This window comes from Triticum aestivum, chromosome 7B, assembly GCF_018294505.1.
Source record: "Triticum aestivum cultivar Chinese Spring chromosome 7B, IWGSC CS RefSeq v2.1, whole genome shotgun sequence".
NCBI lineage: Eukaryota > Viridiplantae > Streptophyta > Magnoliopsida > Poales > Poaceae > Triticum > Triticum aestivum.
This window is the reverse complement of record NC_057813.1, coordinates 660076330-660147123: the sequence shown is the minus strand read 5'-3', so window position 1 is coordinate 660147123 and position 70794 is coordinate 660076330. Positions and strand designations below refer to the sequence as shown.

The window sequence follows — 70794 nt, the reverse complement described above, 5'->3', positions numbered from 1 at the left end:
CCACATCAAGAGCAATTTGGCCGAGTGACTCAGCCTTCTTTCCAGGAATGACTCCATGGAAACTCATGTTGCTGGTACTGAGTCTGGACATCGGAATGCCCATCCCTTTCAACGTCTCTGCATATAGTATATTCAGGCCACTGCCACCATCCATCAAAACTTTAGTCAGTCGAGTGCCTTCGACGACTGGGTCGACCACCAAAGCTTGCCTCCCAGGGGTGGCTATGTGTGTCGGATGATCGGACTGGTCGAATGTGATGGCAGTCTGAGACCATTTCAGATAACTGGGTGTCGCCGGAGCAACCATATTCACTTCTCGGTTGATAACTTTCAATCGACTTTTGCTTTCAACATCAGCAAAAATCATCAGGGTGGAATTGACCTGGGGATATCCATCATCACTATCTTCTTTGTCCTCAACTTTGTCCGACTCCTTTTCCTTATCTTTGGGTTGTTTCCCCTGGAATTGCTGGATCAAGAGCCGACACTGTCGAGTGGTATGTTTCGGGTAAATGAGTTTACCCTCCTCATCTTTCTTCGTGTGGATGTGGCACGACAAATCCATCACGTCATTCCCTTCCTTGTCCTTCACCTTCTTAGGGTTCCAAGACCCTTTGGGCTTCCCTTTAAACTTTCCTTGAGTCACGGCCAAGGCTTCTCCAGGAGCAGCTGGCTCGGCTTTCCGCTTCTGCTTCCGACTGGAGTTCCCTCCTCCGGTTTCGTGGGCGACTGACTTGTGCTTGCCACTCCGGAGCCGATCCTCTTCTTCACCATTGGCATACTTGGTGGCAATCTCCATCATTCGACTCAGAGACATGTCTCCGGTTCGACCGAATTTTAGGTTTAGCTCTCTGTACTTAACGCCTTCCTTGAAGGCACAGACTGCCTGGTGATCAGATACATTCTCTACCGTGTGATGCAACGTGATCCATCTCTGGATGTAATCCCTCAAAGTTTCATTCGACTTCTGCACACAAGATTGCAGCTCTGTCAACCCTGTTGGTCACTTGCAAGTTCCTTCAAATGTTCTGACAAACACTCGAGCAAGATCTTCCCAAGTGTAAATGCCGCTGGGTGCTAAGTGATTCAACCATGCTCTGGCCGAGCCCTCCAACATAAGAGGCAGGTGTTTCATGGCCACTTCATCGTTGCCGCCGCCAATCTGAACAGCCACTCGGTAGTCTTCAAGCCAAGTATCAAGCTTGGACTCACCAGTGAACTTACTGACTCCAGTCGCTAACCTGAAGTTGGGAGGAATCACCGCGGCCCTGATGGCTCTGCTGAAACACTCTGGTCCTGAGACGTGTACTCTGCTGCTGGTGGGTACATCTCTATCAAGACCTTCTCGGTGAGCTCTGTTCTTGTCGATCAAACCTTGAACTATAATGGATCTCGCATCAAAGCCTGGTTCCCTGGGGTCGACTGGAATCCTTCGCCCAACACTGTGATGGTGTTTGTCATCCTGCTGTCGAGGCGGGTACGATCCACTCCTTGGGGGAGGGATGGGCACTCGACGTCGATCATCACGATCGAGTCGGTGATCATACTGCTCACGGTTCTTGTACTGATCACGCCGGTCTCCACGTCCCTCACGCCTCGGGGGCGATCTTGGGCTATGGGCCGACTGGACTGTATTTGCAGCGACGGGTGTGCTGTGAATCCTATTCCGCGACTGCGATACAGCTGAATTTTGATCCCCTGCCGCCCGGAGTAATGCTCTGATCTGTAACAAGCCTCTGCCAGCCTCTGACTGGGAAGGCTGAATCGACTCTGCTATACGGGCTGCAGCTGCTAAATTCTGAATCCGAGTTCGATATATCTGAGTCGGTGGTGGAAAGAGTTGATGTCGACTGGATTCTGGAACCCATTGCCGCGCACGCTCATCGAGTGCTCGCTGGAGGTTCTCCAGTCGAGTGCGCTCAGCCAAGTTGGCCAAGCGCGCGTCCTCTAAGGCATGAGCCTCGGGGGTTTCTCCAACGATAGGAGTGTGCAGCACATCCATGTTCCGGCGGCGAAGTTCTTCCCTCTGCAGCGAAGTGAGGGGCTCGGGAAGATACTCTTCGTGGGCATGCTATGGATCGCCTCCGCCGTCGCCTCCGTCGGTGCGGGGAAAGCCGGGAGGACTGCGTGGTCCATCGACCATCAGAACCTCCGCCGCTGGATCACTACTGTCGCACTCGGATGCAGTCTCTGTCGAGCCAGTCGACAGGTCGAACAAGCCGTAGAGAGATTCGTCGGGCTCGATCGCCGTGACTTGGGGGGTGGCTGACTGGCGAGACACCGCGTGCCTCACCCACCGCTGAAGCCTCGACCGACCGGAGCACTTGCGCCGGTGGGAAACAGGGAGGGAGGACGACACAGGATCCGACCGATACTGGGTCGACGGTTGCCGCAGGAGGACGCCGCGGACGCACGCGCGAAAGTGCGTCGCTTCGTGGACAGGGAGCGCGTCGACGTCGAGCGGAGCCTCCTGAAGCCAAGCGGAGTCGTCGGCGATGAACGTGAGCGCGCCGAGACGGATCTCGCGGCCCTCAACCAAAACTCCGCCTGAAACCATGATGAAGGAGATCGGAAAAATCGTAACTTCTCCAATAAGTCGCTAATACACCTGCCCCACGGTGGGCGCCAACTGTCGTGGTTCTAAGTCTGACAGTAGTGTAGGGGGGTAGGTATGGAGAGGCAAGATCCTAGCTATGGAGTAGTTGTATACGCAAGAGGTTTACGAGTTCAGGCCCTTCTCGGAGGAAGTAACAGCCCTACGTCTCGGAGCCCGGAGGCGGTCGACTGGATTATGTGTATATGAGTTACAGGGGTGCGAACCCTTTACACTGAGGAGGGGGTGGCTTATATAGAGTTCGCCAGACCCCTCCGGCCCTCAGTTATGTAGGGTTTAAGGTACATTAAAATCGAGCGTTACTGGTAACGCCACAAATAAAGTGCTATGATGACCACAAAAGCTACTCAATGACCGACCGTTTGCGTACAGAGTGACTTTAGATCTCCTGGCTGTCGAGTGGTTGGCTTCATGGTCGAGTGTCTTCGAGTCCGTCGAGTGGAACACTTCTGAGTCGATTGACAGGTGGTTTCTTCTAGAGATGTCCTTGGGGAGGGTAGTTTGGACAGGTCCATGACCCTACCCTAGGTACATAGCTTCATCAGCGGGCGCACCCGGGCCGCCTCATATCCGCCCCATACTTGGGCTGGATATGAGGGGTGCCGGTCTGCCTAGGTGTTTGATTCCCGTTTGAGACGTCTGACTGGGTCATATTTTTCGTGTCGGGTCAGTGATCGGGCAGGCCGCCCGGGCGTTTGAGGCCGATTTGGAGAGCCCAGCTGTAGATGCTCTTAGGGTTGCTATCTGCGACTCGCCGACAGTAGTCTGACAAGTAGAAATGCGTATGGTATGTAATATGTTGGCTCGGTTTTTCAACAGAGAACATTGTATTTACAATGGTAACCCAAACAGTCTTGTTGGAGAAGCTCAACAACAAACGTGCTTACGTAAGTGTAGCCAATTTCCGGCGCAAGAAAATACGTGCTGGTGGAGTGGATATTTTTCTCCTAGTGGAATTGTAGAAGTGATGCTGGTATTGATGAGTCCGGGCTCATGGCGAGTGGTTCGCACGCACGAAACCGGAATAACGGGTGACGAGGACTCGGTTCACCCACTCTCCAGGTGTGTTACATTCTTTGCCCGAGCCCGTGCACGCTCACACTCCTCCTCACGTTATCGACGAGTAGATAAAGCAATTGTTCATCAGGCCGTGCCAAATAAAATACGGACGCCCCATACGTAATCTATAGTAGAGGCATCTGCATATGTACATCGACCTTGGACGTGGTAGGTAGGTTCCAAAGGGTGTGTCATGGTCTCATGAAGGGAGGTATCATGGCTGGTTCACGCATTGTTCTTCGCAGGAGCAGCCTCAACCACTCCATGTAAAGGCATCTCCAACACGGGCCCGTTAAAGCGCTCTAAAATGTTTAGACCGTACCCTCCCAGTACTTTTAACCATCCAACGCGAACCACTAAATTGAGTCGGATTGGTCTTAACATCCGGAAGCACAGCCCGGATCCAGATTAGGAAAGCTTTGTGGTAGTCCACACATCCGTCACGTCGGACTCTCATACCCCACAATCTCTATGAAAACACTCTGCCGGCTTTAGAACCCGCCGCATGCCCACATTCACATGGCCTGACCGACTGTCCACGTACTTGCATTCACGCCGACGAGTCGCTTGAGAGACCTATTTTGGTTGCCCGTGCTTTTCTGCCTACTGATGAGGCTATGTACCTAGGGTAGGGTCAAGGACATGTCCAAGATACCCTTCCTAAGGACATCTTTAGAAGAAATCACCTTTCAATCGACAATCAGAAATGTTCCACTCGACGGACTCGAAGACACTCGACCATGAAGCCAACCACTTGACAGCCAGGAGATCTAAAGTCACTCTGCACGCAAACGGTCGGTCATTAAGTAGTTTTTATGGTCATCATATCATTTTATGTGGGGCGTTACCAGTAATTCCCGATCTTAATGTACTTTAAACCCTACATAACTAAGGGCCGGAGGGGTCTGGAGGACTCTATATAAGCCACCCGCCTCCTCGGTGTAAAGGGTTCGCACCCCTGTAATTCATACGCACATAATCTAGTCGGCCGCCTCCGGGCTCCGAGACGTAGGGCTGTTACTTCCTCCGAGAAGGGCCTAAACTCGTAAATCCCTTGCGTATACAACTACTCCATAGCTAGGATCTTGCCTCTCCATTCCTACCCCTACACTACTGTCAGACTTAGAACCACGACAGTTGGTGCCCACCGTGGGGCAGGTGTCTTAGCGACTCATTGGAGAAGTTCCGATTTTTTCCGATCTCTTTCATCATGGTTCCAGGCGGAGTTTTGGTTGAGGACCGCGAGATCCGTCTCGGCGCGCTCACGTTCATCGCCGACGACTCCGCTTGGCTTCAGGAGGCTCCGCTCGACATCGACGTGCTTCCTGTCCGCGGGGCGACGCACTTTCGCGCGTGCATCCGCGGCGTCCTCCTACGGCAACCGTCGACCCAGTATCGGTCGGCCCCTGTGTCGTCCTCCCTCCCTGTCTCCCACCGGCACAAGCGCTCCGGTCGGTCGAGGCTTCAGCGGTGGGTGAGGCACGCGGTGGCTCGCCAGTTGGCCACCTCCCAAGTCGCGGTGATCGAGCCCGACGAGTCCCTCTACGGCCTGTCCGACCTGTCGACTGGCTCCGTAGAGACTGCATCCGAATGCGACAACAGTGATCCAACGGCGGAGGTTCTGATGGTCGATGGACCACGCAGTCCTCCCAGCTTTCCCCGCACCGACGGAGGCGACGGCGGAGGCGATTCGGCGCATGCGCACGAAGAGTATCTCCTCGAGCCCCTCACTTCGCTACAGAGGGAAGAACTTCGCCGCCGGAACATGGATGCGCTGCACACTCCTATCGTTGGAGAAACCTCCGAGGCTCATGCCTTAGAGGACGCGCGCTTGGCCAACTTGGCTGAGCGCACTCAACTGGAGAACCTCCAGCGAGCACTCGACGAGCGTGCGCAGCAACGGGTTCCAGAATCCAGTCGACGTCAGCTCTTTCCACCACCGACTCGGGTATATCAAACTCCGATTCATAATTTAGCAGCTGCAGCCCGTATAGCAGAGTCAATTCAGCCTTCCCAGTCAGAGGCTGGCAGAGGCTTGTTACAGATCAGGGCATTACTCCGGGCAGCAGGAGATCAAAACTTAGTTGTATCGCAGTCACGGAATAGGATTCACAGCAGACCCGTCGCTACAAATACAGTCCAGTCAGCCCACAGCCCAAGATCACCCCCGAGGCGTGAGGGACGTGGGGACCGGCGTGATCAGTACAAGAACTGTGAGCAGTATGATCATCGATTCGATCGCGATGATTGACGTCGAGTGCCCACCACTCCCCCGCGGAGTGGATCGTACGTGCCTCGACAGCAGGATGATAGACGCCATCACAGTGTTGGACGAAGGGTCCCAGTCGACCCCAGGGAGCCAGGCTTTGATGCGAGATCCATTATCATTCAAGGTTTGGTCGACATGAACAGAGCTCACCGAGAAGGTCATGACAGAGATGTACCCACCAGCAACAGAGTACACATCTCAGGACCAGAGTGTTTCAGCAGAGCCATCAGGGCCGCGGTGATTCCTCCCAACTTCAGGTTAGCGACTGGAGTCAGTAAGTTCATTGGTGAGCAAGGTAGTCAGAATCCCGACTCGACTGCTAGAATCCTACGACTTCACGACCCTACGGAAGCATGTCGATCCAAATCCCACTATGAATCCGGATCAGGTAGAATCCATGTTGAGTCGCGATCCAAATCATAGAATCCTATACAAAACTATACAATCCCGACTACAATATGGACTATGTTCGATTCTACTAATTTATCTAAGCCATTTGTTTAGTTGTTGCAGAATAGTATGCCATCATCCAAACCAATTTTCATATACCTCATGGGCCTTTATTCCCCTCCCAAGTCCAAGCACTCAGCTGCCGACACCTTTGATCTAGCTCTCAAAAACCCTACATTGAAATTGAGTATCAGGCTTGTCGACAAATGGAATTGGCATGAAAAGGAGGATGCTTAAAGATTGATCGGAGAAGAAGAGAAAGATCCTTCAAGGTTTAGCACTACAAGTCAGATAGACAAGTGATCGACTATTCATGTACTTCAAAAAGAACCCAAGTAAATTTCGTTTATTGAAGGTTTAAATTTTCTATATATTTCCCTCTCATATATGTTCCATACATGCGAGCTAGATGGCAGGTTAGCTATAAAAAGAAGTGGAATACAACTAGCATTGATGTGTACGTTCTTTGCTCCATATTTAGTGTCAAAACTCTATAGAACCCATATAAATTTCTTGTGTGCATACAAAATATCTTATTTGATTAAATCTAGTAGAATCATCGATACCATGACTCGATCTTACGACTCGATTCTGTCTGAGGAAAATCGATCCGACTCCGAATCCCGACTCTGACTACCTTGCTGGTGAGTCCAAGCCTGATACTTGGCTTGAAGACTACCGAGTGGCTGTTCAGATTGGCGGCGGCAATGATGAAGTGGCCATGAAACACCTTCCTCTTATGTTGGAGGGCTCGGCCAGAGCATGGTTGAATCAGTTAGCGCCCAGCAGCATTTACACTTGGGAAGATCTTGCCCGAGTGTTTGTCAGAACGTTTGAAGGAACTTGCAAACGACCAGCAGGGTTGATAGAGCTGCAATCTTGTGTGCAGAAGTCGAATGAAACTTTGAGAGATTACATCCATAGATGGATCACGTTGCATCACATGGTAGAGAATGTATCTGATCACCAAGCAGTCTGTGCCTTCAAGGAAGGCGTTAAATACAGAGAGTTAAACCTGAAATTCGGTCGAACCGGAGACATGTCTCTGAGTCGAATGATGGAGATTGCCACCAAGTATGCAAATGGTGAAGAAGAGGACCGGCTCCGGAGTGGCAAGCATAAGTCAGTCGCCCACGAAAGGAGCAGGGAACTCCAGTCGGAAGCAAAAGCGGAAAGCTGAGCCAGCTGCTCCTGGAGAAGCCTTAGCCGTGACTCAAAGAAAGTTTAAAGGGAAGCCCAAAGGGTCTTGGAACCCTAAGAATGTGAAGGACAAGGAAGGGAATGACGTGATGGATTTGTCGTGCCACATCCACACAAAGAAAGATGAGGAGGGTAAATTTATTTACCCGAAACATACCACTCAACAGTGTCGGCTCTTGATCCAGCAATTCCAGGGAAAACAACCCAAAGATAAGGAAAAGGAGTCAGACAAAGTTGAGGACAAAGAAGATAGTGATGATGGATATCCCCAGGTCAATTCCACCCTGATGATTTTTGCTGATGTTGAAAGCAAAAGTCGATTGAAAGTTATCAACCGAGAAGTGAATATGGTCGCTCCGGCAACACCAAGTTATCTGAAATGGTCTCAGACTGCCATCATATTCGACCAGTCCAATCATCCGACACACATAGCCACCCCTGGGAGGCAAGCTTTGGTGGTCGACCCAGTCGTCGAAGGCACTCGACTGACTAAAGTTTGATGGATGGTGGCGGTGGCCTAAATATACTATATGCAGAGATATTGAAAGGGATGGGCATTCCGATGTCCAGACTCAGTACCAGCAACATGTGTTTCCAATGAGTCATTCCTGGAAAGAAGGCTTAGTCACTCGGCCAAATTGCTCTTGATGTGGTTTTCGGCGATTCCAAGAATTACCGCAAAGAAAAGTTGACGTTTGAAGTTGTGGATTTCCAGAGTGCTTATCACGCTATTTTGGGCAAGCCAGCTTATGCACATTTCATGGATCGACCATGTTATGTGTACCTCAAATTTAAGATGCCTGGTCCCAAAGGTGTGATCACTATCACTGGCAATCGGAAGAAGGCGGAAGAGTGCTTTCAGAAAGGCTCAAAGATCGTCGATGCTCAGATGGCAGTGGTAGAGCTGCGGGAATATCAGAAAACTGCAGACCCGAGTGATTTGTTGCGAGACAAGAAGCCCGCTACAAAATCAGCATTTCAGTCGTCCGGTGAGACAAAACCGATTCACATTCACCCGACCGACCCCAATGCCGTTCCGACCCATATTCTACGACACTCGACTCCAAATAGGAAGAAGCGCTCATCCATTTCCTCCGTGAGAACTGGGACATCTTCGCATGGAAGCCTTCCGACATGCCGGGTGTTCCCAGGGGGCTGGCTGAGCATCGTCTACGAGTCGACTCAAAGGTGAAACCTGTCAAAGAACATCTTCGTCGGTCCGCCGTCCAGAAAAGAAAGGCCATTTGTGAGGAGGTGGCTCGGCTCTTAGCAGCGGAGTTTATCCGAGAGATTTACCACTCCGAGTGGCTCGCCAATGTTGTCATGGTCCCCAAAAAGGACAAGTCACTTCGCATGTGCATCGACTTCAAACATATCAATCGGGCCTGCTCGAAAGATCATTTCCCTCTCCCCCGCATCGACCAAATGGTTGACTCGACTGCGGGATGTGAGCGCTTGTCTTTTTTTAGACGCTTAATCCGGTTACCATCAGATCCATCTGTATGGACCCGATGATATCAAAATAGCTTTCATCACTCCATTCGGGTGCTTCTGTTATGTCACCATGCCATTCGGCCTCAAGAATGCCGGAGCCACGTTCATGAGGATGATTCAGAAGTGTCTGCTCACTCAAATCAGTCGGAATGTGGAAGCATACATGGATGATATTGTGGTAAAGTCACGGAAAGGTTTAGACCTGCTGATTGACCTTGCTGAAACATTTGCCAACCTCAGGAGGTATGATATCAAGCTTAACCCATCAAAGTGCACATTCAGAGTTCCTGGCGTAAAGTTACTCAGTTTTCTCGTTTCCGAACAAGGAATCGACGCCAACCCAGAAAAAGTTGGTACTATACTCCGAATGAAACGTCCTATATGTGTGCACGATGTCCAGAAGCTTACTGGTTGCTTGGCCGCTTTAAGTCGATTCATCTCTCGTCTCGGCGAAAAGGCATTGCCTCTTTACCGACTGATGAAGAAGTCAGACAAGTTCGAGTGGACTCCTGAAGCTGATACAGCGTTTGCATAGCTAAAAGCACTGCTTTCCACCCAGCCGGTGCTTGCTACCCCGATCAGCAAAGAGCCTTTGCTACTTTACATTGCAGCCACGGGACAAGTCGTCAGTACAGTACTTACGGTCGAGCGGGAAGAAGAAGGAAAAGCCTTTAAAGTTCAGCGCCCATTATATTATGTTTCTGAAGTTTTGACCCCATCAAAGCAAAGATACCCTCATTATCAGAAGCTTTTGTATGGGATTTATATGACCACGAAGAAGGTTGCTCATTACTTCTCTGACCATTCCATTACAGTCGTTAGTGACGCCCCATTGTCAGAGATTCTGCACAACAGATATGCAACTGGTCGAGTGGCAAAATGGGCGATTGAACTCCTTCCCCTAGATATCAAGTTTGAGGCAAAGAAAGCCATCAAGTCCCAAGCAATAGCAGATTTCATCACCGAGTGGATTGAACAACAACTGCCGACTCAAGTTCACTCGGAGCACTGGACCATGTTCTTTGATGGTTCTAAGATGCTGAATGGTTCCGGTGCTGGGGTAGTGTTGGTTTCCCCCCGAGGAGATAAGCTCAGATATGTGCTCCAAATTCACTTTGATTCCTCCAATAACGAAGCAGAATATGAAGCACTTTTGTATGGGTTGCGTATGGCTATTTCACTCGGCGTCCGATGCCTCATGGTCTACGGCGACTCAGATTTGGTGGTTAACCAAGTGATGAAGGAGTGGGACGTTAGAAGTCCGGCCATGACTGGTTACTGCAATGCAGTGAGAAAGCTAGAGAAGAAATTCGAGGGGTTAGAGCTTCATCATATACCCCGACTGAAAAATCAAGCGGCTGATGATTTGGCAAAAATAGGTTCCAAGAGAGAAGCCATTCCCAGTAATGTGTTTTTGGAACACATCCACACACCATCAGTTCAAGAGGATCCTTTCACCGAAGAAGCCCCGCAGCCAAAAAGTGTCGCGGATCCGACTAAAGTTGAGGTCCCAGCTGTGGTCGACCTGATCATGGAAGTCTTGGTCATCACGCCCGACTGGACAGTGTCGTACATCACGTATATCCTAAGGAAAGAGGTCCCAGAGAATGAAGAAGAGGCTCGACAGATCATCCATCGATCCAAGACCTTTACTGTGATAAAGGGACAGTTGTACAGAGAAAGCGCGACTGGAGTCGGTCAGAAATGTATAACACCAGAAGAAGGTCGGATAATCCTTGACGATATACACTCGGGGACCTGTGGTCATCATGCGTCCTCTCGGACCATTGTGGCTAAAGCATACCGAGCAGGGTTTTATTGGCCAAGAGCAAATGAAATGGCGAAGGAGATAGTCGACAAGTGTGAAGGATGTCAGTTCTATTCCAATATGTCACACAAACCCGTCTCAGCCTTGAAGACCATGCCACTCGTCTGGCCCTTTGCTGTTTGGGGATTAGATATGGTTGGACCACTGAGAACTGGCAGGAGCGGCTTCACCCATGTACTGGTGGCAGTCGACAAGTTCACTAAGTGGATTGAAGCTAAGCCTATCAAGAGTCTTGATGCCAGCACTGCTATCAGCTTCATCAGGGAGTTGATATTCAGATATGGAGTTCCGCACAGCATCATCACTGATAATGGGTCAAACTTCGATTTCGACGAATTCAGAGCCTTTTTTGCTTCTCAAGGCACGCGAGTCGAGTACGCTTCCGTCGCTCACCCCCAGTCGAATGGACAAGCAGAAAGAGCAAACGGCCTAATTCTCAAAGGATTGAAATCCCGGTTGATGCGTGATCTCAAGCACGCAGCAGGCGCGTGGGTCGACGAACATCCTTCAGTTCTTTGGGGATTGAGGACCACTCCTAATCGGTCGACTAAGCGAACTCCATTCTTTCTGGTCTATGGAGCTGAAGCAGTTCTGCCGAGTGACCTGCTTCACAATGCACCCTGAGTCAAGCTCTACTCTGAAGATGAAGCAGAACAAGCCCGGCAGGACGCAGTCGACCTCTTAGAAGAAGAAAGAGAGATGGCCTTGATCCGCTCGACTATCTATCAGCAAGACTTGTGTCGATTCCATGCCAGAAATGTGAAGAGTTGAGCCTTCCAAGAAGGAGACTTGGTCCTCCGAGTGGATCAACAGAAGCCACACAAACTCGCTCCTACTTGGGAAGGCCCCTTCATCGTCACCAAAGTTCTCCACAATGGAGCGTATCGTCTTTATAACGTCGATTGCCAGTATGATGAGCCACGAGCTTGGAATGCGAAGCTGCTCCGCCCCTTTTACACTTAAATACTCACTCAGATGAGATGTAATAAAAAGTACCTCCGTAGTTTGTTTATTAAGGACAAGAGTGTTATAATTTTTCCAGTGATTGTTGTTGCTTTTGTTTAAATTAGCCGGGTTACCCGCGCATTTGCGCGGCTAGAATAACACCTTAGGATTTGTTTCCTCTGCTAACTATATAGCCTCTCGCTCAACCATTCTTGATTAAATTCTCCTTCAATTGTATGTCATTATAGAAATAAAAATTAAAAATCCCAATGTAACATGCAAGTGCATTAGATTGTTAAATAATTTCCTTGGCATGTGAGGTTGGACGACCGATGCAAAACTATATATGGGCTTTCTCGCCAATCTTGGTGGTTTTTCATCTTTGATCCTGTTTTCCTTGCCACTCAATTTGTATCCTTGCTCAATTTGTTTTTGAGTAATTCCCTACCAAGAATTAAATCAAAACATGAAAGGCATGTATGGAAAATTCTCTTATCGCACACATATCAATCAATGGCCGTATTCTTAGTTTCCTTTCCTAACTACTGCTGCATACCAACATATGAGTTGCCCCCTTGAAAGCTTATATTCATGATGATCATGCACATGTTGTTTTGTATTATCTTGTATTCTAATGTTTTCATTAATTATAGTCATGAAAAGGTAATTATACAACAAATGTGTTTAGATGTATCTTTATATGAAATTGAAAAGGAATCAAAATAGTATTTGCAAACACCATTTTGTTTTTACTTTTGAATCCAAATCTCATACAGAAACTATGCTTAGGTTCTTCATCTGAATTTCATCTATTAAGTTGCTAATGCACAATTTATTATCCTATATAGTTGTATATGCTATGGAGTTTTCTTAACATATTGGCTAATCTACAGTTCTACATTATAGTCAATCATCAGTGCACATATGTCATCCTGTGTTGATGAATTGTAATGACTTATATTCTATGGTGTTAATGTAAAATTTAAAGAATAGATTTATCGCCACAATAATAGTTTCTATTGAGAGCCGTGAAAATTCATATACTGTAGATATATATATTTCAACCTAATGTAGCTTTACTATTAGAACTAACATATATATACACCTAAAAAATCATTTGATGATTAGATTCACATATTTGATTATGGCTTGAGCGTGTATGATGGGTCCTTAATTATGAACATTTCTTTCTTTCTTTAACCTCGAAATGCACCATGCTGGGTGTGTATTTTAATTTTTGTTGTCAATCTGTTTCACTATGTTTTGTGCAGTTCTAGAGTTCTACTATTGTTACAGATTCAGAGATCCATACATTCTAACATGGTGCACCTATCATTTAAATCATCTTATGGGATGACTTCTTACTGGAAAGTAATTACTATGTCTTCGTCCACTTGATCTTCAACATAGTTCATTTGCATGGCCAAATGGGAGGTGACATAATATATTTGAATCTATTTGATGGGTTATTGTGCGCTCAGTTTGAACAACTTTTTTATGGCACTGAACTCTAAACTTTAAGTTGGCGCATGTGATTGATTAGGAAATAATCATAGCCCAACTAATGCAAACTGTGGTGGCATAGAGGATATAGGTCACTATATATTTAAACAGCTTCATGGCCTTCTGACGCTGTCGTTTCTAGCCATATCAGATATCAGACTCGAATATACCTACCCTGGACTTATAAACCCATCACTGCTTGCTAGATCGATATCACTGTATAGACTGTCAAGATCTTGCCGCAGACTCTCTAGATCGATATAGCCATATTGATTCTTGGGTAACCTTGTGTAGAACCTTTATGTGTTCGCTCCAGTCCAGATGGTTGTGGTCCCCTGAGCGTATCTATGGAAGAATAATTTTCTGAAGTATATAAATATGGTTGGCTATAGAGGGGTTGCTGCCATCTCCAGGTCAACTTATGAGCTTTGTGCATGTTTATTTTTTTTTCTCCGGCGAGATTTGTGCATCTCTGGTTGTTGCTACACATCCATGCATGCTTCTTCAGTTGTTTGGAAGCCACGGATAAACCTTTCCTCTCCGTCATGTACAACCTGCAAACGTGATAGCTGAGATTGATGACTGCAGCGGTATTTGCTGCCAAAGTAGAAGAATTTTCATCCATATCATGGTGGAACTTGTCGTAGACCTAATCATACAGACGTAGACTCGAGGAACTTGTTGTACTCGTTAGAAGCCTCCCGTCCTGGTCCCGGAAAAAATGCCTCCTATCGTGCGGAACACTGGCATCTAAAGATCCGCTTCACGGTGATTCTCTGCTTGGCAGTTGCTAGCGTTATTGTCGCCAGTCCACATGGCGTATCTTCTGTGCTTCATTATGAAGCAATTTAATCCAATAAACTCGCTTTGTACTAATTAAGGAAGCTGCACAAAGCTGGCTTGCTTGATGGAATCGATCTTCTAGCCACAGACACGCATACGAAAACAATCGATGGCGAAAGACACATGTGTAGTAGATTGCGGGGATGTAGATGTATTTATACACGACTAAGTGCAAACCAAACAATCGGTGATGTTTCCTACTTCTACACGGAGACGTGCACAATGCGGTGTCTAATCTCTAACATTGCCCCTTTTTCTAAAAGCAATAACATATTGCCTTGAAGTATACGGAACCAATTTGCCATACGTCTCCAATTGCCTGAAGCATGTAAATTGCTGCCAATATGCTAATCAATCTATGCCATTCAAATATCTTAAACTATAGAGTGCTTAATCTCCGCCATTCGTTTTCTATGGTTTTTAATATAATAGATAAATTTCCCAGTCCATCAATCCGTATTGAGTAATAATGAATCTCCCAGTCCCCATAGATTTTCATGCACGGTTTCATTAATGTTACTCCTAGATTTTCTTCTTTTTTGTCATAACTTTTGCTTGTTTAATCTGAACCATTTTCTGCAGCTCAAAATCTTAATAGGCCATGGTGAATCCGTTTATAATATGGAGGTGAATGCAAACTTGTGGTTTAGCACCATTGCTTCATGCATGAATGCGTTTTGCACTTGGAAAATATTGATAGTGATAGGCCATATTGGAGTCCGCTTATAATAATTATTAACATGCATGCAAATCATGTGGTTCTGCAGCTTTCAGGCATGCGTGCATGTCCTAAGAGTGTATGCCTCCTGTATTTTCCCTTTATGTGCTTGGTTTTTACCATAAACTTCCCTGACATTTGTATATCCCTATAAGAACCGGATCGGACACTGATGCCTCATACCTCATGCCTGTCATCTATTGTACGTGACAGTTAAGAAAAACTATTGTACATGACACGTTCATCTGTTTATAGTTGACAATATTTTTACTGTAACGTTGTCATCTTTAAATCTCAGCCGTTAATCTTTTAGATTAATGGTTGAAATAATTTAATCTATGTGGATGAACGTGGTGGCTTATTTGACTTCTATTTTAATTATATAATAGATCCCCCAGTGGGTGGCTTAGCTGCGAATCTGTTTTCGCCTAAGTTTGTAAAAAAAATTCTACCGAGTGACGAGCAAGCCTCTCACTCGGGGGCTTAGACGCGAATCCGTTTCGCCTAAGTATTTGAAAATCCTATCGAGTGACGAGCAAGCCTCTCACTCGGGGCTTAGATGCGAATCCGTTTCGCCTAAGTTTGTAAAAAATCCTACCGAGTGGAGAGTAACCCTTCCACTCGAGGGCTTAGCTGCAGTCTAGTACTCGCCTAAGTATTTAAAAATCCTACTGAGTGGAGAGCAAACCTCCCGCTCGGGGGCTTAGCTGCAGTCCAGTACTCGCCTAAGTATTTAAAAATCCTACCGAGTGGAGAGAAAACCTCCCGCTCAGGGGCTTAGCTATAGTCCAGTACTCGCCTAAGTATTTAAAAATCCTACCGAGTGGAGAGCAAACCTCCCGCTGGGGGGGCTTAGTTGTAGTCCAGTACTCACCTAATTATTTAAAAATCCTACCAAGTGGAGAGCAACCCTCCCACTCGGGAGCTTAGCTGCAGTCCAGTACTCGCCTAAGTATTTAAAAATCCTACCGAGTGGAGAGCAAACCTCCCGCTCGGGGGCTTAGTTGCAGTCCAGTACTCGCCTAAGTATCCGAAAATCCTACCAAGTGGAGAGCAACCCTCCCACTCGGGGGCTTAGCTGCAGTCCAGTACTCACCTAAGTATTTAAAAATCCTACCGAGTGGAGAGCAAACCTCCCGCTCGGGGGCTTAGCTACAGTCCAGTACTCGTCTAAGTATTTAAAAATCCTACAGAGTGGAGAGCTATCCTCCCACTCGGGGGCTTAGCTGCAGTCCAGTACTCGCCTAAGTATTTAAAAATCCTACCGAGTGAAGAGCAAACCTCCCACTCGGGGGCTTAGCTGCAGTACAATACTCACCTAAGTATTTAATCCACTCCGATCCACAAGGACGACGAGGTGCAGGTCGACTGCTACCTTTTCCTTCGGAGCTACGCCACAAATACAATGTGCACTCTGCAAGGACGACGAGGTGCAGGTCGACTGCTACCTTCTCCTTTGGAGCTACGCCACAAATACAATGTGCACTCTGCAAGGACGACGAGGTGCAGGTCGACTGCTACCTTCTCCCCCCGGAGCTACGCCAAAAATACAATATGCGCTCTGCAAGGACGACGAGGTGCAGGTCGACTGCTACCTTCTCCTTCGGAGCTACGCCACAAATACAATGCGCGCTCTGCAAGGATGATGAGGTGCAGGTTGACTGCTACCTTCTTCGCCGAAGCCACGTCACAAATACAACGTGCGCTCCATCCCGATCCACAAGGACGCAGGTCGACTGCAATCTGTGCTCCATCCCTACCTGCAAGAGCGATGAAGTGCAGGTCGACTGGATTTTTCCACCTCAGAGCTGCGTCTCAAGCATTAAAGTATATTCCGAGTGAAGAACAAAGTTCGCTCGAAGGCAAATGCAAGCATATTCACCGATACGCCAAGTTCAGATAACATCCTACGAATTCAGAAGTGCTCAGGCGTCAAGCCTATAAAAGTTTATCGGTTACAAAACCACTCGGCATTCCGAGGCAAATTTAAGGTGAAGCATAGAAGTTTTTCTTACTCCTCGGGTGGAGGACTGGAAGGCGCGACAAACTGGTCCAGGTCGATCCCATCAGCAATCCGAGTGGCAGCAGCAATGAAGGTCTCCATGGAAGATTGGAAGTCGTGCTTCTTGGTATTGGCCACTTTGATGGACGCCAGCTTGTCCTCTCGCGCATCCTTGCAGTGAACACAGACCAGGGACAAAGCAACATCAGCACCGCACCTGGCAGAAGACTTCTTCCATTCTTGCACTCGACCTGGAACCTCATTCAGTCGAGTCATTAGAGACTCGAGGTCGTTTTGAAGCGTCTCTCCCGGCCAGAGTGTCGTGTTGATTTGCGACGCCGCAATCTTCAGTCGAGCAAGGTAGTCAACAACTCCAGCAACACGAGACTCTAGTCGGAGCACGTTCATGGCAGCTTCCTTCACAGGAGAGTTAATGGGGTCCAAGCTTGTCTCCACTCAACTGGTCTCCTCCTCGAAGTTTTGGCAGAATTCTGCAAACACAATTCAAAGATAAACCAGCAATTCTATGATGAGTCGATGATAATAAGCCAGTCGGATAGAAGAGATTACCTTCAAGCATGACGAATAACTTCTTGGCGAGCCCTCCCAGATAAGCCTCCAGATCGTTCTTCTTCCCCACCAGTTCACTAGCCTTGTCATTCAGAGCTATCTTATCATTCTTCAAACGGCTGACCTCCTTGTTGGTCGCGTCAAGAGCAGCTTTTAGATTGGCGTTCTCCTCTTCAAGTTTACCTACTCAAGCCAGTTTTTCTTCCACAAGCTTCGTTTTGTCCAAAGCTGCCTTCTGCGCTTCGGCAAGGTCATGGTCCTTCTTCTTCAGAGCCTCCTTCATTTTATCTGCAAAGTGACAATGAGGTCAGAATGAGGAATGGGCGAAAAGATAAAGACAGTCGTCAAGATTCTCACCGACCATACATTTTGCTTCATCCTTCGCCTTCTTAAAGTTCTCCTGAACAAGCTTCAAGTCAAGGTTGAGCTGGATCTGTTTGTTTTCCAATTCAGTATAGCGAGCCACAAGCTCGCAAGATTTCTACGAAGGGTCAGTCGACAGACATCAAAGATAGGTTGCTTCCGAGTGACTAAGAAAAAAATCATAACATTTCTAAGACTACAGCTGAATCAAAATATTCAACAGTAGTCTCGGGGACTACACCCAGTGGGTGCACTCAGCGTGCCCCCACTGGTTCTACCGACTCGGTCCGATCAGTCGGCTGAAAGAGACAAAGAGGTTATGATCCTAAAACTATAGCACCATAGCTAACTGCCAGCAGTCAGCCATGGTCTTATCATGATCTACCAAAAAAACACAGGTTTTTCAGACCTTAGTCGACTGCCAACAGTCGACCATGGTCTCGGGGACTACACCCAGTGGGTGCACTCAGCGTGCCCCCACTGGTTCCAAGATTCCATTCAACATGGTCCGACCAGACTGAGTGAAGAAGTTAGAGTGAAGAAATTCGAAATACAAAGACTACAGTCGACTGCCAGCAGTCCACCATAGTCTCGGGGACTACACCCAGTGGGTGCACTCAGCGTGCCCCCACCAATCCAAAAATTCAATTGACACACCCAGTGGGTGTACAGATACAAAGCTTTTTGGAAAGAAAGTCTTCATATAGCATAACCTAACAGAACAAGCGGTGGCCAACTAACCTGGACGTTGCTCCAAAGGGCTGAGCTAGCATCGTAGGCCGTCTGGCTGGCTTCCTGGATCGCCTTCACCTGCTCCATCATGATCCCCGCCTGGCGTATAGCCTCCTTAGCAACACCCGCTTGGTCCTGTGGGACGTGGTGTGTGGCGAAAAGGGAGGGCGGGTCAGTAGTCGACGATGAAGGACGAGCACTCATCAGCGGCACAGCGAAGGACGCAGAATTCCGAGTAATATTACCACCATCCTAAACCGGTGCCTCAGGCACTGATGCAGTCTGAGTGGTCTTGCCAGCCGACGTCTTTCTATTCCTCCTCGGCCTCAGCGGCACCTCGTCGTCATCATCAGGGAGATCAATGACATGAGGAGGAGCTTCAGGAAAAGTCCAAAGTTAAAATCAAAATCCAATTGACCAAAAGCGAAACTACAAAAATCGTACCAAGGTTGGAGGTGGCAGCGTCTTCCATTTCCTGGTCTTTGTTCTTCGCAGAGGTCTCGGAGGTAGCGGCACTGTAGATTTCAGAAACCAGCCGGTTAGTCAACGAGTCGACCAAGAGTCTGTCCATGCTAAACAAGAAAATACAAGTTCTGCTGTTACCCGAAGATGGTGGGAATGGTCATTCTCATCTTAGGCAAGGCCTTCAGCGGCTTTGATGACGCCGCTCGTGGGTGCTTCGGCGCCTTCTCAGTCGGCGCCGGAGAAGCCGTCCGAGGACGCTTTGACGACTGCCCAACAGGCGCAGTCGCTTTGCCACGCTCGTTCGCGGGGTCGTGGGTGAGCTTGGATCGCCTTTCTGAACGAGGAGGGTCGACTTCCTCCTCCTCCTCTTCGCTTGAGTCGTCATCATCCTCTTCCCCCTCGCCATCAGATTGCCACTCCTCCTCACTTTCACCTCCACTTGCCTCTCCCTCCTCGGCTTGTTCTTGCGCCCCGTTGGGCATCGAGTACATCTCAGTAGTGGCTTAGAAGACAACAAACAAGACAAAAGTCAGTCGACTGATTTTAAGTAGGATCACAGTCAGAGATGCAGAATTGGACCTGGTCTACTTCGTATGATTGGTCAAGTGGAGGAATCCTCATGGCTCCTCGGGGGTTGTCCTTGTTCCCTGTGATGCTCACCAGCCACCTCTCCAGCGTGGCATCCTCGATCTCCTCCGGGTGAATCCGAGTGGTGTCTTCAATGCCGGAATACAACCACATCGGATGGTCTCGAGCTTGAAGCGGCTGGATGCATCGTTGGAGGAAGACCTCCAAGAGGTCCATGCCGGTCACCCCGTCATGGATAAGCTGGACGACACGTTCGACCATCACCTTAACCTGCGCCTTCTCTTCCGGGATCACCTTCAAAGAGGAAGGCTTCCTCACTCGGTCCATGGAAAAAGGAGGGGGTCCGGTCGACTGCCCTGGCATCGGCTGGTCTTTGCAGTAGAACCAGGTCAACTGCCATCCACGAGCCGAGTCGGGTAAGATCATGGCCGGAAAAGAGCTTTCCCCCCTCATTTGAACCCCAAGACCCCCACACATCTGAATCACTTGTGTTCTCTCGTCACTCGGATTGGCCTTTCTTACCGTTTGGGAGCGACATGTGAAAATGTGCTTGAAAGGACCCAAATGAGGCCGACAACCCAGGAAATTCTCGCACAAAGACACGAAAGCAGCGAGGTACACAATGGTGTTGGGTGTGAAGTGGCGGAGTTGCGCCCCAAAGAAATTCAAAAATCCCCGAAAGAATGGGTGAGGCGGGCAAAGAAAACCCACGGTCGACATGGGTGGCCAAGAGAACGCACTCACCCTCCTGAGGCTGCGGCTCGGACTCCTTCCCCGGGAGCCGCGCCGATCCATGGGGGATCAGTCCTCCATTGGCCAGGTCATCAAGATCTGCTTGAAGAATCGTCGAGCGGATCCAGTCGCCCTGGATCCAGCCCTGCGACAGGCCGGCCCTCGATGAAGATCCACCCCGACTGGTCGCCCTTCCCTTCGCCTTCGCCATCGCTTTCTTTGCCCGCTCCAAGGCTGCCATCTTCTCTTTCACCATCGTCGTCGGCAAGACGCGCACAGGGCAGCGGCGCTGAGACGGAAGCGAACTCGGCGGATAAGTCTGAGGAAGAGGGGAGGAAATGAGAACGCATTGTTCAAAAAACCTCCGTCCGGCGCCTTATATGAGATTACTTCCGAGTGACTGACTTGTGGGCCTGAGCGATCCTGTCAAATCCCACAACAGTCGCGCGCGCGATACATGGCGAAAAAGGTGGCACAGAGATCGAGGCGTCCCTGCCTTATCCCATCCGATTACCACGGACTCCTCCGCCCCGTGCGCTCTCCGAAATTCGAATCCCGTTAAATCCGCGAGCTGCAGAGCAAATCGTCAGACGGAAGATTTCCTCCGCTCTGTCGTTCGGAGTTCTCCAAGCAAAGAAATTCACTCAACGGATACAAAGAATGGATCAAGGCGACTAAAAAAGAAGTTGGTGCCGTCACCTAAGTTCATTGATCCAGAACAAGACATGCTCATAGCACGAAAAATGGGTCGGAAGAGTTCTCAACTCCCCCACTCAAACCTCGATCCATTCGGGGGCTAATGATGAGGCTATGTACCTAGGGTAGGGTCATGGACATGTCCAAGATACCCTCCCCAAGGACATCTCTAGAAGAAACCACCTTTCAATCGACCATCAGAAATGTTCCACTCGACGGACTCGAAGACACTCGACCATGAAGCCAACCACTCGACAACCAGGAGATCTAAAGTCACTCTGCACGCAAACGGTCGGTCATTAAGTAGCTTTTATGGTCATCATATCACTTTATGTGGGGCGTTACCAGTAACTCCCGATCTTAATGTACTTTAAACCCTACATAACTGAGGGCCGGAGGGGTCTGGCGGACTCTATATAAGCCACCCCCTCCTCAGTGTAAAGGGTTCGCACCTCTGTAATTCATACGCACATAATCCAGTCGACCGCCTACGGGCTCCGAGACGTAGGGCTGTTACTTCCTCCGAGAAGGGCCTGAACTCATAAATCCCTTGCGTATACAACTACTCCATAGCTAGGATCTTGCCTCTCCATTCCTACCCCCCTACACTACTGTCAGACTTAGAACCACGACACCTACCTCTGCTATTTAAAGATGGTCGCCCCCCCCCACCCCTCAAACTGTATCTTCGACCGCATTTTCCCACTGTGCGAGCCCCTCATTCGTCGTCCATGCCCCTGGTTCGCATCCGTCATCACCATGGTGCGTAGTTGGCTACGTGGTACAATCAGCTGATACTGGAGCACCATGCCTAAATCGAGATGGATGCCTGACACCGGGCCCACAATGAGGCGGCCCAACCTCCGTGTTCAAAGGGGGGTGAGGATGGAGATCCCATGACTATGGTGGAGGTCGCGGAGGAGGAGGCGTCGCGTCTCGCACATCGGAGGAGGAGATGGTCATCGATGCCATGGGCGGCGTGGCATCCAGGTTCATTGTGTTGCAGGCGGAGTAGCAATAAAAATTGATGCTCTTGGAGGAGCACCGTGCCGCGGTAGCTCAACTGGAGGTGGAGTGCGTGGATGCCATAGCTGTGGTGGAGCTCCTCGTCGCCAACCCTGTCATCACCGACGAGAACTGGGCTATGCTCGCGTCCATGCAAAACTGACAATGAGCATTGTATTGCTTTAAGTACTCAAATTGCATTACTGTCCAAAAATAATTACTGAATTGCATTACACCAACCATTTTAATTCAAATAGGCTAACCACAACAATGACATGGAGTCCCTAATGTAGAGGCTAGTAACACTACATCAAGTTCATCCAAAGCCTCAATGAACTACATCCGGAGCCTAACAAGACTAGATCCATTTAATCATGAGCTACAAATTAGAGTTTAACCCCTAATCTAGTTCATCCACTAGCTAATTAAGGCAATAATAGAGGAGGAAGAAGGGATGGGTACTTACCCAATGCCGCCTGGGGAAGCCCAGTTGTGTCTGCCGGTCGGATCCGTGATGACAGCTCTGGCTACAGCCCTCGCCGCTCGATACTCAAGCGACATCTCCGGCTATGGTGGTTGTGTGGACAGGCGGCGGCTGTGGTGCTGTTGTCATTGGCGAGCCAGTTGTCCACCTCCGAGTACTCTACGCCATCGTTGTCAATGCCCCCCCCCATTGATTCGCCGTCGTAAAGGGGCTTCATCGCTAGCTAGGTCAGATAGTGCGTGGGAAGAGAGGAGTGGGTGTCTAGTGAAAAGAGAGCCGGCTCAGGCCATTTTGACCCTGTCGGAACGCGCTGGCTCACGGCCATTAGTGGGCGCACCATCTATCCCAGGCTGACGTAACCCTGACAGATGGGCCTCCCTGTCATAATCCTATTTGTTTCTTAACCATTGGATGACTAGTGTCTTTTTGAAAGAAAAAAAAACTAACTTTATGATAGTTTTTTTTTTGAAACTTTTGAAAATGTGACACTTTTTGGGAACTGTAACCAAAATGTGTGTTCTTGCAAAATATGAAAAAAAAACTATCACATATTTATCTCAATTTCTGTGTCCTTGGACGCTTGTAACCAATCTCTATATTTTCAATGCAAAGAAACGCAAAGGTCCTTTGCGTTTTCTCGAAAAATATATGAACATGGATATTTTGATTAATAATATAAGAACTAAAACTGAACATACATTTAATTATAAAATATATAAGCAGCATAGTATAATTAAACCATTTGAGCCTTTTTACATCCATATTGTGCATGTTGAGGTAACACTTTTTCCTGCGTCACATAATTACATGTTGAGACAAATACTCCTTCTCTCTTAGTTTACGGGGCATGCGCGTACCCCTAGGTCGTCAATTTGACCAACCTAATCCAAGTCGTATATTACCAAAAATATACCAATATAAACTTTAGATGTTCTATTTTCAAACGGTATAATTTTTGTGTTATATAGATTATATTAGGGTGATAAAATTGGCAACCTAGGTATACGCGCAGGACTTGTAAACTGAAATGAAGCGATAATACTCCCTCCGTCTAGGTGAGTAAGTCATCTTAGGTTGTGCACCGTGACCGAGGAGGAGGGGAAAACGAGAATACTTAATGTCCATTTGCTAATTAATAGCATTGCATGCAATGAACTAACCAATGCATGTCGTGTTTGGTAGTCTCATGTCATTAAAAGCATGCACACCCCACATCTCTTATTGGTTGATATGTTAAGAAACAAGAAATGAGGTAGAATTTAATGCACCGCGCCTAAAAGTTTTGGGAATATTTGGTTTTCGTAAGATGACTTATACACCTAGACGGAAGAAGTATTATTGATGGGATCAGCTACTAAGTTATATAGGATCAAGGAATGGCGCCTGAACAATTATCGATGATGGCAACGTTTGAAAATCGAGATCGATGGGGAGCTACTGGTACCTTCCTGTTGTAATGAACGGCGCCCTGTCTTGTACTGGTACTACAAACTGCGGTTGGTACGGTGCAAGGACAAGGCGATCTTCCCGTGTCCAAAGGTAGATACTATCATGCAAGCAATTTAATCGTGGTGTTAATGTGTCTCTCTCTGGGCTGGTTGCACTCCGCGCCGGCTGAACACGCGGCTCGGAGGAGTTAATGTCGCGTGGCCGTGTGGGGCAACCGAATGCTCTGGTCGATGGAGTAGCAGCTTCGTGTTTGCAATTTGAACTTCCCGGAGAGCAGTCAATGTAGGAGTAGATTATAGTATACTCAACCACCGATGTAGACCAAGGCAAAACAAGAATGGATTTCCACTGTAGTACAAATTTCGATGTACATTTTTTTTCTTCATATTTCTTCTTTCGGTAAACCTTTTCTCAAGCCATCTCCAATGCTAACCAACAAATCGGACACCATATACTTTCACACGCTGGTCCGGACCAGTCCGCGGACAGTGATGCAGAAGCCGGTCATCCAATCATGTCATTATACATTTCAAAACTCAACTGGACAAACTTTATCAAATACAACGGAATTCAGCATAGTTCAGTCATAATTTACCTAAAATGGATGATATTTCAATCGTCTAACTAAAAACTAAAAAAACTAGGAGGCTATCTTGTAGCGGATGGTAACTTCGTGTGCATGGCCGCACCGCCGTCATCGTCGTAGTCCTTCCGACAGCGGAAGGGCGCGGGGCTACGACAACCTTACTGCATGAATATGACACGGGAAGCAGTGCGTCTGTTTGAGAGAAAGCGCGAAAGAGCATGCGTGGCATGGTCTAGACTCCCGCAAAACCCCCAAAATTGCTTATGGTTTGTGGAAAATGGACGTCCGGACCTGCCTGTGAGCGGATGAGGTACCGTGTTGAATGGCAAACACATCTACTGGTAAATGCACATGTTGATATTCAAGAGAATTAAATACATGTTGATATTAGGTGGAATAACAATTACGTGTTAATTATATACTTCCTCCGTTTTTATTTACTCTGCATATTAGGGTTGACTGAAGTCAAACTTAGTAAAGTTTGAGCGAGTTTGTAAAAAACAATATAGACATTTATCATAATAAATCTATACGACGTGAAAGTACATTCAACAATAAATCTAATGTTGTTGATTTGTTATTGTATATCTTAATATTTTTGTTTATAAACTTGGTCAAAATTTGTAAAGCTTGACTTTGACCAAAGCTAATATGCGAACTAAATAAAAACAGAGGGAGTACTCCCTCCATCCTTCAAACAGTGTACTTCCAATTTTGTTGGAGGGCCTAACTATCTCAAAGTTTGTGTACAAATATACTACCTCCGTCTCAGTGAATAAGTCATTCGCATAGTTTTAGGTTGACGATTTAACTATCTAAATATGTATTATATGTGACAAAATATATATATTTAGAAACTACATCCTTGTAGAAATATAGTGATCTACTTTTCATGACATATAACACATATTTAATTCCTCAAATCGATGACCTAGAACTACGTGAATGACTTATTCACCTAGACGGAGGTAGTATTAATGTTTGTGAAACCAAATTGGTATATCATTAAAATATATTTTATCATGAATCTAATGCTACTAATTTGATGGCATAGATGTTGGTGTATTATTGTAGAAATATGGTCAAACATAAAAAAGTTTAACTTTTCAAGAAAGTTGGAAGTACACTCTTTAAAGGACGGAGGGAGTAATTAGCAAAAATATTGATATTTAATACGATGTTAATTGCATGCTAAACATGTTGATGCTCTCTCCATTAGAGCAATCTATCATTGGATTGACATGGTTTAGTGGCCAAGATTAATTGGATATGCCCCTTTGGATCTTTTTATATTGGTAAACAATTAGCATAAATGTTAATATTTGGTACGATATTACTTACATGCTAAACTTGCACTCACCATTGGAGCAATCTAAATCGTTGGGTTGACATAATTTGGTGGCTAAGATTAATTGGATATGCCCCTCAGTTTTTTTATACGATATTACCTGTTCCGGAACCATTTGTCTCATCTCCAATGGCTAGTAATTATCGTACCCAAATGTTTAAAAGTTCCAAACAATATGTTTTTATTTAAACCGAAATCAGGTAATGCTTGTTCCGTAACATGGGAGTATTTTCGGTGTGAAAACGACTTTCACAGTAAAAACCTGTTACTAGTAAAAACTGAAAGCAGGCACTAGTACTAATGTCAGGTCTGAACACCGCATCATTTCGGTGTGAAAACTACGAGTAATTTTTTTTACTGTAAAACCCATGTTACCTTGAGAACGAAAAGCACCGGTCCCGATCCCTTAATCAATCACAAGCGGCGATGCAATTATCCCCTGGGCCAAGGGATGCTTTGCGTGACCTTTTGCGCCGGGCCTTGATTGCCACCTCAACGTGGAGCAAACAGGCAACAGGGCACGATCCATAAATTTTGCCAACCGGCCGTGCCGCTTTCGCACCAAATCAGGGCATGCATCTTCACATTGTTCATTCCAATGCATGTGTTGTGCCCCCCACCCAATGCTAAGCGAAGACACGCCCATGCAAAACGGAGTGTTCTACTACTAGCTCAGTGCCAGCACCTGATCTCCCATCCCATGGCTAAAATAATCTTTCGAGAAAAGAGCCGCTAGGAGCAGCAGAATGGACCAAGAAAAAAGGGCCATGGTTGTAGGACTCCATCCACAGGAAAGACACGGCTCACTGCCCAACACCCAAACCCTACCACCACATCCAACACGTACGAATTACCTTTCTTTATCCCTAATTGCGCAGAGGATCAAACCACACCATCAAGCTTAATCGCCCCGGCCCTAACACTAACAGCAACGTCTAATCCATCACCCGAAGATTTACTTGCTGGAGCTGGGCACAGGGCCAGAAAGGAAGAAGACAAAGATACCTTCAAGATCCACTAATTATATTTTCTTCCCCACCACCAACTCTGGTAATGCCCCCTCCCCTGCATCACTCCATGAGACCATGAGACCATGAGAACCATTCCATTACCACCACAATTTTTTTGCTTTTCCTTGTGCCAAGTATTATAAAATCTAGTAGATCGCAAAAAAAAGTATTATAAAACCTATTTTATTCCCTAGCCTTGGCTTGGCCTGTGTTGTGTGGGCACCCAGCAGGTCACTACATAAAGTTGCACTGCACCGGAGAGAGAGTCCTCATTGCTCATCGCATCGCCTGTCCCCCCTCTCACTCCCTCTCCCTCTCTCTCTCTAGACCTCTCTCCGTATTGTTCGCTGCTTTTCAGAGAAGCGAGGAATATCTGCGGCGGAAGGGGAAGAAACGCCGCCCCAGTTTCAAAAAAGAACCGCCACCCCCCCCCCCCCCCCCCTGCACCGGCCTACAATCCTCTACCTCTCTCCCCTCCCGTATTAATTTCGGTTGCCCCCATCCATCCCACCCGTCCTCCATTTTCTTGATCGCCGTGCAGAGCTCAATCCACCCGAGAGTATACTGCTGCTGCTGCCGCTCCTCTGCCTACCTGCTAGTTGGGGCGCTTGCTACCACCCTCCTGTCCGGCGATTCCAGTTGGAGGAGTAGCCTGTAGTCTCTTCTCTTCAATGCGAGGACAAGGCATCGGCGGTGGGAGGAGCAGTGGTCAAGCTCGGTCCCCGTCGCTGTCCTCGAAAGCGAACTTCTTGGCGACCAGCAGCAAGGAAGCGGAGGAGAGGAGGGATATAATGGCCACCACGGAAGGTATCCTTCTTCTTCAACCTCCATGCCAGACTCTGGTGCTGAGGGCGCAGTATTTTTCTACTTCTCTTTTCCTCTCTGCTTTCCTGCTTCCGTCCGTCCGGCGATGCCGGTGGGGCCATGACGAAACTCTGGGAGTTCTTCTTGCTTGAACCTGCAGGCGGCGGCGGCGGCGGCGGCGGAGGAGGAGCAGCAGAGAGGGCGGAGGATCCTCTCCCTGGCTCCGGCGAGGAAGGTGAGCGCCGTGGCCACTGATTGATTACTTTCCTCTGCTGCCCCGGCGTGAGTAATTAGCCGGATCCTCTGCTTCCTCCTCTGATTCTCCTGCCTCGCCAGGCAGATTGCAGAATCCCTCCTTTTTTTAGTATTCTCTAAATAAATTCAAGCTGTTTTTGTTTGTTCCCTTGTTCATTTCAACCAATCAAGGACTTAATTCGTGTTATTACCACACCTGTTCCAGTCCAAGAACTGACAGAGTTTAGTCTTTCTGAAGTTTTTTAGTATTCTCGTGCTTCGGTTATAAGCAGATGCAGAATCTCTTTTTTAGTAATCAAATTTAAGCTATTTTTTTGCCCCATTTCAACCCTCAAGAGTTCCAATTTGTGTCAACACACGTGTTCCAGGACTGACGGAGAGTTTAGTCTTTTTTGGAGAGATTATTGATGTCAGTTTGGGATCCTGGCCCTGTTTCTAACAGTTTTATATATTAGGCTGAGCCATCTGCCGCATCTCTCCGAATAAAAGACTGATGGCATGTCAAATTCCCCCAAATTTAATTTACCTCATTTCAATCCCAAGAATTGAATTTGTGCCAGCCACAGCACGTGCTCCAAGGACTGACCAAGAGCTTAGTCTTTTTTGAAGAGAATCAAGATATTATTAATGTCAGTTTTCGGATCCTGGCCCTGTTTGCAACTGTTTTAAATTTTAGGTTGGGCTGTCTCATGTACCTCTCCAAATAAAAGACTGCTAGCATGTCAAATTCCCCCAAATTTCCCATCCCCTACCAAAATCCCTGAAGTTGACATCCACATTTCTTTATCAATCGGCACCCACTTGATCCTTTTGCAAATAGACCAATCCTATATGTCCCTGCATGGGTGAATTCCATTCCATTCCGTTCCGTTCCGTTCCAGCCTTGGACGTGGTAGGCGCAAGGAAAGCATCAGCTTTGGAGGGGCGCAGGGTGGTGCAGATGTCAATTTGTTAGGGGGCGGGGATCCCTGCATGGGGTTGGCAAATCAACATGGCAGCATGTGCTTTTCATCGCCGAACCAGAGGAGCACAAACGTCCCCCTATCATGAATCATGATGGAATCGAATGGAAAAATAGAATAGGGCCTTGCGTGTGACAATGATTTGTACCTTGCGGCGACGGGCAGCGGGCTTTGTCTTGTTTTCCATGGCTGGTGGCTTGTTTTGTCCATGAATAAGACTCCCAGTTTTGTTGCCATGCAGACTTGTTATGGCTGCTCCTGCTGATTTGTGTAAATCTTGTTTTTTTGTCTGTCTGGTTAGTGCAAGCTGTGGCCCAGGAAGAGAGCAGGAGAAGCTCCGGTGAAACTGCCGATGCGGGCTGCGGCAACAGCGGGTTGGTAGCTGATGCCGCTGTGCCGAGCGAAGATCCAAGTGAGGGGCACAGCAGTGAGAGCAGCAGTAGCCAGTGCGCTGGTTCTGATGGAGATGACAAAGAGGTGCCTGAAATGTACTCCAAGAGCGGCGGCAACGACGAAAACAGCGAGTGCACCGACCAGAGCTCTCCCCGCGCGGTGCTGGACATATCGGTGTCCGGCAGCGTGGACTCCGACGAGAGCTCCTCTGTCGAGCAGCCGGCGGTGCCCAGCCGCAGCGTGCAGCCGCTGCAGTGGAGGAACCTGATCAGCGGGCTAATACTCAGCAGGAAGAAGCTGATGGCCAGAGCGGTGACGTTCCCTCAGCGGTCCAAGAGCACGGGGCTTAAAAGGTACCTGGGGAGGATGCGGAGCGGCAAGAACCAGATGGACTGCAGCGCCATCGCCCCGGAGATCTTCCCCGAGATCGAGAAGTGGAAGCCATCATGGAGGAGCTTTGACTACGATGAGCTCTGCGCTGCAACTGACAGATTCAGTTCAGGTAACATGCATGCAACACTAACTCCTATGTTGCTGTAATTCAGTGCCCTTGATAATTGGGCTCCGTTACTATCATTGCAAAGCTTGTGGGATGTGGCTTTGCCGTAAAGAAATGGGTTTATAATTGTACTGCCATGATTTCTCCGAGTATAAAGAGGGTTTGAGGTCCTAATCATGAACTGTTCCTTAGGTTAATGATGGTTGTTACTGGTAAGCTAGTTGGAAAATTCTAGTACCAGACCACATTATTGTCATCAATTATCACTCTGTACTGGTTTCTTTAGCTTGTCCAGTTTTCAAGATTGTGGTACCTCCAACAATTGTGACCATATGATGTGGAAACCTAATACTAGTTCTATTTCTTCCTTCCAAATAGTTGGGAGTACAAGTACCATTATTGGCCAGAATTAATTACTCTTCTGTATCTTCATTATCTCTAAACATTTTTGCCTGACATCTGAATGTACGATATTACTAGATAATTTGATCGGAAAGGGAGGGCACGCTGAGGTGTACAAAGGACAGCTTGCTGATGGACAGTTTGTGGCGGTGAAGAGGTTAACAAAAGGCGGCAACAAGGAGGACAGGATCAGCGATTTCCTGTCCGAGCTTGGAATAATAGCGCACGTCAACCACCCAAACGCGGCACAGCTCTTGGGGTTCAGTGTGGAAGGGGGCTTGCACCTGGTTCTTCAGTTCTCACCACATGGAAGCTTGGCTTCTCTTCTCCATGGTACAGCCCTCTGAACAATTTGTTAGTTAGGCAATGAATGATACAGTTGACTTGTCGCGGTGGCTTCCAAAAAAGGGAGAAATAGAGCAAATATCTTGACATGTACGCCAACACAACGTAAACATTTAAAAAGTATCTTAAATGCTGATGTCCGTTGAGTGCATATTAAGCTCATAATTTGCATTTATGTATACTTATTGAATCATCACTTCATGTAGTACTTCTTCAGTTGAAAACATATGCATGATCATAAGAACCGCCCTTTTCTAATGAAAAGGACCATTTAAAAGAGGTGCTGTCAGTCTAGTGATAAATGGAGCTTACCTGATCAGGTGCAAAGGGAGGCCTCAGGTGGAAGGCCCGGTTCAATATCGCACTTGGAATTGCTGAAGGGCTATTTTATCTACACGAAGGCTGCCACCGGCACATAATTCACAGGGACATCAAGGCTTCAAATATTCTTTTAACTGAAGATTATCAACCTCAAGTACTAATTCTACTGCTAGCCTGTTACACTAGCCCCACCCCCGTTCTAATATTCCTGATGATGTAAACTGATGCATTTTTTTGCTCTCTCGTTGCACAGATCTCAGATTTTGGCCTTGCGAAGTGGCTTCCTGACAAATGCACCCATCAGGTTGTATTCCCCATTGAAGGCACATTCGGGTGAGTTTGATATGTTTCTGAATACTGCTTCATGTTCATGATGACTTCATAGTTCCCAGTAGACTGGCTGCTTGCATCAGTTGATGCAGAGCCCAGAGCTTTCCTCCTTTTTTAAAAAAATAAAGAGAAAAAATCTTCCAAGTGGACCAGAACAATGTTTCATGTTATTTCAACTTTGATTTTACCCCCTTCTACAGTTATATGGCCCCAGAGTACTTCATGCATGGGATCATAAATGAGAAGACAGACGTGTTTGCATACGGAGTATTGCTTCTTGAATTAGTGACAGGGCGGAAAGCCGTGGACTCTTCGAGACAAAGCCTGGTGATATGGGTTAGTATAGCAGATTCCTCTGATATACTTCATCACAAGTAGATTCAATTAGCTCTCTGAATATTATTGTTTGAACATATAAATATAGCAAACTGACTCAACTGTAAGTTAAGAATATGTATGGAAAACATAAAGAAAGATAGTTACGTGCTTCTGGAATCCTTTGAATTAATAAAATTTTCTTGATCATCTCAAAGGCGAAACCGCTGCTCGAGTCAAACAACATGAAGGGGCTGGTGGATCCTTCTCTTGATGTTGGATATGACCCAGAAGAGATGGCACTCACCCTGGCAGTGGCATCCATGTGCATCCACCACAGCGCAAACTTGCGGCCTAGCATGAAATCGGTGAGTGATTTGGGTGCACCTGTCGCCTCGATCGCAGAATGAACACTGTAAACTGATGAAGTGACGCGTTTGGTTGCAGGTGGTCCGTTTCATGAAGGGGGATAGGGAATCACTCGAACTGATGGGAAAGCCTAAACCCACAAAGCCCCCAATGTTCGACTCCTGTGATTCAGAGGACTACACTCGTACGAGTTACCTCAATGATCTGGACAAGCACAAGCAGCTTGCGTTGGAGCAGTGAATTTTTTAGCCGACTTTGGACAGATTCGGCATCTTTTTGTACATCGTGACTATCTTCGTTGTGATCCTCCCGCTTTCCAGAGATGTTTATAGATTGTATGGATAGATGTGAGGGATCAATCTGTCGTTTGCCTCCCTGCTTGCTGATCTAAGGTGTCATTTCTTGGCTTCCAATGGTCACTGTATGTTGTGATTCTGTGACCTGTATGCCTGTATGTCACAATTCCTCATATGGGAACATGCTTAGAGATAGAAGAGTGGAATGTATTTCGGTCATCTGCAGGGTTTATTCATGTGTCCTTGTTATGACCTTCCATTTTCGCAGTTTTAGGCTTTCAGCACTAGTGTTTGATGAATAAGTTCAGTTGCTGCATAAAAATTGGTTACTACTACAGCTTACATGGATCTGCTAATGCAAGGGTTGCCAGAAAAATTGCCTTAAATATTTAACATTGGTCACTCGTAAGTTATATATTCTTGAGAGTAAAATGTATAGAAGTTACAAAAAGTAAAATAGCCATATTGCATATTTTGTTTTCAGTGAACTACAGCAAATTCTTCTAACCTCCACTATGCAGTACTCTGCAATTGCCTAGGCAAGGTGGCATAAATAAATAAATACAGAGACAATATTGTGCTTGCAAATGTAGATTTTGCCCTACATCGGTTACCTCATTACAATACCTGAAGATTTCACCTCACGCATAACATTAAACATCGTATCCAGGATTGACCTTCTGCTGGACATCTCCATAGCTTTCTAGCTCAAGCATGTCCTCCATGCTCCCCAGGAACAATGGCAGCCTCTGGTGCAGCTTCACAGGTTGAATGGAGAGGATTCTGGTCTTGCCATCTGAGCCTCGCCCCCCTGCCTGCTCGGCAAGGAAACTGAGAGGATTCGCCTCGTAAACCAACCGAAGGTGATCCCTTGGGTTCATTGCGACTCCACCATATATGATCGTCCGATGAAAATCAGCAACCAGCGAGCACACGTACCGAGCCGAGTACTTCTTGGGATGCTGCCCCTTGCCTTGTCTGATCGTGTCAATGTACTTCTTCAGGCCCTCTGGCCAGTCGAAATACCGCGCATCATTCACTGAATATATCTGTCCTGACATTGTATGCAATTGCAGATTTTGAGAGGAAGATAAAAGTGACTGTTAAAGCACCATATATCACAGGGGAAACTGGACACCTAAAGGCAGAGAAGGCACAATTTGAATTTTAGGATAAGAAATTATTCTGCAATGTCCTGTCGAGCCCTACTGGAACTAGGTAAAGAACATCAACCTAGAGTTAATAAAAACTAAGGTGGTCAGAAGCTAATAAGAACCGATATACATCTCTTTTTCTGTAGCGAGAAATACTGATATACTACATCTTAGTTACCTCTGGGGGGTATTTGCATGGAAGGATGCGTCAGAACAAATTCTCCTGTAGATCTATCCAATGTGAATCCATGGGTTCCTGCGCCGAAACTGATGCAGAAAATAGTGGCAGATGAATACAGGACGTATCCAGCAGCGACCAAGCGAGAGCCGCTCTGCAGTGAATTGAGCTGAGCTTTCTCCTCCACAGGGAGCTGGTCGAGTTCCACCAGCCTGTCGTATATCCCGAATATCGTTCCAGTGGGGATCGACACCTCGATGTTGCGAGAACCATCAAGCGGGTCGGTGACAACAACGTAGGGACCGTCGTCGCACATCCAAACGGGGAGATCGTTTTCTTCAGACGCCACCACCGCAACTTTTCCGGAGCTTTGGAGCGACGACAGGATGATCTCGTTCTGGATTGAAAATGAAGTTAGTATTCAGGTTACACGAATCTACTGCTGTTATTCATGCCAAGATGCATATGTTCCATTGGAGATACTCAGACACAGTAAGAGCAAAAACAGTGAAATTATTGTGGAAACTGACGGTCATTCTTGAGACGAGGTACGGTTTTTGAAATGAAGCAAACTAATCTAGTAGCAGAAATTTGTGAATGTAGATAAATCTAGTAGCTAAAGCATTTCACAGTCCACAATCCAAACCCTACAAAATTCAGCTCGCCAATTCAGAATCCAAGAATCTAGTAGCTAAAGCAGTTCATTCATTCAGAATCAACCTCAGTACGACACCAAAATAAAACACCGGAGGAAGCGGCACGCACCGACAATTCGTCGAGCGGCTTGGGCGCGTCGCGGCCGGCCGCCGCGGACGCGCCACCGGCAGCGGCCGGCTTGGCCCGCGAGAGGTCGGCGTTGCCGGGGGACGCGACGAGCGCGGCGATGCGCTTGCAGGCGGCCTGGATGTGGGCGACGAGGACGGCGAGGTCGGCGGGCGCGCCGGCCCGGCCCATGTGCTCGAGCAGCGTGGGGTGCGACGCCATACCGCCGTCCCCGGCGCCCGCGCCCGCGCGCGGCGGCCGGGCGAGGAGAACGCTGCTGCTGCGGCGGCGCGCGAGCGCCGGGAGGCGAGGGCGGGAGGGACGCGGCGGCGGGCGGCGGTTTGAAGTTGGCGGGAGCGGGAGCGGGAGGGGCGGGCGGAGTGTGCGAGGGGATAACGTCATGGCCGGTAGGTGGTGCTCGATGACTGACGATGGCGACGACCCGTGGGAGAAACGCTCCTTCGATCGCTCTCCTCCGCACGTTCTCCACTCCTTTTTGCCCCCCACGAGCTCCCCTCTTTTCTCCTCCCATGGCGTTTTCTATCCCCGGAGGCCGGAGCCAAGCCTCCTCCTCCCGGCCACCGTGACACACCTCGTGGCGGAGTTCGAGCGTGCGCCGTCGATCGAGCCCCGATCGACGGCGGGGCGGCGACGGATGGGTCCTGGGTCGCCCGATCCAGCTCCGGGGCGCCCGGACCGGCGGAAGGCGGCGCTTCCGGCCAGAGGTCAGTGGAATTGGAGAATTCTTTCGTGTGATCTTCCATATATACGTCAATATACACGGTGGGATTCTCAAGTCAGTGCAAGAAGCAACTGCTGAGGAAACTGATGGTATTGCGTCAATAGCATAATCATACTTGAAAACCGAACCACCATGAAAGAGGTAGAAATTGTTCGCTACAAGTGTGAACGGTGTTACATCTTTTTCATGGCTGGCCTATCTGCTTCGGCTCAAGCATGATTCTGCTATTGATGCAATACCAACAATTCTTCAACAGCCGCTTCTCGCAAAACTCGAGAACCCCTAATTCCCACGAGAGCTCCCTGATGAAATGATGAAATGCTTCCACGAAATAATGAGATGGGTTGAAAACTGGCTTGTTTCTAATGAGAAGCTCCACAAGCATAACTCCAAAACTATAAACATCACTCCTCCCAGTCAGTTCATACTCCTTGTCTAAGTAGCCAATCCTACCGTGCATGTACAATTGTTGCCACAGGAGTATGTTTCGAGTGATAGAGATCTTAAATCACCCAAGTCAGATACCTTTTTAGAAAATTGTCATGTAACAATATATTGGCTGATTTGACATCCCTATGGAGAACTGGCACTGTAGCAGCTAAGTGGAGATAAGCAAGAGCAGTCGCAGTTTCTACTGCAATCCTAATGTGATCATCCCATGAAAGCAAGAACCTAACAATCGCTTAAGTGTGTCAAGGACATAGAGTGTTCCATTAGATATGAACTCATAGACCAGCAAAGGCACCAATGTTTCAAAAAAACTAATCATAGACAATTGTTCTGGACTGACTTCCGAAGTCAAGATAAAGCATCAAACCTGGTGGATATATACCGGCGTTCTCAGGCCATTTGCAGTCCGAGCTCTCGTTGACTGTCGTCCTGCTAATGGTCGGTGCAATATGTTCTCACTGCCATGTGGTCCTTCCCCTCGATCTGGCGCACAGTGTCGCGGGATCACCTCGCTGACAGGTGGTCCTTCCTTGGACACAGAGGGGCACGGTTCATGTGTCTTAACTCTTAAGCGGTGGCTTCATTTTGTTCCCCTCTGTCTATCTCTGGTAGGCGGTCCCTTTCTTCCTGGCCCGCATGTCGATCTTCTCTTCTGGTGTGTGGTGGCTGGCAGATTGGGCGGGTGTAGGTCGGTCAGGTGACACTTTCTTTCTTCTCCCTTTATGTAAGTTTAATTTTCTCCAAAGCTTAGCAGGATTGAGGTGCATTGGTGATTTCAGGATGATATGTCGAATTGTCAAACCCCTTTGTTTTTAAAAGCTTTATACCACAAATTTCAGTCATGGTCAATTTATTGATACGGTCCAGGATGATATGGTCAATTTCACCCATACCTGCGGGTGTGGGCATAAACAATTCTTTTCCAAGATCATTTCATCATCCTAAATAAATCCATGCTCATTGTACTTTGACAGATAAATTGTTTGATCATTTTGTGTTCATCAAATGTCACAATACAACAAGAGATTCAAGGGAAACAAGATACATGGGCTAGGCTATCTGATGTGTACAGATAAATTCTTTTTCCAATATCATCACAGAAGACAGCAAAAAAAGGGACGCGGAGTATGTGATGGCGAGCATACAGGAGCTCGGTATCAGGGACGTCCAGCATTGCTATAAGATTCGGAGCATTTAATGTCTGAGCCACTCGGCTGGTCCAGCGGGAGCACGGGAAGTGAAGATATACTGAACCATACACATCTGACAGATGGGGCAGGGTTGAACGCCGTCGACGGTCCCTGGATGAGCCGTGGCTCGACGTTGTCGCCAGCGTCCTGATCCGTGGACCAGGTACGGTGGTTCCCGCTAGCGCCGGCAGTGCACGCAGTTAATGCAGTGGTTGGGCGACTCGGTGGATAAGGAAGTGAAGTTGGATTTGTGTCTTATCGCGGTGGAGGGAGAGGTGGAGACATTGACTCCGGCGACGGCGAGTGGGCGGTCCGGCGATCTCGCAGGTGTTCCGCCGAGCATGGAATTCTTGCTGCAGCCAATAAACAGGTACGGATCTGCGTCGTGAGCTATTCTTTGCCATGGTTCTGCGTTGAATGATTAGAACTCTACATTCTGCCCGTGAAAAATTTGTGTGGAATGATTAGAACTCTGCTTGAGGAGGTCAATGAAAGTAACGGGACAATGGAGCCCGTTCGGTTCCCAGTGGCCGCGCCGGCGGAGATTCCTGCTCCAGCCCCGGCCGGGTCAAGTGCGGACGGCCAGATCTATCGGCCGGAAGCATCAGGCGGGGACAAGGCTCAGGGGTCAGAGCACTCAATAGAGCAGTTGGACCCCAAGACGCCAGGATGGATGCAAAGGTACTGAACCCCTAGCCTATAAATTGCATGAGGATTTTGTAGTACCATTCTGCAATCGTTTGGATGAGTTCTGCAAGTAGTTACAGATGAAAAGACGCTGGAAAATTATAGATAAGGAATTTCATTTTGGTTATGGTAAATACATGACAGAATGACTATTTTAGAATTATATGATTGAATCAGATTGACTATTTTTAGAAGATATGGTTGAATCTGTGTCGGTGAACACTCTGAAAATGATGGAGGATGAAAATTGATATCAATTGGCTGTAACTGACCACCATTTGGTTCAGTGGTGTTCATATTATCTAACTGAATCAATTGACTGTAAGTAAACACATGCCTTATTGTCTGTGTGATGTGAATGGGCAGGGTGCGTGTAGGTGCTGCTGCTCCAGGCAGGCCTCCTTGTGCGGACAGGGTCACGACGCTGGAGAAGACCGTGAGGGAGTTTGCGGAGCATCCAAGAGACATAGTTATGATGCCAAAGATTGGAACCAGTTTCGACACCCTCGGAGAAGCATATGACTTTTACAATTTGTACTCATGGAAGAAAGGATTTGGTATTCGTTACAGAAAGAGCAGGCTGAATGTGAATAGGACGAAGTGTATGCAAGAGATCGTGTGTGGATGCGCGGTAAGCTGAATGTTATAACAGATTTATATTCCCAATAATTAATGATAGAAGACCTAAATGGTGTACAACTTTATAAGATATATTTTCCATTTTCATACTACTGAAGTGTTTCTGATTTCTATTGAGTAGAAGTAGACCAGTTCACCATGTATGCGTAGCTGTTATCTGTTAAACCAGATACATCCTATTGAACTGTCTTATCTGAATTTTCTGAATGTGTACTGGTCATGTTCAGCATGTATCTGTTTTGTTAGAGTGTAAGATGGTCTGTGGTGCGCATTTTAATTTGGTGTCGCTTGAATATGAATTTGTGCGGACTGAAAATATTGGATATTTGCTTCTTATGGCTGAATACTGAAATTGGGCTCTCATATTGAATGGATTTATATTGCCAGTAAATAAATTACATATTACCTGAATTGCACGTGACAGAAGCTGACTTGTTAGTTTGTTTCGTCAGGGCAAGCCAATCGTTGAGAATACTCGTTCGTGCCGGTGTGAATGCCCGGCCCTCATCAGACTCCCGAGGACAAAGGACAATGGATGGTACATAGCAGAGCATCGAGATGGGCACAACCATGCATTGTCACAAACGTATGGCCAGACAATACACTGGCCATCACACAAGCATATTGACGTTTACAGCAAGGATCTAGTTAAGCAGTTGAGGCAGAACAATGTCAATTTGTCAAAAGTCTACAGCATTATTGGAAGCTTTTTCGGAAAGATGGAGAATGTGCCATTCACCAAGAGAGCTCTGCGAAATTTGTGTGGGAAGATAAGCCGGGAGCAGTCAGAAGATGATGTTAGGAAAACAATGGAAGTGTTTCATGATCTGTGCTCAAAGGATCCTCAGTTCACGTATCGAGTTCAGGCGGACAAAGAGGGCAGGATCAGCAACTTGATGTGGGCTACAGGTAACAGTAGGCTGCAGTACAACTTCTTTGGGGATGTCATCACATTTGACACAACCTATAGGACCAACCTGTATGACATGCCATTTGGGTTATTTGTTGGAGTGAACAACCATTTCCAGAGTATCATACTAGCTGGTGTGCTAGTTCGGCATGAGACAGAGGAAACATTTGAGTGGGTCTTCTCGGAGTTTGTGAGGATAATGGGGGGAAGGACCGTGGGACTCGCCCGGGGGCTACCATCATTGGGTGGCGTCCGGCGCGCCTTGCTTGCGCTAGCCCGCACATGACAGTCCAGTCAGGCCCACCTATCGGTGTCTTCGCCTGGATGGCTCGGACCCGGACGACCCGGCCAGAAGGTCTATGACGGATGGACCACATGCCAGCATGGGGCCACCGTCATTGGGCGATGTCCATCACGCCCACACGCGCTCACACCACACTTTTCCTAAAAGTATGCTACCAAGCAAGAGTACGATCCTCGGGACAATTTGGTGAATTGACCTGAGTCTCGGGGTCTATTGGGATTAGTGGTTTTGTTTTATATTTCAAGAGCATCCTGGGTTTTTGGCCGGCACAGACCTTTTGGGCTACTGGCTACATATCTGGGCAGAGAATAAATTGCACCAACTGAAAAAAAATCTGTGAAAAATTGGTTTGCGGATACCGGCTTGGCGGAAAAAAATCGCGGAAGCCAGACATTTACATAGACAGCTCAAGACCGAGGTAGTGCGCACCACTATGTGGTGTGGAAATTAATAAGATATTTTTCCATTTTCATCCTACTGAACTGTTTTTGATTTTTGTGGACTAGACTTAAACCAGTTGATCATGTATGTGTAGCTGTTATCTATTAAACCAGTTTCATCCTATTTGAGCTGTCTTCTCTGAATTTTCAGAATATGTACTGGTCATGTTGACCATGTGGATGGTTGTTCGAGTGTAAGATGGTGTGGTGCGGAATTAAATTTGGTGATGCGTGAAATATGAATTTGTGGAAACTAAAATTCTTGGATATTTGATGCTTATGGCTGAATACTAAAATCGGGCTACTGGAATCAGAAGTGTGCCCGTGGGGCATGTGTAAGCCAACCAAAGCAGTCCCTGCAAAGTTAATGAGGTGCAGGAATAAATGGGGCAGGAAAACTCATTGTGGCAGGAATTAATGAGCTAAACGGCTCGTTTGCTCCAGGTCGCGTAGCTAAACGGCACAGCACGTCCACACCTAATCCTGAGAATGGTTTAATAACTAGACCATATTTGGACCAAACCCGAACAAATAAACACGGCACCCCAACCTCAACTAAACTGTTTGATATTTTCCTCAGCCCAACTAAAACCAAACCTGTTTCATCTTTCCACCGCAGCCGCCGCTTGTCATCAGGCGCTCCATCGTGGCCTCCATGAAGCACGGGCGCAAGCAGTTGCCGAAGTACTCGGCGGGGAGCGGCGGCGCCAGTCTCTACCGGCACTCTGTCGAGAACAGCATGTGGCTGTGCGCCGCGTCTTCAACGCCCACGGACCGGCTCCGCAGCAGGCACACCCATGCCAGCGCCGACACCGCCACGAACGACGACATGCGCTAATTCACCAGTGCGGCCACCGCCGCGTCCTTGATCCCGTCGATCTGGTCGCGCGCCAGGGGGGAGGACGCGGTCACCGGAGACGGATGCGGAGACCCTGCTCGCTGGCGGACGCGTAGGCGGAGGGCCGAACGCAAGGCGGCTCATCCCGGTGAGTGTCTTGCCGAGTAGGTCGTCGGGGTCGGCAACGAGGGAGCGATCGAGGACGGGCGGCGGCGGCAGCAGCACGGCCTGGGAAGGATCGGCACTGTCGAGGGCATCCCCGAGGTGGTATGCGGCGGCCCAGGTCTGGACGAAGAGAGTGGCAGAGGCGTCATGGCAGGCGGCATGGTGGACGGACACGCCGACGCAGACCCGCAGCCCCGTGAGCATACACCTGCTGCTATACTCAGTGAAACATTGATGGCGAGAGAAACAAATGGCACAGATTCCGGGCTCACAGGCGCTCGAGCTCACATGCAAATTTTCTGTCTATGCCTTTTGGGAACTTCTATGGACGAGACTGGCAGACATACTGACTGAACTCAGCTCTATTTCAGGCCAATCGGTAGGGCGCTCGGTCGAGGGCTGGCCATACCCTAAACGCATATGTTGGTCTACTATGATGATGCGCCCGTGGTAAGCTGCTTCACATCTATTGCTTCTGTAGAATGTTGTGTTTGTGTCAGACGAAACTGATGCAAAACCAAGTGTGTAATTTGTGTCTGTAGTCAACTGAGATTAGCTCCGTCGTGCCAGTAGTGCAATGCAATTGTTAATCTACACCGACTTGTGGAAGTGTCACACCAGAATTCCAGGAATATATAAAGTTACTGTGCTCTTAGCTTTAGTAACTCAATCTCTTGAGCTTAATTTGCCGGGTTTGTTTATGAGCAGATTTGGTCCCCTTTCTTGCAACTGAACCTACCTACCGAGTTGCATTCAATTTGTATCATGACAAAAAATGCTATATGCCCATGTCATCATTTGATCATATGCCACTTTGAAAGCGCAAGTGCTCTGCTCTGCTCCCACGCCCATCCAAAACGACATGATCTGCTAGTATAGTACTAACAAAAATGAAGAGCTAAGAAAAAAAATGATGAAGCGTATATTACAGAGTATGATTTCTTTTAAAACCAACTCTCGACAAGCTAAAATTCAGACAAGCATGAAAGTACTGGATGCCAGTTGATTTGTTTCCCAAATTTGGTGATGCCGCGAGAACATGTGGAAGGGCAACAGAGAAATGATTCCTTCCTTGAGAGGTCGATCATTTTTGTCAAGAACTAAATTGCAAATAGAAAAAACGCGTAGTCAGTTTATACCAGCATTTTCATGTCGGAAATATATCATTATTTTTTTTCTTTTTTAGAAGATGCAGCCATGCACAACAAATTTCAATGCTTACTAAATCCGGTAGTGTGATTGAAAATAATATCAGATAAAAGCAATGGGAATGCACTGCAGTGTATTTCCCAAGAGAAGTTTGATTTTGAACCACAATCTTATTCTCAAAGCCGACCCACGATGAAGCGCTTTTTGAGGGAAAGTACTGAATTTCACTGGTATGCTTGATTGGTCCACACGGGAAAAATTACACAAACAGCACTGAAGTGGCTGGATTTTCCATGCAATCTCAAACTGGCTAACATTATCAGCATGTAAGCAACAAATCTTTATCTAGACAGAGATGAACCGGACAACCAGCACACTGAATTCGATCCAAGAGAGCACTGAGCACATAACGTGTTTCTACCCAAAAAGCACCAGATCCTGAACATGAAAGCAGCACGTAACAAAGAGAGGAGAGATGACCGAAGCCAAGGGACCAAATTGGTTGCCCAAAATTTCAACAATGACCATACTGAAGTAAATAACCAGGCAAAACAAATGGGTGCTAATAAGCAACAAATACACACAGATACACAATGCACGCACGTGACAAAAAAATTCAACAAAAAAAAGCAGGAGCAGCTAGGTGGCCAAACTGAATTAACAACCAGACACAAATAGGTGCCAATTAAGTAACAAACACACAGAGCTATGCAATGCAAGTATGCCTGGCAAGAATGGTCTCAAAACAAAAGAGCAGAACCACTAGGTGGTATAATATATTGATCAGCAAACATAGCCTGTGAGCTGTGGAAGGAAAGATCCAGACTAACCATTTCAAAAGCTAAAAATGCCATTTGTCTGACAAGAGCGTTTTTCTCAAAGAAGAGCATGACCAAGAGTCCAAGTCTGAATCCCTTATTTTAATGACAATGCGGTTCATGCTTCTTAACAATGCAAACTGAAAGTAAATGTTGGGCACAAACAGTACAGATATATAATAGCATAGATAGATACTCTTGTTCAGCACATTATAACAGTGTTCAAGGCATCATAATAAGCGACAACTGATGATAGCATAGGTGCTACTGGGACCATCCCAAATAACATGTTCTAGTAGTAGTTACTAATAGTTGAGAAGAGCTAAGAATAGAAGGCCTGGCTCATACAGGATAGGTAGATGCTCAAGGGCAAAACAAACCTGAAAGAAACCCTGAACTATCTTCAGAAGTCATGCTCTGTGGAGAATGGAAAGTCCTCGTCTTCTCCTTGCATCTCACCCGAGGGAATCGGCATAATGCTCTCTTGGAGGCGATGGTCGGTAAGCTCCATACAAAACTGTCTCTGACCAATGGTCACCAGTCCTAAGAACTTGCCGTCAGTGTCGCAACGCAAGACATGTTTATCATTAAAGCTGACCAGCAGCTCACGCTCATTAAGCGGAGTCATCCCACTGAAAAATCTCACTGTTGAATCAAGTGGTAGATTCCTTTTACTTGTCTCTTTGGGAGAAGCTGAATCAAGTAGCCGTGACGCCTCTATCATTGACACGTCGATCCGGTACTTGAAGGCCCAGGTTTCAGCCTCGTAGTCCTGCATCACCCAAACATCCATGGCGGTGGCCATGGCGGCGCTGTGGACATAAGCCGACGTGCCTAGAAAAGCAGGCGTGCCCTCCATGTCAAACAACCAGTTCATGATGCTGTTGTAGGCAGGGTTTCTCATCCAGCGGAATGTCTCGGCTTCTGTATCGAACACAATAATATTTCCAGTGCTGCTGTCATCAATAAGTCTAGAATTATCCAACAGCCAGTGCAGATTGGCACGGTAGTGGACGGGTGAGAACCGGCATAGCGCATAGAGTAACCAACACGTTTGTTCCAGGGAAGGCGAAGGCAGTGTTGGCATGACGATTTGGATGCTCCTCGACTCGTTGGCTCTTTCTAGGGTGAGGACGTACAATGTGGCTTCTTTCTTGTGAATGTTGGACAAGAGCAGCCTGTATTTGCCGGTTGATTTGTGGTGGTAGAGGCCGTGAATGTAGATGTCATTGATGCAGGAGGAGCGCGGCAGAGGAGGGCGAGGAAATGGCAGGTGAGCGTGCTTGCGGGTGGTCGGGTTGCAGATGTAGAACCGGTCTCCCCGCGAGACGATGAGGAAGCCATCGCTGGAGGCATCGAGGCGAATCTTGCAGCAGGATTTACGGCACCGGGAGAGGAAGGGCCAGAGCTGCTGGCTGGTGGCTCCGGCGGCAGCAGCGTCACGGAGGGTGACGAAACTGGCTCGCTGCCCCTTCCCGTCGATGATTGAGAGCGACGGCTGCCGGCGGCGGTGCTCGACCATGAATTCCGGCGTGGAGGTGGCGCTGCGCCAGGACGTGCGGACCATGCGGCAGCGCCCGATGTCCTTGGGCGGAAGCAGGATGAGGATCTTGCCGACGATGATGTCGTCGGGCAGGTCGTCAAGCACGGCGGCGCCCGTCCTGTCCGGCATCCTGCTCCGTCGCGTTGGGTCGCCTAAAAAAAGAAGCAGCAGGCGTAAGAAACCCCACAAGATTCAGCGCCGCGCGACGAGCTATGGCTGCCGGTGCTCCGCCGGGTACGGTTCCGGTGAACTAAAAAGAAGCAGCAGATCCACCTTTCCGCTCACCAAGACAAAAAGATGGATTGAGCTACGGATTCGGCGCAAGAACGAAGTGCTCCGGCGATCTAATGGTAAACAGATTATAAAAAGAACTGACGGTAACGCACTGCGGAACTGGGCAAGGCCGTTGTGCTCACCTCTGCGCGCGGGAGGAAGACGGTGCTCGCTCCGGCGAGAAACTCCCGGCGAGGTATCGTTGTAAGGGGAACGGTGGTCAAACTAGCTAGCTTTGATGGAAGAGCAGAGCAGGAAGCCAGCTGCTTTGATGGAAGTGAGGTGAGGTGAGAAGGATCAAGAAAGTCAAAAAAGTCATTTATCACCGCTCCATTTGCTGGCTCGGTTGCAGAGACGATGCGACGACATGGTTCGTAGGGGTGCAGAGTAGGGGTAACATCTTCTTTTATTTATTTCGAAAGAAATGAACATTCTTTTTTGGGTTTGACAGAAATGAGCTAAGAGCAACTCCAATGCGGCCGCCCATTTCGTCCGTCCATGTCTATTTGGATCAGCGCGGATAAAAACGACGGCCCAACGCAGAGACCAATTTTCATTTTGTGTTCATTTTATGTGAGCGCGAACCTATTTTCGTGCCAAATTTAAGCCAGATTTAGGTCCGAGGCGGACACAAAGTGGGTGTTTTCTGTCTCCTCGTCCGTCTATGTCCGCTGCACGCCTCGTCTGGCCCACATGCCATCCACCCACCTCCTTATTTTATTTTCTCTCTCTTCGCTCCTCGCCTCTGCCGCCCTGTAGCAGCCACGCCATCGCCAATCCTTTGCTCCGGCGAGACTCCGCAAGCGCCGCCGCCACTCAAGCCCATGGCCACGTTGGCCTCGCCGCGCTCGCACCCTGGCCTCGCCGCGCTAGCCGCGCTCACCCCGCTCGGCAAGCTCGCACCAAAGCCCATTGTCGCTAGATCCGCGCGGACGCTGGTCGCCACCCCCCGTCCCCGCGCCGCCCCTGGTCACGCGCCAGACCCTGGCAGCGCCCGGCCTCGCCGCGACAGGCCAATCCGCACCGCGTCGGGCCGCTCCTGCACCAGGCCGCACCCGACCCCGGCAGCGCCCAGCCTCGCCGCGCCCAGCCACACCCGGGCGCGCCTGCTCGTGGCGCTCGCCGTGCCGCCCCCGCTGTGGGGTTCGAGCTCGCTCGCCGGCCTCCCCCGCGCGCGCTGCGAGCTCCCCTACCCTGCTTGCTACGTGTTCGAGGAAATGTCAGGGCGGACATGTCGAAAATGGGTCTGGCTACCGTTGGGCGCAGTTGCAGATCCAAATGAAAAAGCGGACACAGACGTGTGGACGGGCGACCCAAACGAATAAAAAACGGACAATCGCCTTGTTGGAGTTGCTCTAACACGACAACTTCAATGGACCGACGCATTCCAATTTTTTACGCTTTCATGTTCGTTTTGACCATTTCCAACTCAAAGTTGATCTGGTTTTAGGTTCACGCGGACACGCCTCGAACGCTAGCTACGTCCAACCCTGACCCGCCCGTTAGTGGCGCACTGGCCAGTCCAACCCCTTCCAGTACGAGCTTGACTTCCCCGGCCTCTTCTCCCTCGCCGCCCACAAGGTGTTCCGGCATTTGCCCGGCCGAGACTTATCCATGCTCGCCACTGTCCAGTGAGGTACGTATTCACGCCACTCGAAAGGATCATGGTGGATAGCTTGGACGAGTTTCTTTTTTTATAATAATTGTGTCACTTCTTCTTCAGTACAACACCCTAAACACATCAATGGACGAGATATGTCCATACCCCTTCATAAATAAGGGTGGGATGGTCTTTCTAGAAAATACGTCGCGAATATCTGTCACGTTCTGAGTCGACCTTGGGCCGGCCCATTAGTGAGAATGTACAGTAGCACAGAACGGAAATCCAAAAAATAGTGTACCTACTAGGCGTTGTGAAAGTGCTAATAGCCACCAGAACTATCGCGTGTTGGTGATACTTAGTAGTGCAGTTATTTATCAACAACGGATGTACTGTATGAGTTCTTTTCAATAGAAATACAGTAGCATATCAAATTATTATTTTTAGGGTCAGTAGCATATCAAAATTGGTACTGTACAACTGTGCCGGACATTCTATCGAAAGCGCTTTTTATAGCTAAAAAACCTAATGTGTTTTTTCATCTTTTGGAATATTTTTCGAAAACATGAATATTTTTTAAGATACAAAACGTTTCTCAATATTTGGACTTCTTTTGGAAACACGTTTCTTTTTCAAATTTCCGAACCATTTTTCTGAAAAATACTTTGATTTTGTGAATATTTTTGAAATTTTAAGAACATTTTTTCAGAATTATATACATTTTCTGAAATAGCAGACATTTTTTAGAAAAGATGAATAATTCATCACATTTGTGAACATTTTCTTGGAAACATAAACAATTTAAAATATCCAAACATTTTTGTGAAAAACGCAAACACTTTTTCAAATTGGCGAGCATTCTTTGGAAACACAAACAATTTTTCATATTTACAAATATTTTTCCAAATATACTACTCCCTCCGTTTCGAAATATAGTGCGTCCTCGGTTTCCATGTTTAAACTTTGACCATAAATTTAACCAATGGGACCGACTGCGGTGGGAGCAAATTATGTAATAGAAAACGTATTTTGAATATGAATTCACTGGTATAATTTTTGCTCCCGTCGCAGTCGGTCTCGTTGGTTAAATTTATGGTCAAAGTTGAACCTGGGGAAACATGAGCGCGCTATACTTGGGAACGGAGGGAGTAACATTTTCTGAAAACAATTCTTATTTCAAGGGCCTAAGCATTTTTTCGTTGCAATTTTTTTTCTCTTTTTATTAATTCGTCTTCTACTTTTGAACTTTATTATTCTTTATGAAACTTGTTCAAAAATTCGAAAAATTGTTTGGCATAACATAAAATGTTCTTGTTTTCAAATATTGTTTAAATTCTAATAAAATCTGAAATTTCATAAAATGTTCCAGTTTTCTTGAATTTTTATTTGCAAATTTAAGAAATGTATGCATTTCAAAAAAATGATAATTGTTTTTAAAAAAGTATGTGGTTTGCCATTTTTTTTCGAAGTTTTCATCATTTTTTCGTAATTTGTTAACAATCTTGGAAAAAAGTGCTCAAGTTAGTACAATTTTCATACACACCAAAACAGTTGACAAAATTGTTTGGAAAAAATAAAATGTTTATGTTGAGTGATAATGACAGGAGTTACAAATAAACTCATCTAACTGGTATATTTTAGGCTATGGATAAATGAACCCAGCTTCTTGTAAGAGGCTGGCATGGACATATGAGGCATCCATGCCAGGTTTGAAGGACTTCCGACACCCTTTACATGTTGTGACACGTCCGACCATTTATCGGCCTATTTTCACCGAGAAAACTCGAGAAAATGCAAAACTTTTCAAAATTCTAAACAACTTGGTAAGTGTTTAGGGTTATTTGACGGATGTCGAAAAACAAAGAGCTTTCAAACAAACCCTTCTGTCCTATCCAAACACCCTCCGTTGGACATAGTCTATTTTTGGACATCCTTAAAATGAACCCCACTTATGCAAGAAGGTAGGCCTGCCCATGGTAGGCACATGTCTGGTTTGGACGATTTTCGACACCATATGCAAGTGGTGACACATCCGGTCATTTATCGGTCTTCTTAACCAAGAAAACTTCAGAAAATGCAAAATTGGGCGAAACAAAAACAAATTGGCATGGTGCCTTGAATTGGTCATACAATGCCATTAGAAATGGAGCCATTTAAGGGATGTCAAGAAATGAGGTGCGCCCAAGCATACCCTTCTGGCCTATCCAAACACTCTCCATTGAACATGGTATTTCTTCGGAGATTTCAGGACAGGTCCCAACTTTTGCAAGCAAGTCGGCATGCCTATTTTTGGCATCCATGCCTGGTTTGAAGGACATGCTCTCAGACGGAGCCTTCTGTCCCAGAACACACTTCGTTCAACATGGTCTATTCTTATACATCCTTGAAATGGTCCCAAGTCCCAACTTTTGCCACCAGGTGGGCATGCCCCTCATAGGCATCCATGCCAAGTTTGAACAATTTCCGACACCGTATGCAAATTGCGACACATCCTGCCTTTTTCTGCATTTTCTTACAAAAAATACTCTAGAAATATACAAAACACATCAAAAATCAAAACAACTTGTCATGGTGCCTTCAATTGGTCATACGAGGCCATGAAATAATTAGGGCCATTTTAAGGATGTCGAAAAACAACGTTGAAAGAACGTGGATGTCGCCTAGAGGGGGGGTGAATAGGCGCTTTAAAATAATTACGGTTTAGGCTTGAAAAAATGCGGAATAAACCTAGCGGTTAATTTGTCAAGCACAAAACCTACAACAACTAGGCTCACCTATGAGCACCAACAACTTATGCTAAGCAAGATAAGCAACTATGTGATAGCAAGATATATGACAAAGAACAATACGGCTATCGCAAAGTAATGTGCATAAGTAAAGGGGCTCGGGTAAGAGATAACCGAGGCACGCGGAGACGACGATGTATCCCGAAGTTCACACCCTTGCGGATGCTAATCTCCGTTTGGAGCGGTGTGGAGGCACAATGCTCCCCAAGAAGCCACTAGGGCCACCGTAATCTCCTCACGCCCTTGCACAATGCAAGATGCCGTGATTCCACTAAGGGACCCTTGAGGGCGGTCACCGAACCCGTACAAATGGCGACCCTTGGGGGCGGTCACCGAACCCGTACACTTTGGCAACCCTTGGGGGCGGTCACCGGTACCCGTCAAATTGCTCGGGGCGATCTCCACAACCTAATTGGAGACCCCGACGCTTGCCTAGAGCTTTACACCACAATGATTGAGCTCCGAACACCACCAACCGTCTAGGGCGCCCAAGCACCCAAGAGGAACAAGCTCAAGGGTACCAAGCACCCAAGAGTAATAAGCTTCTCAACTTGTAACTTCCACGTATCACTGTGGAGAACTCAAACCGATGCACCAAATGCAATGGCAAGGGCACACGGAGTGCCCAAGTCCTTCTCTCTCAAATCCCACCGAAGCAACTAATGCTAGGGAGGAAAATGAGAGGAAGAACAAGAAGGAGAACACCAAGAACTCCAAGAACTAGATCCAAGGGGTTCCCCTCACATAGAGGAGAAAGTGATTGGTGGAAATGTGGATCTAGATCTCCTCTCTCTTTTCCCTCAAAAACTAGTAAGAATCCATGGAGGGATTGAGAGTTAGCAAGCTCGAAGAAGGTCAACAATGGGGGAAGAACACGAGCTCAAAGGATAAGGTTCATTGGGGAAGAAGACCCCTTTATATAGTGGGGGAACCAATCCAACCGTTACCCCACTGAACAGCCACGCACAGAGCGGTACTACCGCTTGGGCAGGGCGGTACTACCGCTGAGGGCGGTACTACCGCTCTCACCTAGCGGTACTGCCGTGCTGGCGAGGAGGTCAGGGCCCTGGCCCTAGAGCGGTACTACCGTGGAAGTAGGCGCGGTACTACCGCTTGGAGCGATACTACCGCCACTACTACCGCACTTAGTACCGTAAAACCCGACACGAAAAACAATGGTCTAGAATCAAGGCGGTAGTAGCCCGGAACCACTGCGGTACTACGGCCGAAGACCACAAGCGGTACTACCGCTCTGGGAGCGGTACTACCGCTGTGGACCGCGGTACTACCGCTGGCGCCATCCTTAAGCCACAACCGCAAAAACAAAGAATACTCCAAGGAAACCAGAACTGCCATAACTTCTGCAAATGAGCTCTGAATTGAGCAAACTCAAGCTTGTTTGAAACAAGACAACGAGTAGCATCAAAGGAGTGACACCTCCAATAGAGAAGAACCCACATACCCTCCAACATCGAAAACATCATAGAAGATGCATGTGAACTCCGTTTTCGATGAACTCGAGCTTTTCATGAACATGATCAAAAGCTCCAAATCTCACAAGGAGAAGAACCAAACAAGAACCAATAAATATGATGCAAGGAAGCAATGGTTTGAGCTCTCTACGAATGATACGATCAAGCAACTCATCGAGAGCCCCCCTTGATAGTACGACAAACGATCCTATAACCCGGTCTTCCACAACTACCATGAGACGGTAAAATAGAAAACCTATCAAGGGCAAACCTTTGCCTTGCACATGGTCCACTTGAGCTAGATGATGATGATCTTGACTCCCTCAAGTTGGACCACCTTTCTTGATTGCGTTGGCTCGATGAAGACTAGTTGATTGCTCCCCCATACTCCACTGTGGGTGAGCCTCTCTTCCGCACATCTTCACAAGTCCATTGTCACCACAATGGACGGCAATCCTCAAGCATTTGATCTCTTCGTGATGCTTCACTTGAACTTGCACACCACAACCTAACCGCACAAATAACTCTCACGAAGATCATGGGTTAGTACACAAAGCATAATTGACAGTGCTTACCATACCATGGGATCGCTTGATCCCTCTAGGTACATATTCTACGCTTTGTGTGTTGATCAACTTGATTCACTCTTTGACTTAGTCTTGATCAACCTTGAATCTTTCCAACTCTCTTCATTTGGATGATGTCTTGAAGGTAAACATGAATGATCACACAATCTTCTTCTTCAAGACATGCTTGTAATAAGCTCAACCCTCACATGACCAATCTTTGGATAATTCCTTAAAAGCACCTTGGTCAACTCATAAACTCCTTTAAACCAACACATGGACTTGAAAAGCCTATGAACAAGTCCTTCAAATAACTCAAGACAACCATTAGTCCATAGAGATTGTCATCAATTACCAAAACCAAACATGGGGGCACCGCATGTTCTTTCAAACGTGCTCTCGGATAGACCGTTCTAGCCAACCTAAACACCCTTCGTTGAACATGGTGTTTTCGTGGACATCCTCGAAATTACCACAACCTTTGCCACCAGGTGGACATGTCCATGGTAGGCATCCATCACAGGTTTGAACTACTTCAGACACCATATGCAAGTCGCGACACGTCTAGCCATTTATCGACCTTTTTTGACCAAGAAAACTTTAGAAAATGCAAAACTTGTCGAAAACCCAAGCAACTTGATTGGTGCCTTGAATTGGTCATACAAGGCCATGGAAAAAATATTGGGGGCATGGATGCCTACCATGGGCACTCCACCTATTCGCAAATGTTGGGGTCATTCAAGAATTTCCAAAAAAAACTCTATTTCAACGTAGCGTGTCCGAGTAGTCATCCATGCCAAGTTTGAAGGAAAAATGTATTTAAAATCATAATTTATATAGATACTTAAAACTCTCAATTTAAGTTTCTAACATAACTAATAAATACTAAATGATAGAATTGAAAACAACAAATGCTTTTTTAAAGCATTTAAGAAATATTTAAACAAAAAAGGAATTAAAAAAGAATTTAAATTAGTTACGTAAAACTGTTATTTTTGTATTTCAATTTTTTGATCGGGTTTAAAAAATAATAAAGCTTAAAAAGGAGTAAAAATAAATTAAAAAAATGAGAGAAAAAAATAAAAATCTTAGGCCTTGCCCAACAAAAAAGAAAAATCTTAGGCCTTGACAAAAAAAATTCCTGTCGAGCGACTATTGGAATTTGTTCGGAATTTTAAAAATGTTCTCATTTCCAAACAAAATTGTTCACAAATTGAAAAAATGTGCGGGAAAATTTAGAACACTTTTTTGATATCATTTATTTAGTCTCGTTTCTGAAAATGTTTTGGAATTTAAGTTTTTGTCCGTGTTCTCAGAAAATGTTTGTTTTCACAATATTATTTTTGCTTTTCATAAAATTATTTGTATTTTGACATTCTGAACAATTTTTTAAAGACACAAACATTTTTTAAAATTACCTTACAATTTTCGAAAATGCAAATATTTATTAGTTTATGAACAAAATTTGGATATAATGAACCGTTTGAAATTTTGAATTTTTTTTGAAGGCATGACCTTTTTAAAAAAAAGAAAGAAGAAACATAGCAGGAAAAGGAAAATAAATAAATAAAAATAAATTATGGAAAAAACACCAGTTCACAAAGTGTTCCTAAAATCTTTTTTAAATTCCTAGCCTATCCGTTGCTTATTGTGTCTAGCTTTAGATCGTTCAACAAAGGCATGCTGTTGGAGTGGTTGTGGATGCTGTTAAAGTTTTAAGTGGTCATGGGTTCGATTCCCAGCTTGTGCCATCCTATTTTCCTATTTTTCATCGCATGACACCACAAATGGGCCGGCCCAATTAAGCTGCTTGGCGTATACGTTACTACATAAGTACATACAGATTGTGAAAAGTCCATATTACCCTTTATACGTATTGCGAGGGGGGTTGTACCGAAGCGGGACTCTAATTGTGTATGTTCATCATCGGACGATTCTTCCGATGATGATGATGTTGTGGTTGCTACAATTCTAGTGAATGATCACACTGCAGGGCAACGACCATTGTTCAGGGGATCGATACTGGGCCATGCATTAGTGTTGAATTGCTATAGAGAAATTGGTCATGTCCTACTCTTTAACGATTATTTCTATCGGACAAAACCACTATTCCTTGCCAAGTTTTTCCCGACGACGCTTCCGGATGGGGAGACCATTGTTCAACCGTATTTGGCAGGGAGTGATGGGTTATGATGATTATTTCACTTGGAAGTATGATGCCCTAGAAGGGTTGGCTTCACCTCTTCAGAAATGCATTGCATCTGTTCGGATGCATGTGTACAAAGTTCCTGGTGATCTAGTTGATGAGTATGTGTGCATGAGTGAGTCCATGTGTGTTGTGTCATTTTATAGGTTTTAGAAAGATGCGGTAAAAGTGTTTGACCCGGAGTACTTGAGAGAACCAAATACCGAGGATACAACCCGGTTGTTACCGATCAATGCTTTGAGAGGCTTTTGGGGATGCTTGAAAGCATAGATTGTATGCATTGAGAGTGGAAGAACTGCCCATTTGCTTGGTAGGGGCAATATAAGGGACATGTTGTTGGTTGCATGATCATACTTGAAGCTGTGGCATCACAAGATCTCTAGATTGACACTTTTTTCTCGGCATGGCAAGTTCTCACAATGACATCAATGTGCTTTAGCGCTCTCCGATGTTCCCCGGGCTTTTGGAAGGCAATGGCCTAGAAGTCAACTATGATCAATGGTCACCAATACAACAAGGGATACTACCTATCTGATCTTTTCTATCCTCCATGATTAACATTTGTGAAGACAATCTTTGATCCCCAAGGAGAGAAGAGGACTATGTTTGACCAAGAATAAGAGAGTGCTAGGAAGGAGATGGAGCATGCTTTTGGTGTACTCCAATCTTGATGAGCTATTGTTCGGCCCCCCTGTTAGAACATGGAGCACTCAGACTTATGTGGGAGGTGATGACTTCTTTTGTGATCATGCACTAACTTAATCGTAAAGGAAGAACGTGATGACATCATATAGGACCAAGGGTCGGATTACCAAGGTGAAAACATTGAGCCCCAGGGTGGAGCGGCAATGTTTGCAGAATTCATTCAATTTCATCATGAAATGCGTGACCTACAACTCACATTCAACTACAAGATGATAGGGTTGAGCATATATGGTCCCATATGGGAAACTAATAGATGTATCTGCTCTTTTTCTTCCAATGTATTTGCTACAATTTTAAATTCATTTGGTTGCAAACCATGTTATTTTTATGTATTGTGTTGTAAACTATATGAATTATTTCTTTAATCATGTGCAATGTTTCATTTATTTGTTTTATTGACATAAAATGTATAGAATGTCCAAAATGAGAAGAATTGACAAAAAAGGTCGAGGCAGACCAAATGGATCGGCATGTTGGGTGCACTGCCCAGAAATGCATGGACAATGGATGGAAGTTACCTCTACTGCCGATCCAAACGGATAAAAAGTGGACAAATTTTAATGTCCGTTTGGTCGCCCGATTAGAGTTGCCCCTAAAGTTACTGTAACTAGCATCTAAAAAGGTTACTGTAACTAGAATGCATTGTGAATATCATCATGTGCTTATATGAATTTTTCATACGTATATACAAATATGAAAAAACCTTAATTAATAGAAAAAAAAGATAAATGAAAGAGTTCTCACATCGGCCAATGTGGTTTTCTTGGTCGTCGGCGTCGAGTTTGGTGGTGGAGGTGTGACCGGTGGCGAGCTTAGAGCATCTCTAGTGGATGGTGTAAATTTGGACGTGTATATCTCCATATACACGTCCATATACACCTTGCTAAATTATACACCTCCCAATTTTTTAGTGGAACGTGTAAATTAGGACGTGTATATTCCAACGGCTATATTTTCAAACGGCTATATTTCCAACGGCTATATTTTCAACGGCCATATTTCCGATCTATATAAACCACCCCTACCACCTCTCTTCTAGCACACTTCTACCTTTCTCACGCAACACGATGAACACATCCACTTGGGACATGAGTTCCTCGTCATCTTCATCTGGCGACGATGAACTCATACTTGCAGCATTCGCCGAGCGCGAGGAGGAAGAGAGGAAGAACGCTCGACGCCATGGCGGTTCCAAGCATGGACGTCAGTCAATCGATCGAGGAAGAGATGCCGGATTTCTTCTTCTGTGGGACGACTACTTCATAGAAGTTCCTCGCTTTCCCGAACATTTGTTTCGACGAAGGTTCGTAATTAGTACACTTCTCTGCTTTGGTCCTTTTTTCATTTCCCTGTCTCATTTACTTCTTATGCGCAGATTTAGGATGCCGCGTACTTTGTTCAACCGCATAGCTGATGGTATACTTGAGCATGACTATGATGGTTATTTTATGCAAAAAAGAAGTGCTTCTGGAGCTCTTGGGTTACATCCTCTGCAAAAGATGACTGCGGCAATGCGGATGCTAACATATGGAATAGCAGCTGATGGTGTTGATGAGTACATCCGGTCCACTGAGTCTACTAATTTAGAGTCTTGCAAGAAATTTGTGATCAAAGTTTGTGAAGTTTTTGGGGAAAAGTACCTGAGATCTCCAAATGAAGAAGACATTGCTAGGTTACTTGCAATAGGGGAGGAAAGAGGATTTCCCCATATGTTAGGGAGCATAGATTGCATGCACTGGGGGTGGAAAAATTGCCCCAAAAAATGGCATGGCATGTTTAAAGGCCATGTGAGCGAGCCCACTATGATCTTGGAAGCAGTTGCTTCACAAGATCTTTGGATTTGGCATGCTTATTTTGGTTTACCAGGGTCTCTGAATGATATAAATGTTCTTCAACGTTCTCCTGTTTTTACAAAGTTAGCCGAAGGCCAAACTACTCCAGTGAATTATAGCATCAATGGCCATCAGTACACAATGGGGTATTACCTTGCAGATGGTATCTATCCACGGTGGGCAACATTTGTGAAGAGCATACCAGCTCCAACTAGCAGAAAGCATAATTTTTTTGCCAAGAAGCAAGAGGGGCCTAGGAAAGATGTGGAACGAGCCTTTGGAGTTCTACAATCCCATTTTGCCATTGTTCGTGGACCTGCTAAAGGATGGAAACATAAAGAAATCACTGATGTCATGAAAGCTTGTGTCATAATGCACAATATGATAGTTGAAGAGGAGCGACAAACTGGTCGGCAAAGCTGCACTTTTGAGGCAATGGGAGAAATAGTCACAGTCTCTCGTACTCATGCGGAAGAACTGAGCTTTTTTATTCAGATGACTCACCGGATTAGAAATTTCGATGAAACATGATCAGCTTAAACTTGATCTAATTGACCATGTGTGGCAAAAGTTTGGAAATGAGTAATTCATGTCTTTGTAATGCATCTATCAATAAAAATATTTATGCAATGAGTGATGTAATCCATGTCCTCGACTAGCAGAAAGTAGTAAATAGTTCTTACAACTACAACATATAGCTCACATTACCCTAGGCTGCGAGCAAGGATCTCCTTCTGCTTAGCTTGGTAGAACTGCTTTTGCACATCAGTCATACCACTAGTGTCAATGAGCATGACCCTCTCATCTAATTCAAACTGTCTCCGTGCATCCTCCCTCTCGTTTCGTGCATCCTCATTCTTTTTGAGTGCAATCTCCTATTTTCGCAATTCCAATTGCTGTGCGTAGCGAGCATTTCTTTCCGCCTCTTTGATCTCATCCTTCTCTAGCTTTGCTGCCCACACAGTTTCTAATGACAGCTTGCAAGCACTGTCACCAACTTTACCTCTCTTGTCCTTCTTCACACCATCAAGTCTTTTCTCATGTTCAAGAGCATCAGTGCGTATCAAGGTAGCATCAGTACGTACCGAGGATACATCAGCCGGATCATTGGTGGCTGTGCCCGGACTTGCATCAATGGTCTTCTTTTGTTTCTTAAGAGAACTATCAACTTCTCTTGTCTGCCACTTTGGATACTTTGAAAACTCTACATAGCAATGCATCAGTGTGAAAGGCTTCTTTTTTTAAGATCCATTTCCTTGAACAAAATGTGTGCATCATTTGTCTGCACATATAAATATGTTGTTAAAATAAGCACAACACAAATAGAATATTGAACATCACATATAGAATTACAAGAAAGGCGCATACCTTTTCTTCTATAGTCCTTCCACTTTCTTGCCTATTTAAAATCTGCTGAAGGCAACCACAAAATTTAGAGGTCTCTCTGTTAATCGTTGTGTAACGGCAATTGATTGCATTAGCATTACGCTCCGACCATGATGATTCCTTGTGTGTGTTGTAGTACTCTGAAATTCTATCCCAATAAGCATCTCAGTTTTGATCTGTCCCAATAATATCCAAACTTGTATTTGCCCATGCTGCTATGAGAACCTTGTCCTCATCACAAGACCAATTTTTGCCTTTGTTGGATTTTCCTTTCTCTGTTATTGCAGAACGATGCTGAGTTGATGGACTTGCCTGCTCTCCAATTGGACTATCTGGTTGTGTTTGTGTGTAACCAAAACCAATGGTGTCCAAGAAGCTTTGGTCACCATCCATCTGCAAGCAACCAATGCACAGCTATTTTAGACCACAATCTGACATCAAATTGACATGGCGAAGCAACAAATTGCTAGACAAATACCAAATATCAACACCAGATCCTGTTAATGTCATTTAGATAACAACACTTTTGTCGTTCAGAAACCAGCTTCAGGGAACATCTGCTGCCTCTCCCCTGCCCGTCGTTCAGAAGCATCTGCTGCCTCTCCCCAGCCCGTCGACCTCCTACCTCTCCCCAGGCCGCAGCTAGCGCCGCCCGCACCCTGCACGCCGCCGCCCGCATCCCGCACGTCGTCCGCACCCCGCACTCTGCCGTCTGCGCCCCACACTCTGTCGCCCGCACAGCCTCCCGCACTCCGCCGCTCGCACAACCTCCCCACACGGCCGACCTCCCGTCGCCGCCAGATCTAGCTGCAGGGCGTGCGGCCCCCCGTCCCCGCCCTCCCACTCGTGAGCTCGGCCGGAGAGGAAAAAATTGTTACCTTGGGCGGCGGCCGGAGAAGTAACGCGACGGCGACATGGGGGCGAGCTCCTCCGATCCTTCCTCCGGACGGGTGCGGGACGAAGCAGCTGTCTCCTTTTCGCGAGCTCACGAGTGTGGCTTGCTTGTGTTTATTTCCACGCCTCGTACCGTCGTGGCCTGGGTGTGGATGTTTACACGCCCTTTTACACAAGTCGCTGGGAGCAGTTTTTCAGCTCGCATCGTGTATATTTGCTATACACGTCCATATAGATGATCCACTAGAGATGCTCTTAGGGGCAGGCGGTCATGCTCCAGTGGAGGGAGGGGAGTCGTGTCAGGGAGCGCGGGAGGGGGGAGGCGCACAACGCGCATTATATAATTGCTGACCGAGTAGGCGGTGAGTGCGGGATATTATCCAATGTACGTGAGTGTGTTTAGTCGATCGCTCGGCTTACAATAGTCGAAACTTTTTTGATTTAAAGTAAAAAAGAAAAGGATATGTGCCATGCAGTCCGCCAAAACACTCGGCTTTTGCATATATATGCCAAGAGTATTTAGGTCATGCGACAGTGCATGGGCGAGTAACCCGAGGGACAGTTCGCCGTCATGTGCCTTGTCAGGAGCACTGCCTTGTCAGGAGCACTCTACTTACTCCCGCAGGAGTTGTTGGGATTCCACCCTAAAGAAGGGTGAAGCAGCAAGCAACAAATATTTCTCTCAATTAGAGAACTAATTGATACGTCTTCAACGCATCTATAATTTATTGAAGCATTCATGTTATATTTACATCAATTATATATGGTTTTGGTCTATTTTTACATTATTTTTCTAGACTGGTTTATTAATCTAATGCCTTGTGGCAGTTCCTGTTTTCTGCATGTGTTTTTTTTGTTTCATAGAAGATCAATATCTAGGAAAGTCAAAACACCTCAGAGATTAATGTGATTTTTTTGAAATATATGTGATTTTTGGGCAAAGGAATCAACGCAAAAACGATGCCCGAGGGCCCACACAGGCAAGGAGCACGGCCACCCCTAGGACGCGCCATGGGCCCATGTGGGCAGCCGTTAAGTTGGTTGGAGCTCTTGTTTCTCCCCAATAAAGCTACTTTCCTAGAAAAACATCTTCAAAATTTCAGCCCGGTCAGAGTTACCGATCTCCGGCTATAGAAAAAATGGTGTTTGGCCAGAAAACATGATCGAAAAATAGATAGATAGAGAGAAGAGACTCAATCGAAGGGGCTCCCGCCCCTTCGGAAACCATGGTGGCCAAGGAGCTGAGGGGAGAACCTCTCCCCATAACCTCTACCCATCTAGGTAGGCAATGGATGATGAAGCCGGAGGGGGAGCCTTTCTCCCTCTCCCGTGGTCGGAAGTTCCGATCATATTTGATCAACAAGACCATCCAACCAGCAGCCACCATGGTGGCATGATGGCTTTGGTCCTCAATCCTATAGTTGATAGCTTTCACCTGACTGAAGTCCTAATGGACGGCAGCAACAACCTCAACCTTGTATATGCAGGTACTGTTAATAAAATGCATATTGACCCAACACTTTCGAGGGTATCATACAAGGCATTGACGCACAGTGTCCGGGAAGGGTGAGCCTAGATGTAGTCTTTGGCACACCAGACAACTATTGTAACAAAGAGTTAACCGTCAATATCGTCCCCTTTAGGAGCCGCTATCACACACTCTTAGTGAAAACCGCCTTCGCTCATTTCACGTCGTCCCACACTATGCTTATTTTAAGCTAAAGATGCTCGGACCATAAGGCATCATAACAGTGAATGGCAACATGGAGCGCTTGCTACGAAAGGATGAGCACGCCTTGGCCTTTACGGCCGAGGTGCAAGCAACTAGCCAAGGAGGCATCCAGTGCATGGGCTGGACCAAGCAGCTCTGATCTAACGAAACACTAGAAACCCACATTCGGTGCATTCAACAATGACTCCAGCGTACGTGATGACCCAGAAGTGTAGGGGATTGCAACAGTCTTCGAGGCTAGTATTTCACAGAAAAATATTGATTTCACACAAGGGGAGTCAAAGAATATTTATAAGCCTTAGTAGTTGAGTTGTCAATTCAACCACACCTAAGAATCACTTCCTTGCAGCAATTTATTAGCAGCATAGTAATATGATAGTAGTGGGAGCAATAGCAACGGTAATAGTAGCAGTAATAGTATTAGCAACAGATTTGTAGCAAACAGTGCGGCAATAGTAACTTGAGCAAAGGCAATAATATTAAAGCATAGGCATGGAGTAGTTGTGGATATTTAGATGAGATTCAATATGTAACAGTCACAACCTAAAGTGACACACAATAGCTCTAGTTCATCAATCATATGTAGGCATGTGTTCCACATATAGTCACACTTGCTTGCGACAAGAAATTGCATGGGACCTTTTGTCCTACCCTCCCATGGCAAGGGGGTCCAAATGGAAACTAAGGGTAATTAAGGCGCTCTGTTTAATAGAGAACCGGAACAAAGCATTAACACATAGTGAATACATGACCTCCTCAAGTTAAAGTCATCCCCTTCGATATGCCAATTCATGGTAATCTTGGGGATCTAGGGTTCAGAACAATAATAGGTGCATACAACTTGTAGGTAATATCAATATCTCAAATATATTTATGAAAATCATAAGTGTTCAGATCTGAAATCATGACACTCGGGCCCTGGTGACAAGCATTAAGCATAACAAAGTCATAGCAACACCAACATCAGAACATAATGGATATTAGGGGTCAAGCCCTAGCAAATTAACTCGATTTCATAAGAAATATCATCCATCTCCATCTCCATCTACCTCCTATATGCCTACAAAGGAATTACTCATTAATGATGGTGAGCATCAGGAAATTGTTGATGAAGAAAGGTTTATGATGATGACGGCTGCGAATCCCTCTCTCCGGAGCCCCAAACAGACTCCAGATTAGGGCTCCCGACAAAGAACATGAGGTGGCCGGCTTTGTATCGTAAAACTTCATGAAACTTTCTCTCTGGTTTCTTCTCGGGAAGACGAAATATATATGCTTGGAATTTGGTCAACCGGAGGCCTATGGGGCCCACAAGCCTCCATGGCACGCCTCTGGCTTGTGCCCCCATGGTGACCCTTTCTCCGGTAGTTTTTTTCTCTAGTATTTTTATTTATTCATAAAAATTCATCATGAAGTTTCGTCCAACTAGAAGAACTTTTATTTCTGCATAAAAAAATAATACCAAGGTAGTTCTACAAATTTACTTGTTGGGCCATGGTCAATACTTTTATTTTTTTATCATTTTAGATCATGTCAACTTTCTTTTAGTAGTTTTACTGAAGGTAACAACATGGCACTTATCTTTTATCTGTAGCATGAGAATTTTTAATTTTTGGATCTAGCTATTTTATTCATTAAATAATTGTAGTAGTTTATTTTGTAGGTCCATGGCAAATGTCATTATGTACACCATGGCAATTTTTATCATCTATCCGATGACATGCTTTTTGTATGTAACATTGGTTATTTTGTTTAGACGAATGTCAATTGTATGGTATTTTTGGTTTCCATAAGTCATGCCAAATGGATTTTTTTTTGAATTTTTGCTAGGTTCTTGTGTTCACTTTTTTAGTGCACACCATGGAAAATTTCTAGTTGTATTCTATCATGACATTTTTCTTTCCTTGTAGGTATATTTTGTAGTATTTTATTTTTCTGTAGTTTTAACAATATAACATTGCAATTATCAGCTAATCCATGGCAATTTGTATATATTTTCCTCTGATACTTTTAATACACGTGAATTTCTTGATATTTTTTGAATTTTTTATTGTAGTACACATGGTAGTTTTATACTCAGTTTTTTAGGTGGGGTTATGTATTTTTAGTGTTTTATACTCAGTTCTTTAATTCATGGCAATTGTTAATTTTTGTTAGACTCGGGGCTTTTTCAATAGCCCAGAGAGAATTTTCTCGAGCAATTTTTTACAACAATAAGACTTTATTCCTCAAACGATTGACATATCATTTACAAGTAAATGAGTAATAAAATCAGAGATCGACGTGTCCCAAAAGCCACATGATTTAGTACTATAGGAATTTTTTGGTAAGCCATCAGCTACTGCATTTGCTCCGGGATAACAATGAGTGTATGTGACTTTTGCGAAATTCGCCACAAGCTGGTTACAGTCCATAATGGTTGCTATCTCCAGGCCTTGATATTCATCAAGATGTTGTAAAAAATCAATGGCGGAGCTGTTGTTCGATTTACCTGTGCATTACCCTATCCATCAGCTCTCACGAGCCTAAGGCCGTATTGATGCTCAAACTCTCGATAATATGCTGAACGAATTGAAAAGGTCCCTGATCGAGTATAGTTCCAAGCAACAAAATCCTCAATACTATGGACATTAAGTGGTATTTGTAATATCCTTTGAACATTGTCGGTGGGAAACGACACCTATGGGATCACAAGAATTCCTACTACGGTTGCGAAGCGCGGGGTTGTGAGAAGAGCAGGGTTAGTAATCAGCACAAAGATCGTTTATCCAGATTCGGGCCGCGAGGATGCGTAAAACCCTAGTCCTGCTTGGCGGATGTATTGAGTGTTCTCGAGCTCCCGAACTAGCTATGGGTGCTGCGTGGTTTGAAAGACCCGGATCCTTTTCCAGTGCGCCATGTGCCTCCTTTTATAGGCGAAAGGGGCTGCCACAGTGGCACACAGAAGGTGGAAAGGCCTACAGTGCTGCGAGCTTATCGCTCGTATTACAGGATAAGGCGCATTTAATGCGCGGCTTAGGTGTCCCTTCACTTTATCGGGGACGGGGGCAAGGCCCGTCCCGTCCGTCGCCGCTCCTCCTCGTCCCGACACGCGCCCTGGTCAGCGATGCATGCGACGCCATGTAGGCAGGCAAGCAGCTGAGGTGGCGCGGTGGTGGAGCCGTCATGAAGATCTACATGCCACCACGTAGGTGTTTGCTGAGTTGGCCTGGAAGCTGCATGTTGCCACGCAAGTGCCTGCCCAGCTGGTCAATTTCACCGCATTCGGTCTTTTTCTGTACAACATGTTGTCAACGAATTGGTACAGAGCAGACCGACAGGCTACTCTTTCTGCCTCTTCCTGCTCCTCAGGAAGCTCTCCTTTTTGGAGGAATCAGACGGTGTGCTGCGCCCATGCCAGAGCCTGCGGCTGGATGACAAGGACCAAGGGCATCTCTTCTGCCACGGGAGCGGATGTCTATACGGCCATGGCCTGAGGCCCCGCCGGAGTCGGCTGTCCCGCGGCAAGGCTGGCATCCACTGCGGCATCTTCGCCAGCGGCCCCGAGGGGCTCGGTGGGGAAGTACTTGCCGGGGCCTAGCTTCCTCCGCTTGTTCTGCCCGGCTGATGGTTCGACGGATGGTTGACTTAGCTGAAGTACAAAAGTACCTGGTTCCACAGGTAGCTTGAGGGCGGCGCGCTTTGACAAGTAGTCGGCAATGTCGTTCTCCGTCCGAGGGATGTGCTCCGCTTGTATACCGTCAAAGCGCTCCTCTAGTTTCCTCACTTCATCCACGTAAGCTTCCATCAATGGGCTTTGGTAATATTTGTTGATCTGCCTGACGACGAGTTGCGAGTCGCCCCTGACAATGAGCTTTTTGACTCCGAGGTCCGCCATGATCCTGAGACTGGCAAGCAAACCCTCGTACTCGACGGTGTTGTTGGTTGACATCTCCCGGGGAAAGTGCATTTGGATGACATACTTGAGGTGCTCTCCGGTGGGTGCAACAAGCAGCACACCAGCACCGGCGCCTTGTAGCGAAAAGGCCCCATGAAAGTACATGATCCAGTTGCGGCTCATTTCCTTGCCGGGGAGAGTGGTCTCCTGTACCTCTTCGTCAGGCGTCGAGGTCCATTCTGCAATAAACTCCGCCAAGACTCTGCTCTGAATCGTCGAGGTACTTTCGAACTTTAAACCAAAACTCGATAGCTCCAAGGCCCATTCCACGATCCTCCCTGTTGCATCTGGGTTATGCAGTATCCGTTGCAACGGGAGGCGGGTGATTACGGTGATCTCGTGCGCTTGGAAGTAATGACGCAGCTTCCTCGAGGCCATAAGGAGGCCGAAGAGCAATTTTTGCACACCTGAGTACCTCGACCTAGCCCCCTGCAAGAGGGAGCTGACGAAGTAAACCGGGTGCTGCACCATCTTCTTATTCTGCGCCACTTCACCCGGTCGTGCGGGCCCTGTCGCACTGGCGTCAGCCTCTGCCAAGGACTCAGTCTTGCCGGGACCAAGCCCTGCCGGGGAGGGTTCTGGCCCGGCATCCATTGACTCTGCCGCTGTCACTGCCTCTTCATCGATCTCTCTCTGCGCTACTAGTGCAGTGCTAATCACTTGATTCGTTGCCGCTAGATATAGCAGCAACGGTTCTTGTGGTTTGGGCGCAACCAGCACCGGCGTAGAGGAGAGGTACTTCTTCAAGTCTTGCAGCGCCGCCTCGGCCTCTGGGGTCCACTCCACTGGGCCCGTCTTCTTCAAGATCTTGAAAAAGGGAAGGGCACGCTCTGCGGACCTGGAGATGAATCTGCTCATGGCGGCAACGCAGCCAGTGAGCCGACGCACGTTCTTGAGCCGTTTGGGTGCCTCAATATGCTTGATGGCCTTGATCTTATCTGGGTTTGCCTCAATCCTGCGCTACGACACAAAGAACCCGAGAAGCTTGCCGGACGGGACACCGAAGACACACTTGTCAGGGTTCAATTTGAGGTTGATATTGCGCAGGTTTGCAAATGTTTCCTCCAGATCTTGCACAAGTGTTGCTTTGTCCTTGGTTTTGACCACTATGTCATCCATATAATCTTCCATATTTCTATGTAGTTGGGGCTCAAAACCAATTTGGACTGCTCTTCAAAGGTTGAGCCAGCACTCTTCAACCCGAAAGGCATCTGTAAAAAGCAATACGTACCACATGGGGTGATGAATGCTGTCTTCTCCTCGTCCTCTTTTGTCATGAAGATCTGGTGGTACCCTGAGTAGGCGTCGAGGAATGATAATAGGTCACACCTAGCCGTGGAGTCAACAATCTGGTCAATGCGCAGTAACAGGAAGGGATCCTTTGGACAAGCCTTATTGATGTCTGTGTAATCAATACACACTCTCCACTTCCCGTTTGCCTTGCGCACCACTACCGGATTGGCCAGCCACGTCGGATGGAGTACTCCTCTTACCAAGGCTGCTGCCTCTAGTTTTCTGATCTCCTCCGTGATGAACTCCTGCCTCTCCAGAGCTTGCTTCCTGACCTTCTGCTTGACGGGCCGCGCATGAGGACAGACAACAAGATGGTCCTCAATCACTTCCCTGGGAACGCTAGGGATGTCGAAGGCTTGCCATGCAAACACATCAACATTTGCCCGCAGGAAAGTGACGAGCTCGCTTTTCTATTTGCTGTCGAGGGTGGATCTTATGGTAAAAGCCCCCCCGTGCCGTCCTCCTTGACGGGCACCTTCTTGGTCTCTGGTGGTGCAGCTCTGTACTTCTTGCTCTTGCCGGTGGAGCTTTCTGGCACGTCCTCAATGGGAGCGCAACACCCCGAAGAGGTGCGCTTGCCGGAGTGGGTGCGAGGGGTCTCGCCAGTCTTCTTCCCTCCCAGGGCTCCGTCGGCAGGAGTAGGTGCCTTGGCGGCAGCTGCTGCAACTGCTTCCCGGTAGAGTTGGTCGGCGCAAATCAATGCATCTTTCTTGTCGGAGGGGACGGTGATGATGTTCATTGGCCCGGGCATCTTCAGCATGTTGTAGGCGTAATGTGAAGCCTCCATGAACTTGGCTAGTGTCGGGCGGCCAAGGATCCCATTGTAGGGCAAGGGGATCTCGGCTACATAAAAAACAATCCTCTCCGTCCTATGGTTTAGCTCGCCTCCGAACGTCACGGGCAGCGTGACCTTTCCCTTCGGCTGGCTCCTCCCCGGGTTGACCCCTTGGAATGTGCCTGTCTCCTCGAGGTCTCCATCAGGGATCTACAGCCTCTTGATCACAACAGGCGAGATCAAGTTCAGACCGGCCCCGCCGTCAACCAGCATCTTCGTCACCTTGAGGTTGCGGATTGTTGGTGAGACCAACAATGGCAAGCACCTGACCGCGGCAGTGCGGTCGGGGTGGTCCTCGGTGTCGAAGATGATAGGCGTGGCGAACCACCTCAGCGGCTTCCATGCGTCGAGTGACGGCTCCACCGCTGTGATCTCACGCGCCCACTGCTTGAGCTGGCGGTGGGATGTATGCAGCGAGGCACCACCATCAACGCACATGGCTTTCGTGGCTTTCTGGAACTCGTGGTTGCGGGACTCATCGTCCTTGTCATGATCATCGTCTTCCTGCTTATTGTCGCGGCCTCGGGCGGGCCTCTCCTGTTGACTATCTTTGTCGCGGCGGCCTCGTTGGCCGCCACGCTTCTTGCCGGATCCCTCAGCACCCTCTTGGCCCTTCTCCTTGTCCTGCTGCTCATACTCGGCTTTCTGCTTCTCAGCGAGCAGCTCCACCTGCCGGCAGTTCTGGAGATCGTGGCCTTTGGTGTGGTGGATCTTGCAATACTGCTTGTCGGAGCCCCTTGGCTTATCGGCAGCCGCCAAGGCCCGGCAAGCGGCACACCCGGCAACCTCCTCACTAGGGTCACTCGCCTTGGGTTTCTTGGTGGCGCCAGTATCGTCGGACCCCTCGAGGCAAGCACGGTCTTGCCCTTGCACGTCCTGTTATGACGCTGGCCCTTCTTCGCCTGCGTGGCGGTATCATCCATGGAGTCGGTTTCCGCGCCGGCGTCTTTGCCGGGATACTTCCTTCCCTCTTCAGTGTGAGCGCATCGATCGGCCAGAACATAAAGTTAGGCCACATCCCTGACCTTGTTCATCGCTAGCTCTTCACGCATCTTACGATTGCGCACATTCTGGTGGAACACACTGATCACGGCGGCAGGATGAACGTCGGGGATGCTGTACTGCACTCGGCTGAACCTTTGGATGTACTTGCGCAAGTTTTCTCCTTCCTTCTGGTGGATGATATGTAAATCACTTGCCTGGCCATGAGCTTGGTGGCCTCCGATAAAGGCGCCAACAAACTCATGACACAGATCCGCCCAAGAGGAAATGGAGTCTACCGGCAAGTGCATCAACCATGACATAACATTGGGCTTGAGTCCCAATGGGAAATAGTTGGCGAGCACCTTATCGTCGTGAGCTCTGACAGCTTGCATCATGATGGTGTAGATGCTGAGGAACTCCGACGGGTGAGTCTTGCCATTGTACTTCTCGCCAACGTCGGGCTTGAACGTGCGGTGGGAGGGCCACTGGAACTGCCGCAGCTCACGGGTGAAGGCCGGACAACCCACCTCGTAGGGTAGGCCACCGTAGCCCCCCGGCGCCGGGTGGTCCGTAGTGGGCCCTGCCTGCCTGTCCGACTGGTGGTGCGCGTCACGCCGGCGCTTGATGGTGGTTCGAGCGTCTTCATGAACTTGCTCCCGGAGAACTTGGCGTTGGTCACAGTGGGTTCGTGGGTCGGACGATGCTATGGAGATGTCATCACGAGCCGTCGCGAAGGACCGACACCCGCGGTGGCCGGGATGGAGGAGGGGAATGCATCGTGGCCGCATCGCCTCTGGCCCGGCCTCCACTTGCATGCGGTGGCTCGACGGAGCGACCGCCTATGGGTCCCGCCAGCCGCAACTCATCGTTGTTGGCAATGCCGACGAGGCTCCGGACGGTGGCCCTCCATTTGTCAAGCTTCTCCGCGGTGGGAGGAAAATCAAGGAGGAGCTGTGTGCGTGCTAGGGCTTCTGTTGGCGTGGGCGGCGGCAAAAGCTGTGTGGACCACGATGCGCCTCGACTTCTAACCGCGTTAGAAGGAGCCCCGTCACGGCCCCGCAGCCATTCGCCACCTCCATCGGTACCTCGGCGCGCATGCTGGCCCTCCTCATCACGTGATGGGCGCATGGGACTCTTCCCAGGGCAGCACCCAGGGTCACCAGCAGGGCGGCGCTGCTCATCGCGCCCGACCTGAGAAGAGCAAGCCGTGGGCGCCGGTGTTGGCGTCTTGGAGGTTGCCGCGCCATCGTCTGGCGGCATGACGGCGCCCCTGGAGGGCCCTGTGCCGCCCACGGGGGCCCCGACTCCGTCTCTAGAGCCCGCGATGCGTGGCTCGTCGCCTGGCGTACGAACGGCGTTGCTCACAAGGCCTGGACTGCCAGGATGATGTGGATGTTCACGGGCCGCGCCACAGGTTCTTTCCGCGACTGGCCTGCTACTGGTCCGCACCGGTACTGGCAATTCGGTCCCGGGCGAACCGACTGCCGCGGTCGTCTTCTTCTTAGGAGCCATGGCGATGAAGAACATCTAGGCCAACTACTAGATCAGATTCTCACAATTGAGCCCCCTACCTAGCGCGCGCAAAGATGTCGATGGGAAACGACACCTATGGCATCACAAGAATCCCTACTACGGTTGCGGAGCGCGGGGTTGTGAGAAGAGCAGGATTAGTAATCAGCACAAAGATCGTTTACCCAGGTTCGGGCCGCGAGGATGCGTAAAACCCTATCCTACTTGGTGGATGTATTGAGTGTTCTCGAGCTCTCGAACTAGCTACGGGTGTTGCGTGGTTCGAAAGAGCCGAATCCTTTTCCAGTGCGCCATGGGCCTCCTTTTATAGGCGAAAGGGGCTGCCACAGTGGCACACAAGAAGTGGAAAGGCCTACAGTGCTGCGAGCTTATCGCTCGTATTACAGGACAAGGCATATTTAATGCGCGGCTTAGGTGTCCCTTCACTTTATCGGGGACGGGAGCGAGGCCCGTCCCGTCCGTCGCCGCTCCTCCTCGCCCCGACATGCACCCTGGCCAGCGATGCATGTGGCGCCATGTAGGCAGGCAAGCAACTGAGGTGGCGCGGTGGTGGAGCCTTCAGGAAGATCTGCATGCCGCCACGCAGGTGTGTGCTGAGTTGGCCCGGAAGCTGCATGTTGCCACACAGGTGCCTACCCAGCTAGTTGGGCTGGCAGCTGCATGTGAACGGTGCTGGAGACTTGGTTGGTGCGGGCCTGGCAGTGGCCCCACTGATGCTCTTGGCAAGGGTCTTGCCGGGTGGCCCGGCAAGGGTCTTGTTGTGGCGTGCTGCCGCCCCTGGCAAGGATCCTGCGGGGGGTCTTGTGGATCTTTCTTGGTAAGAATCTTGACGAGGATTGGTGCCCTCCAACCCTTATCTGATCTTGAGCATTCTTTGTATTCAAAAAGATCTACATGCCACCACGGAGGTGCCTCCTGAGCCCTGGCCCAACGCGGTTGTCGGTGTTGGAGACCATGGGCTCAAGGGTGGCTCGCTCCACTGGTGTGGGCGAGCTGCCCTGGCAAGGGTCTTGCCGGGGCTGCTGAGGCTGCCCCGGCAAGGGTCCTTGCCGGGGAAACCTGCTCCGCCCATCTGATCTATGTGGCCTTGGTCCTTGACGTTGCTTTTTTTGTCCCTGTCTTCGGCTTCTCTCCGGCTTCCCTCCTTTGCCCTGCTATGCGTGGCCGTGGTGCATGGCTCTGACTGCCCGTGCACAAGTAAAGGGGTCAAAAGGAGAGCCCCTACTTTTGTACACCGACAAACATCAACTAGAGAAAAAACATACCTTACAAGAACTTCATCCCACTGTACTGTGTGCGGCTCTATCAAATGTTCTACCTTTGTCCACAAATTCAAACCTCTTGGTGTAATGACTTTCCGTGATACACCGGTTGGAATCTAAGGGTCTTGCCAAATATTAATTTGTGCACCAGTCCCAACTTGCCAAATGCATCCCCTCTTAAAAGTCTGAATCCCTGCTACTATGCTTGGCCTAGTGAAAAGATCCCTTCTTCGGTCTATCTTTTAATATATTGCCATCTAGATAATATTTTGCGCTCAACACACATGCACACAAAAAATCTGGATTCTAGATTAGTTGCCAACACTGCTTTGCTAACATAGCAAGATTGAAACTGTGAAGGTCCCTAAACCCCAACCCCCTTTCTTATTTGGAATACACAACTTCTATCGAGCAAACCAAATCATCTTATTTTTTTCCTCATTATCTCCCCACCAAAATCCAACAATTCCATCGCTAATTGACTTGCAAATTCCCTTTGGCAGGTTGTACACCGACATGGCATAAGACGGAATTGCTTGAGAAACCGATTTAATCAAAATATCCTTATCTTGCACATATATATAGGGTTTTTTTCGTTCCACCCCTTCAATCTTTGGCATACTCTATCAATAAGATGTTGGAAACAATCACTCCCGTCGATCCCCACCATGGTAGGGAGTCCCAAATAAGTGTCAGAGACAGCTTCGGTGAGAATATTCAATTCTCTCCACACATTTTCCCTTACACTAACATTAGTATTAGGACTGAAAAAGACTAGATTTAGCATTACTCACAAGCCGCCCCGAGCTACTGCAATATGCGTCCAACACCCTTTTTAGAGTGCTCGCATTATGAGCATTTGCCTTCATCAGGATCAAAGAATCACGTGCACATAAAAGATGAGAAATAGATGGTGCGTTCCTACATACCGGGATGCCTTCTAGCCCACCCACTTCCTCTTCGTGAGCCAAGGTACTAGAAGAACTCTCAGAACATAATAGAAAAAGATATGGGGATAGCGGATCTCCTTGTCTAAGACCCCTGGTGGGTATGAATTCCTTTGTTTCAGTATCATTAAATCAAACTCTATAACTGACTGATGATACACACTCCATGATGTATCCACCACTAGTAGGGAAAACCTTATACAGAAGCGTACCAGTAGCGCAGGTCACAAAGAAGCAGTACTACTACTTACCACTAGCGCTCGACAAATAAACGCGCTGCAACTAAACTTATAGCAGTAGCGCGTCAGACGAAAGAAGCACTACTACTACAATTCCGACAC

At 47.3% G+C, this 70794-nt stretch overlaps 4 protein-coding genes across 7 annotated transcripts; 2 read left to right on the top strand and 2 right to left on the bottom strand.

Annotated features, from left to right (window-relative positions):
* Positions 1-27375: 27375 nt before the first annotated feature.
* Positions 27376-32476, top strand: LOC123160620 (receptor-like cytosolic serine/threonine-protein kinase RBK1). 2 transcript variants are annotated; one of them, XM_044578435.1, is made up of 9 exons: positions 27376-27760; positions 27918-27992; positions 29276-29869; positions 30347-30601; positions 30934-31088; positions 31188-31267; positions 31465-31600; positions 31798-31947; positions 32027-32476. In XM_044578435.1, the coding sequence occupies exons 1-9, from the start codon at positions 27625-27627 to the stop codon at positions 32186-32188; spliced, it is 1743 nt and encodes a 580-aa protein (XP_044434370.1). In that variant the 5' UTR covers positions 27376-27624; the 3' UTR covers positions 32189-32476. The 2 variants fall into 2 exon arrangements, with proteins under 2 accessions (XP_044434370.1, XP_044434371.1); XM_044578436.1 differs by lacking the exon at positions 27918-27992.
* Positions 32477-32632: 156 nt separating this feature from the next.
* On the bottom strand, positions 32633-34780 carry LOC123160623 (fructose-1,6-bisphosphatase, chloroplastic). The gene is made up of 3 exons (XM_044578441.1): positions 34342-34780; positions 33577-33973; positions 32633-33298 (listed from the first exon to the last, which is right to left on the bottom strand). The coding sequence occupies exons 1-3, from the start codon at positions 34738-34740 to the stop codon at positions 32898-32900; spliced, it is 1197 nt and encodes a 398-aa protein (XP_044434376.1). The 5' UTR covers positions 34741-34780; the 3' UTR covers positions 32633-32897.
* A 39-nt stretch (positions 34781-34819) lies between these two features.
* Positions 34820-39959, top strand: LOC123160622 (putative protein FAR1-RELATED SEQUENCE 10). Of its 3 annotated transcripts, XM_044578439.1 has the most exons (6): positions 34838-35063; positions 36143-36227; positions 36505-37090; positions 37189-37401; positions 37774-38038; positions 38499-39959. In XM_044578439.1, exons 3-6 carry the CDS (start codon positions 36924-36926, stop codon positions 39240-39242), a joined length of 1389 nt encoding a protein of 462 aa, XP_044434374.1. In that variant the 5' UTR covers positions 34838-35063; positions 36143-36227; positions 36505-36923; the 3' UTR covers positions 39243-39959. The 3 variants fall into 3 exon arrangements, with proteins under 3 accessions (XP_044434372.1, XP_044434374.1, XP_044434373.1); XM_044578437.1 differs by lacking the exon at positions 36143-36227 and having other exon boundaries at positions 34820-35063; XM_044578438.1 differs by lacking the exon at positions 34838-35063 and having other exon boundaries at positions 35392-36227.
* Positions 39960-42837: 2878 nt separating this feature from the next.
* LOC123158502 (F-box protein At5g49610) lies at positions 42838-44847 on the bottom strand. Its single transcript, XM_044576462.1, has 2 exons — positions 44630-44847; positions 42838-44365 (listed from the first exon to the last, which is right to left on the bottom strand). The coding sequence occupies exon 2, from the start codon at positions 44340-44342 to the stop codon at positions 43074-43076; it is 1269 nt and encodes a 422-aa protein (XP_044432397.1). The 5' UTR covers positions 44343-44365; positions 44630-44847; the 3' UTR covers positions 42838-43073.
* Between the last annotated feature and the right edge of the window lie 25947 nt (positions 44848-70794).

Excerpts from the sequence above, each read along its gene's own strand:
- LOC123158502 (XM_044576462.1), bottom strand. The coding sequence starts at position 44,342 with ATGCCGGACAGGACGGGCGCCGCCGTGCTTGACGACCTGCCCGACGAC.
- LOC123160620 (XM_044578435.1), top strand. The coding sequence starts at position 27,625 with ATGCGAGGACAAGGCATCGGCGGTGGGAGGAGCAGTGGTCAAGCTCGG. Across the intron at positions 30,602-30,933 it reads CTTGGCTTCTCTTCTCCATG|GTGCAAAGGGAGGCCTCAGG; the intron begins GTACAGCCCTCT and ends TTACCTGATCAG. Across the intron at positions 31,089-31,187 it reads CTGAAGATTATCAACCTCAA|ATCTCAGATTTTGGCCTTGC; the intron begins GTACTAATTCTA and ends CTCGTTGCACAG.
- LOC123160622 (XM_044578437.1), top strand. The coding sequence starts at position 36,924 with ATGCAGTGGTTGGGCGACTCGGTGGATAAGGAAGTGAAGTTGGATTTG. Across the intron at positions 37,402-37,773 it reads ACGCCAGGATGGATGCAAAG|GGTGCGTGTAGGTGCTGCTG; the intron begins GTACTGAACCCC and ends GTGAATGGGCAG. Across the intron at positions 38,039-38,498 it reads AGATCGTGTGTGGATGCGCG|GGCAAGCCAATCGTTGAGAA; the intron begins GTAAGCTGAATG and ends TTGTTTCGTCAG.
- LOC123160623 (XM_044578441.1), bottom strand. The coding sequence starts at position 34,740 with ATGACGTTATCCCCTCGCACACTCCGCCCGCCCCTCCCGCTCCCGCTC. Across the intron at positions 33,974-34,341 it reads AGCCGCTCGACGAATTGTCG|AACGAGATCATCCTGTCGTC; the intron begins GTGCGTGCCGCT and ends TTTTCAATCCAG. Across the intron at positions 33,299-33,576 it reads CATGCAAATACCCCCCAGAG|GACAGATATATTCAGTGAAT; the intron begins GTAACTAAGATG and ends ATACAATGTCAG.